The 72,089-nt window shown below is 36.7% G+C and overlaps 1 protein-coding gene and 1 non-coding gene across 2 annotated transcripts; both read right to left on the bottom strand.

Annotated features, from left to right (window-relative positions):
• Positions 1–26,388: 26,388 nt before the first annotated feature.
• Positions 26,389–26,495, bottom strand: LOC141670098 (small nucleolar RNA R71). The gene has a single exon (XR_012554345.1). It is a non-coding gene; the product is annotated as a small nucleolar RNA R71 (small nucleolar RNA).
• Positions 26,496–41,278: 14,783 nt separating this feature from the next.
• LOC141665535 (zinc finger BED domain-containing protein RICESLEEPER 1-like) lies at positions 41,279–42,863 on the bottom strand. The gene is made up of 2 exons (XM_074471520.1): positions 41,702–42,863; positions 41,279–41,295 (listed from the first exon to the last, which is right to left on the bottom strand). The coding sequence occupies exons 1-2, from the start codon at positions 42,861–42,863 to the stop codon at positions 41,279–41,281; spliced, it is 1,179 nt and encodes a 392-aa protein (XP_074327621.1).
• Positions 42,864–72,089: the final 29,226 nt, after the last annotated feature.

The following is a 72,089-nucleotide window of genomic DNA, read 5'->3' as shown; positions in this document are numbered from 1 at the left end:
ACATAATAGAGTGGAAAACAAGGTTTTTAATGTATAAGATTACCCCGATTATGGGAGAAGGTTGAAACATTTCATACTAAGGAAACAGAAAGTCGAGCAAGGAAAGGAGACCCGAGACGAGCAAGGAAAGGAGACCCGAGACGGTACTCCTATACGGAAATTCATGGACCTGTCTAAAAAGAACTTAGACTATTATCCCCAACCACCACCTTGAGGAAACAATGTGGTAGGAAATTCTTTCATGACCTTTAAATCGCTAAGCTCTCAGAGTTCCAAGGAATAGGTTGACCCAGTCGAGGCAAGAGCCTGGCTAAAGGAAATATAGGAATCATTTAAAATTCTAAATGATTGACGAATCACAAAAGACTGTTTTTGTCACTTACCCTCCTAAGAGAGAGGCCACCCGCTGATGAAAGGCCAAGGAAGGCACGGAGCAAGAGATTATAATAAACTGATTTAAGTTCAGTCAATTGTTTTCAGGAAAGTACTTCCCAAGGTTATGGAAATAGTGTAAAAGCTTTAGAGCCAGAACAAAGGTAGACGAGTATGATGAATTATGAATCTAAGTTGTAAAAGTTATCAAGATTCGTTCTGAGGACACGAATCCAGAATGACGGGATGTATGAAATCAATGCTTATGTTGTGTTGGTTCATGAAATAATGATAAGAGAAAGGAAAATAAAAAAAAAAGAAACTGAAATGGAAAGGAATATAAAGGCAATAGAGTTTGAGGAATGATAAGGGAGTTGGGTATGAGGAAACCCTAAAGACTCGTAGTAATAGAAATAGAAAAGTATGTAATCGTCAGGATGAGGGTGATTCACCATGAGTTAAATTGATGGTTGAAGGTATAAGAGATACATATATTTTATCCCCTGTAAGTTGGGAGGATTCGAGGAAACCTTGAGATAGTTCGAAGGATAAATAATGAGACGCGGATAGACTGAGGAGACAAGAAAGTAAGAAATTAGGAAAATTGGATGAAGGAAGGACCTTCAAGAATGTGAAGTGTAAGACCGGTGGCATGATACCCAGAAAGGGAGACGCCAGGTATGAAAGATATCCCAACGTTAAGATGACTATTGAGATAAACAACAAAAGTAAATATGGAATTATTAAGAAGAAGTTCACGTTGAACACGACCAATATCTTCCAGAACATCCCTGTTGTCATTACCAAATTAGGAAAGAAAAGCGGATAACCGCTGTTATCTTTTGGAGTCCATAATTGATTGACCTCATTTGGAATACAGATGTTATTGTGAAATTAGGCATATACTATCGAGGAATGATTGAATAAGACACCCTTATCAGGGATATATGACTTGATTTATCCATGGAAGGATGCATGTACCTTTTTAAAGGTGGAATTAAGGATAGAACATCGGTAACTTAAAATGAATCCTAGGGGAATGCATAAAGGTTGGCATTTCACCCTTAATAGGGATAGTATGAGTTTTGACAGTATGAATCGGAAAGGATTAAGGTAATAACAACCTTTAAGAATCAGTGAAGAAATTTTCAGAAGTATATAGACAATGATTCTGGTATTAATAAATGGTATCTTGATATGCCCTGTATCTAGGGAATACAGGAGGAACGATTCAAGGATAACCTTAGAGGTTTTACAAGGAGAAAGGTAATAATCAAAGTTCTCAAGAATAGAAATGTTGATAAAGGAAATATGACGTAATTATAATGATGCCAAGTGGGGCACGTGTTAAACCACGAGAAAGTATGGATCGAACCAGTAATGGTCGAAATTGTTCAGGGCAATTAGGACTTAAGATAAAAGATGTTCTAACTATGATTGAGAGTCAGTCGTGACAGTGATTAACCTCTAAAGACTGAGGCAATAACTTATGGAAAAATGGTGATTTTTTTTTACTCATCAGATTTTAAGGAAAACATCTTCACATAAGCTGTGATTGAAGTGAGGTAGAAAATTTATTTGGAGGTAGTTAAAATGACATTGACTGTAAGGAAATTTTACTATCAGGAAAGGCCAAAGAGGTGGCCGACACTTTAAAGGTAAGAGGATAATTATAGGCGCTTGTGCCAAAGGAATACAGTGATGATGGTTAAAGCTATGAGGGTTGTATTATGGTTTGGAAGATTGACATTCCTTCTGATGACTGTGCAATACCCAACCGTAATAGTAGTTGGTAAAGGTTTAATTTGTGTAATCGCCATGAGCGGGCTATCTATCTCAGAAGATACTATCTTGAGATAAGCCAGGACCATGTTTCAAAAAGGACTAGAAGAACCCTTGAGTTAAGTCTTCTATTTAGGGCATACAATTAAGAATGGTATTAACCTGTTATCGTTGCTTTGACGGAAACTCTTCTGCAATTTTATCTACTTCATGTCATGAAAGTACGTCAGAGTTTGGAGTGTTCTTCATGAATTATGATTGGTGATTATGTTAACTCCTTAGAAGTATTCTATACGACATGTATGGACTCCGTATGGTTAGATATTAAGATTTCATGGAAAGTGAATGACGACAGTAGGTCAGTGGTGGACCATAGTAATGCAGCAATGATTCTGCAAGTAATGAGCTAATTACAACCGTGAGAGTTGTATTGGAGTGGATGTTGAGATTGAGTACCACTAATCGGGTCGTGGTAGTGTATAAGTTATCATTGATAGACTAATTAAGTAGAGTATCTACCTATTGAATATTTATTCCTTCTTATCAATAGAGAGTCGTATTACTATACGAGGAAGGTTGCGATGCAAGCATAGAATTCTAGTAATGATGATGTCTAGAATGAGATCCCAGATTCGATTTTCGATATCGAGGGAGTTTCATAGGTGATTGTGTATAAGCTCAAGGAAGAGCATGGGTCCATAGAATGATGGACGGAATAGCAAAAATATTTAAGCATGCGAAATACGATGCGATAATACTTGATGTTGATATATATACACATATGTTTTGTTCTCCTATGACAAACCTCTATAATTCAGAGGTAGGTTCCAAGCCAGATATTTTGTGGCAGTATATTTTTTCGTATATACAATTCTCTTCAGTTCGTTCTTTTCTCTTCTTTTCATTTCATGTAAGCTGAGAAGAACAACCCTTCCAGAAGGGGAGGTATTGCCGAATGACTATCTATCTGTGTGATAGAAGCCGAGTAGGATACCAGCTATTGTTTAATTGCTTGTCAAGTACTAAAGGCTGGCCACCTTCTGTACTAACTATGCAATGTAACAAGTGTTCATGATCATAGTGATCTCTCAATAAATTCTTTTACTTCTATATGAAGGACCAAGCTTTCGAAGATGGAAGCAGCTAAAGGAAGTAGTATCAGTACGGTGGTATTCCAATCCTAATACATTCGTGATACTAAGGTTGACGAGGTTATTAAAAGGTTATAGAAAGTTAACGAGCAAAAGTATAACCAGTATAATATTAGGAACGAAAGGTAGTAGCGATTACGATCTGGAAAAGAATGGGTATTGAGAAGCAAAAGCTCTAATGCTAAAAGCTATAATGAGAGTCTGTGCAATAGACTTGAAAGAAATTAGAATGATCACTTAACACGGATTGAGTTTTCTTACGACAATAGATCATATGTCATTATCGAGATGTCGCCTTATGAGATCCTTGAGGGAAGACAATGTCGATCTCCCTTATGTTAGGATGAAGTTGTAGAGCGCAAGATGCTCGGACCCGCAGTAGTCCAAAGGACCAGGGATATAATAGATCTAATCAGAGGACGGCTGGGAGTAGCCCAAGATGGACATAAGAAGTATGCTAATTTGACAATGAAAGGACAAAGAGTATGAAGGAGGGAACCTTGTATTGTTAAGAGTATTCCCTTAAAAAGAATTGATGAGGGTTGGAAAGAAAGGAAAGTTTAAGTCCACGAATTGTTGGATCCTTGGATATATTAAGACATATTGGGAAGTTAGCCTATGAGCTAGCCCTACCCCCGAACCTGTAGCAAGTTCATAATGTGTTCCACGTATCAATGTTAAGAAAGTGTAATTCGGATGCCAGATAAATAGGGGCATACGAGCGCATAGACATGCAACCCGACGTAACCTATATGGAGCAACCAGGAAGGGTTATAGAGTGAAAAGGAACAAGTGCATAGGAGAAGGGTTATCAAATTAGGCAGAGTTTGGTGGTAGGACAACAATGTGGGAAAATTTACTCGAGAGTTAGAAAGTGCAATGCTAAGAAAGTATCCCTATTCATTTTCTATCTGATTCCGGGACGGAATCCTTTTAAGAAGGGGAGACTGTAATAACCCCAATTTTTGGAATTTTTGAAACCCTTATGAATAGTGATTTTGCTGATTATGCTGAATAAGAAAACTTTTTATACCACACTATGTAGGGGCTCTTTTATTGATCTTCTGGGATATTATTAGTACTCTATATGATAAATAAGTGTATGTAAAGATCGTCAGAATCCAAATTCGAAAACTTTGATTTTTCCCGAAAATCTACCAGATATAGAAAGAATTGAACATAAGGTAACAGAATAAAAATGATTTAAATTCAAGGATTATAAGAGAGGATCATGAAAGGAATATAATGTATTGAGAAAGGTTAAAGAAACCTAAGTAATAAGATCCCGGGTATGATCCCTCAAACGATAAACGAAAATGAAAGTTAAGCGAACCGTATAACAGATCAGCGGTCATTAGGCAAGCAATTAGGAGTTAATCAAGGAGGTTAGGGATGATGATGTTATCAAACCAACAAGGTGTGGACAAGTGGAAGCATTATGACATGTGCAAGATGACATAAGCATGACAAGGGGTTTTGTTTTGTTGGTTGATTTTGGCATATGTAAAATTTACCATGGTAAAAAAAGCTAAAACATTTTCCAAGGCAAAAAGGAGAAGCAACCAAGCAAATATCATAAAACACAAAAATTAGAAGTTAACTTTTGCTTCCAAGAGCAAAAGCTCTCGGCCAAAACAAACCCAGCAACTTTAAACTGCCATATCTCCTTCAATGCTCACTCAAATGTTGTTTTCTATAGCTCGTTGGAAAGGTATTGAGATGTCCTACAACTCTTGTTCACAAGTCTCTTCCAAATAATCATGGTAAGACCCTCATTTTTACAGTTCTTTAAATAGGACTTTTAGAAACTTCAAAGCCTAACTTTGTGTTCTTGATTTCTTTGGAAAGATCAAGCTTGTAGGAGGCTCCCTAAGGCTTCCTAGCAACTTAACACCTCCCAAGGAAGGTATAAATCTTTACACCATTTAGTAATAAGTTTGAATGTTGAAGTTTGGAGATGGTTTGGATGGATGAGTAGTAATTTGAATGATAAGCATGATTCGAGCTTAATTGTTAAGTAGTTTAGTTGAATTTGGAGATGTTATAATATATGATTGGATTGAGATCCTTGAGCTTATTATGACTGAAATCAGTAGCATTGATGTGTATCTTGAGTTGTTGTTGATTGGTAGTTGGATTGATATGATTTGGAATGGTAAAAATTTGGGAAATCGCGTAAATATAGTCGTCGTAATGTCCGATTTACTTTAGACTGCTTTTGTTCATAACATTAGGACCGGAGAACTCCCTTCTAGGTTTTGACCATTGCCATTTTTAGATAGTTCATGTTACAAGCTTCGTTTTGATATGTGGTTCGTTTGATTCCGATGTACGGTTTAGGAGAAACGGCCGTTTTAAGTAACGACGTTTCGCGAACGAACCATTACCCCTCGCCTTACTTTGAAACATATGTTAATGACCTAAAAGGGCTAATTGGAGTATGAAACATTTATGTAAAGTGTATTAGGCAGTTGGTAATACACTCGCGAAAGAATCGCCTTAAAACCCTTAATGGTTAATTTATTAAAAATGGTGGAGCCGAGGATACTCGAGCGACTTAAGTAAATCGTTAAGCGCGAAAGCGAACGTTAGGACTCTAAATGGTTAAAGTCTAGTTTCTTAAGCGACCGGGGTTTAATTCCGACTTATGTTTTTGTTCATAGGTTATCGGACCCCCTCTAAGCTTAAGCCTACCCGGGAGCACTCAGGCAAGTTTTCTACCCGTATAACTGTTGTTGTGATGTATATGTGTATATGCATGATCTTGCGATAAATGCATATTTGTTATTAGCAAATTCTTGCGATATATTGGAGCATGCTGATATGGTATATATGCATGTCTGTTTCGTAATCTTGATATATATCTGTTGATTCAAATGCTTATTAGTTGCATAATACCTATGCTAGAGATAAGCAGTAGTTGCGTATACCCTGAGTATAGGGGACCCAAAGGTGAGCATATTTTTAAAACCGGGAAGCGAGGCTCCCGAGTATAATATATATATATATATATATATATATATGAATAGTTTTCAAAACTATTAATCGAATAAGGTTTATTCGATAACTTTATATTATTTAATGAATATTACTTGAATATTCATCCGAGGACTTATGACTCCTTTTATTTTATTAATTGAATATTATTTTGAATATTCATTCGAGGGCTTATGACTCAGTGATATTATTTAATGAATATTATTTGAATATTCATTTGAGGATATATGACTCCGTTTATTTTATTTAATGAATATTATTTATAATATTCATTCGAGGTATTATGACTCCACTTATTATTTAATAATATTCTTTATTTTATTAAAGAATAATGTTTCGATAATCAAACTTATTTTTGATTATTCAAATAAAGATAGTACTTTTGTATAAGTATATCTTTGGTTATTTAACATTCATTCAAGTATGAGTTTTAAAACTTCTACTTCAATTATTTTTATAAAGATTATTCTTTATGGGAATATTATTTAAATAATAATATTCAGATATTTTCTAATATATTGGGACTGATTTATTTTATTAAATCAGCATCACTCCAAACATTCTTAAAACTGTTTTGCGAGTCTTCAAAATGATTTTAAAAGTTAGAGCGGATCCCAAAACTCATTTTTATATTTAAGATCCTCCTTTCGAAGGGGATTTAAATACTCGCTCAAAACCTGAGGGATCCGGCTCTGTGGTGTATTGTATATTCGCAACAAGGTTGCTATTTTGATAAAAGAGTTTTTGATTACTTACCCAACATTCGGGAAGTAAAATTCTTGGAACAAGTTAATCCATTAACAGGCATCGCCTGGGAAATATCGGTGAGTTTTCCTTTCCAGCTAGATACGACTTCTGGGTGGAGTCGTATCAACAAGTTTCTACTTGGGGAAAGGGGGAACGAGCTTTACGTTTCAGAGTCATGGATTTCATCTGAACTAGGAGTGGCGTAAGTGGTCGAGTGGCGCCGGCCCAACCTAATTATATTGGCCCAAATGGCCTGGAAGTTCCGCTAAGATGGTCCATTCCTTAGGAGTCCAGTGTTCGGTTGACAAGTAAATCCGACAGGTTCTCCTCTACATGTAGAAAATGGTGGGGTTGCACTACTACGACTGATCATCATAAGTGGTCTTCCTGGTGCGGCAAACTCCCGTAATGAGTTCATCATCCAATTGGATATTTCTGCAACACTACCCAGAGCACTTCGATAGAAAGGCTACGGTTGGGCGATTGTTGAGTGTTGGCAGGGTCAAGTTTTCAAAATGATGTTTGCATCAAATGAAGTATCTCATAACTTCATTTTATTTTGATGATATTTTAAAGATTGAATCTATTCAAGTATTATCTTGTAGTCTCATGTATGTGGTGAACTGTTGAACTAATTATAACTTGAACGGTGGTAGTTCAAGTAGTATTTGGAAAAGATATAAGTATATTGGAGTATCTTGTAACTTCATCTTTTAAATTTATATCTAGTAAATGATTATCTTATGCATGTCAAAGATTTTCAGAAAAACGTTGAGACAAGGTTAGATATATGAGATCACCTTGCAACGATAATTTTATACAGTTATAAACTGGAACTCTGTGTATATTATGCATGGAAGAGGACTTCCAAGATTTTGAAAAGTATATATGTATATATACTGAATATTTTGTGACTTCATCGCATTAAGATATCAAACTTGGTTCATTTCTTCTTGACCAAGACTTTCATGAGTACTATGAGAATGCTCATATATTGTAAATCATTATACATATTATTTTGGTGGGCTTGTTGCTCACCCTTGCTTTCTTCTTTCATCACACAACATCAGATAGACAAGATGAACAGGACCAAGCTTCCAATTCGCAAGCGGTTAGAAAATGTTCCGCAGTTTTCTGGAAGCGTTGATGCCGCCGTAGCTGAGGTAGGAGCTACCAATAGGCTAGTTTTTCAACTATTGATAAACCAGACTTATGTATCTTTATGAATTGTAATAATGGCAAAGAAATGTAAATTTATTCAGAAACCCTTTTAAGGTGTAATGGCATATAATTGTGAAATAAAATGACTCGTGTTATTTTTGGATATTCATCTCTGAGATTATAACTTGTGGTGTGTGTGTTTATTGTGGGGTCACAATACGGAGTAGTTGATTGTTTATTAAGATTGGGTGTTATTAAGGGAAATGGAACTCGTGACAACCCGGATCCCTGACCCCGGATTTGGGGGTGTTACATCTAGGGTACTAAATGCCAAGTTTTGGTGTTCCCTTCAGATATCTGAAAATTCTCTTAATAGCTACTAAATGAGATTCTCTAGGATCAACCTGAAATCTAGCACAAAGACAAGTAGCAAACATTATATCTGGCCTACTAGCTGTTAAATACATAAGTGAGCCAATCATGCCTTTATAGCTTGAAATATCCACAGACTTTTCAGTAGTGTTTAATTCAAGCTTAGTTACAGTGGCCATGGGAGTTTTTGCAGATGTGCAATCCATTATATCAAACTTCTTTAAAAGATCATAAATGTATTTGGTTTGACTAATGAATATTCCATCACTAGCTTGCTTAACTTGTAAACCAAGAAATTAAGTTAGTTCTCCCATCATGCTCATTTCATACTTACTTTGCATCAATTTGGCAAACTTTTTGCAAAGTTTTTCATCTGCAGAGCCAAATATAATATAATCTACATAAATTTGAACAAGTATACTAGAGCCATTGACATTTCTAAAGAATAAAGTTTTATCTACAGTACCTCTTGTGAAGTGATTTTCTAAGAGAAACTTTGACAAAGTATCATACCAGGCTCTAGGTGCTTGCTTCAATCCATAAAGTGCTTTCAAAAGATAGTAAACATATTCAGGAAAATTTGGATCTTCAAAAACAGGAGGCTGACTTACATAGACTTTCTCCTCCAAATCTCCATTCAGAAAGGCACTTTTGACATCCATTTGATAGACTTTGAAATTGGCATGTGCTGCATAGGCTAAGAAAATTCTGATGGCTCCAAGTCTTGCAACAGGAGCAAAAGTTTCATCAAAATCTATTCCTTCTTGTTGACAGTAGCCCTTAGCAACCAATCTAGCTTTGTTCCTGACAACTATGCCATTTTCATCCATCTTGTTTCTGAATACCCACTTGGTGTCAATTGGATTCTTTCCCTTAGGTTTGGGACCAGCTTCCATACCTTATTCCTTTCAAATTAGTTTAGCTCTTCCTGCATAGCCAAAACCCAATCATGATCCAACAGAGCTTCTTCTACCTTCTTTGGTTCTTCCTTAGAAAGAAAGTTGCTATACAGATATTATTCTTGATTTGCTTTCCTTGTTTGAACTCTAGAAGATGCATCACCAATAATGAGTTCAAAAGGGTGATCTCTAGTCCATTTTCTCTGTTGTGGTAGATTATCTCTTGATGAAGAGGCCTCATTGTTGTCTTGATGTGTGACTGAGTTTTGATTAAAAGAAACCCTCCCCGAGTTTGTGGATCTTTGACTTAAAGAAGAGGTTCTTTTTGTAAGTGATCTATTTTGACTCTCAGCTTCTCTAATTATTCCGACGGATGATGCACTTTGTATCTCGACGGAACGACGAATGAAGCATTATGTAACTCGACAGATGTTGAGTTATGTGCTTCATTAGGAGTAGATTTTTCTGCATTATCCTTAGCCACTATTTCTTGATCACTTTCATCATCACTAACCATCTCAACATTATCGAATTTGAGGCTTTCATGAAAATCTCCATCTTGCAGTCCTTCAATATTTTTATCATCAAACACAGCATGTACAGATTCCATAACAATGTTGGTTCTTAGATTGTAGACTCTATATGCTTTTCCCACAACATATCCAACAAAAATTCCTTCACTTGCTTTGGCATCAAACTTACCATGTTGATCAGTTTGATTCCTCAAGATATAGCATTTGCAACCAAAGACATGTAAGAAATTTAGAGTTGGATTCCTATTCTTGAACAATTGGTAGGGTGTCATGCATTTTTCTTGATTAATCAAAGAAATATTTTGAGTGTAGCATGCAGTATTCACAGCTTCATCCCAAAAATATGTTGGTCACTTTGGTTCTTCTAGCATTGTTCTTGCAGCTTCAATAAGAGATCTATTTTTTCTTTCCACTACTCCATTTTGTTGTAGAGTTCTAGCTGCATAAAACTCATGCATAATCCCATTTTCTTCACAAAATGATCATACCACAGAATTCTTGAACTCAGTTCTATTGTCACTCCTGATTATTATTACTTTAAAGTTAGGATGATTATTGACTTGCCTTATGTGACTAACGATGATTTCACTAGCTTCATCTTTGGACTTTAGAAAATATGTCCAAGTGAACTTTGAGAAATCATCTACAATTACTAGGCAATATCTTTTCCTTGAGATGGACAACACATTGACTGGTCCAAACAAATCTATGTGCAACAGTTGCAAAGGTTCTTCAATTATTGAATCAAGCTTCATCTGAATGATGCTTTAATCTGCTTTCCTTTCTGGCAGGCATCACACAATCCATCCTTAGTAAACTCCACTTGAGGGATACCTCTGACCAACTCTTTCTTGACTAGCTCATTCATGGTCTTGAAGTTTAGATGAGACAGCTTTTTGTGCCATATCCAACTTTCATCTTGACTTGCTTTACTGAGAAGACAAGTTACTAATTATGCATTTGATGAGTTGAAATCAGCTAGGTACACATTTCCTTTTCTCACTCTACTGAGAACCAGTTTGTTGCTCTTTTTATAGGTCACAACACAGGCTTCTGAATTGAAACTGAATTGCCCTTATCACAAAGCTGGATGATACTCAACAAATTGTGCTTGAGTCCATCCACCAAGGAAACCTCTTCATTGATGACATTATCCTTTGAAATCAAGCCATATCCTACAGTATAACCTTTTCTGTCATCTCCAAAAGTATTACTTGGGCCAAATCTTTCCTTGAACTCAGTGAGCAGGGTAGAATCTCCAGTCATATGCCTTGAGCAACCACTGTCTAGATACCAAAGATTCTTTCTGTTTCCCTGCACATATCAAAACCAAATCAAGTTAATTTTGGTACCCAAGTTTCCTTGGGTCCTACCTTGTTAGCCTTTTTCTTTGGTTTCTTAGGTTTGATCTCATTTGACTTGGGGATCTCAGATTCATCCTTAGTCATTTGAGTTGGACCTTTGAAGCCAGTCATTGAAACAGAATTATCATGCACATTTTGGTTTACATGAAAAGGCATGCTATTTGCAAATATGCTATTCTAGTAAGGCAGGCTAAATGGCATTTGTGGCATGCTAAATGCAGTATAATAAGGATTAGGTGCAAATGGCATATTAGCAAATTATGCATTTATATTCTGAGAAGGCATAACATTCATAGGCATGACAGTCATGTTGGAAAATAAGAGGGTGCAGTCATGGGAGTAGGCGTAACAATCTTGCAATTAACAGAAAAGTGATTAGCACTACCACATGTAACACCAATTTTTGTTGGAGCATATTTATCAGGTGTGTAGTTGTTATGTTTGTTAATCCCTACCTTCCCAATTCTGTTGTTTTTCCTTTTACCTTCAGTTTTAACCTCAATCTTTTTAAGTCTGTCATTCAATTGCTTGATAGACATATGATCAACATTAACTTTCTTTTCTTTTCTAACTTGACTTGATTCTCCTGGAACAAAGTTTTTAGAAACTGATCCATATTTCTCATTCAATTTAATTAACTTAGCTTTGCTAACTGGTTTACTCACAGCCGACAGATGTGGCTCCTTGTCTCTCGACGGATAATCCTTTTGATTATCCGATGGATGATTTTCATCATCCGTCGAGTCCACATCTGTAAAGAGTCCTTCAACTAGATTGGAGTCAAGCTTCTCTTTGCTCTTTTTCTAGGCTGCATCACAAAAGGATTCCATACCTTGAACTTTAGTAATTTGAGCATGAACATTTCTAGATGATTTCCATGCTTTAATTACTTCCTGTTCTCTCTCAAGCTGTTTCCTTAAAGTCTCTTCTTTCTTCAAGGACTCAGTAAATTCATCCTTAGCAATTTTACACTCAATTCTCAATTTTTCAAATTCAATAAATTGAGACTCTAGCACATTATTCCTCTCACTTAAAAACAAATTGTTTTCTTTAATCTTAGCATTTTCCTTAGTGAGAGACTTAAGTGTAACACGCAGGTGATATAATTCTGTAGACATGTCATTTATTGCATCATTACACTCAGATTTAGATAAATGTGCTAAGTTAGTGGTGATTACCTGATTGCTTGAGGAATTGGTCTCTGTTTTATCTGATTTGGCCATTGGGGCTAGATTGATATAGCTTGTTTCTTCATCTTCATCCAATCCATCTACAGCCCAGTCATTCTCCTTTGTGATAAAAACCCTTTCCTTTTGTTTGAGCAACTCAAAGTATTTCTGTTTATAATCAACAGGCTCGGACTTCTTTTTACTGAAATCAGACTTTCTACACTCACTAGCAAAATGAACTGCCAAGCCACATTTGAAACACTTGAATTTTGACTTATCAACCATGTTTCTATTTGGCTTGGCTACTCCAAAATTATTCTTGAATTTGAGCTTGAAAAATATCCTGGATAAAAATGCTAGATGCTCATCAATATCATCCATGTCATCTTGGCTCAACTGATCTTCATTCTCAGCTACCAGCCCTTTACCCTTGCTTTCACAGACCTTTGATGTAGATTCAACAGCTTCCACCTTTATCTCTTTCTCCTTCTCTAACTTAGCAACCAGTGTTATGGATCCTCCTTTCTTCCTTCCTTTCTCCATCCTTTCATCTTGCTCTATTTCAAGCTCATAGGTTTTCAGGATGCCATATAGTCTCTCCAAGGTGAACTCCTTGTAATCCTGAGAATTTCTCAGTGAGACTGTCATTGGCTTCCACTCCTTTGGGAGAGATCTAAGGAACTTGAGGTTAGAGTCTTTTGTTTGACAGACTCTTCCATACAGCTTCAGAGCATTTAGTAGCTTTTGAAATCTACTAAATATATCAGTGAGTGACTCACTTTCTTTAAAGTGAAAATGCTCATATTGCTAAATCAGGAGCCGCATCTTGTTTTCCCTCACTTGCCCAGTACCATCACAAATAATCTGTATTGTGCCCCAAACCTCTTTGGTTGTTTTACAGTTAATGGTGTTATCAACCATATCACCATCAACACCATTGAACAATATGTTCATGGATTTCTTATCCTTCCTGACTTGCTCAATATCAGGATCTGAGCATGCATGCCTAGGTTTTGGAACAAATTGTTCATTGCTAGTTACAGCTCTCATAGGTACATGATGACCTCTCTCTATGCAGTCCATATAGGCCTCATCTTGGGAAAGAAGATGTAGGTGCATCTTCACCTTCCAGTGGTGATAGTTGTCTTTGTCCAGAAATGAAATTTTAACTCCAACATCCTTCTTGTTCATCTTGTTGTTTGTTGTGATCTTTATACTCTTTATTTTTCAAGAGCTTGCTCTGATACCAATTGTTATTCCCTAACAATACAACAATAATTACAGAAGGGGGGGTTGAATGTAATTCTGGCTACTTTTTGAGATTTTAAAAATTATTCTAACTTAATATATTGCAATAGTGCGGAATAAAAGAGTAATAGAAATCAAAACACTAAGTAATAAAACACAAGTTTTAAAACTCTCTGGTGGATTTGAAAGTATCCACCATATATATATATAAGATTGAGAACTCTGTGAAGCTTTGAATAGCTCACAACTGCTTTATAAGTTGAACAAACCAAACTACAGAGAAATTCTTACAGAATACAGCTTGATACGTTTCTCTGAAAAATAGGCTTGCTTAGTTGATTGTTCTACTGGCTACTCTTAGTTTATATATCACCAAGTTACATGATAGTAAGACAAGATAATAAAACAAAATGTATCTAGTCTAACTCCATGCTGCTTCACTACTCTATTCCAACATCTTTGAAAATCTTCACATTTGTATGAAAATAGTAATGCTTCTTTGTTCTCAAAATCCTGCTTAACAGGCTGCCACATTCCTTTTACAAACACCCGATGCATGTGACTGTGTTGTCACTATCAACAACTATTTTGAATAAGATCATTCGTCGGGATTATGTTGAACATCCATCGGGAATATGCTGTTTTATTTATACAGAATTACAAGACATCTCATATTTATAATTAGCCAACCTCTTCTACATATCAATCTAGTAGTCAACATGACTTAGAGAACCCTACACAATCTACTAGACTTAAAACATATTGTTTGCAAAAATGTACTACAGTTCTTATTTGTTACATAAGCTACACTCTCGATTGTCAAATTGTCATCCGTCGGGACTATAAAGTTCATCCGTCGGGACTATATTAGATCATCCGCCGAGAGCTACAAATTTCACTAAGTCAAATCTACTAAGTTGTTTTGTTTAACTTATCATCAAATTCACAACATATTTCTAATAGTCAGGGCCCATATATTGGAGTAGATCTTGTTTTGATATAGTTACAAAGTGTGATATGGTAGATAATAACTTATCAGAGTGCTTTAATAGTTGGATTTTGGAGGAGAGGTATAAGCCTATTTTAGAGTTATTAAATGATATTAGGTTACAGGTGATGGAGAGAATTTATAGAAAGAGAGATTGGATGCAAGGTGTTGAAAGTGATTTATGCCCTAGGATAATTAAAAAGCTATATTATAGCTTTGAAGGGACTGGATTTTGTAAGGGCTGGTGGTGATGAGTGTGAAGTAAAAGACATTGATGGGGGTCAATGGGTGGTGAATATGGTTCAAGGCACATGCACTTGCAGAAGGTGGGAATTGAGTGGCATTCCATGCACTCATGCATCTCAAGCACTGCAAAGTATGAACCAAAACTAGAAGATAAGTTTGATATCATTTATGAAAAATCCAAGTATATTCAAGCATATTCACATCTGCTCAAACCTATGAAGGGTGCACTTTATTGGCCAAAAACTGGATAACCTGACATTAATCCACCAAAAGAAAGAAGGATTCCTAGGACGTCAAAAAAACATAGAAGGAGAGAACAAGATGAGGAGGGAGCAAGCCAAAAATTGGGAAAAAAAGGTGTGTTGATGCATTGAAGACCGGTCATAATAAAACTTGTAAAAAAACTGCTGATGAGATTTCTGAGATATAGGCAGTTATAGATGAAGCTATAAAAGCATAGGGTGATGCATCAAAGGCACAAGCAATAGTTAATGTAAGTTTGGTGTATTTTTTTTTTGAAGTTAACTTGTAAGTTTTTTTTGAACTGTTATTCATGTCTTGCAGAAGGCTAAAAGAGCAACAAGTCAAAAAACTAAATTTACAAATGAAGTCCAGACATCAGTTGAAGGTCAACAACATCCAAAGAGGAAGAGGGGAAGGCCAACAAAGGCAAGAAATGTGCAGGTTGTGGAACCACCCCCAAAGGTACAACCAGTTGGTGTTGGTGTATACACTAGTGCTAGAGATGGGAATATACTTCTCAACTGTTGGTGGCTCTACTCTTAAAGTTTCAAGTTCAAATCCAACACCAGTTCCAAAGGCACCAGTTGAAGGTCCTAAGCCACCACCTCCAACTACTCTACTGTCAAGTTCACAGACACCATTTCCATCCTTGAAGACTTTCAAAATGAGGTCAAAAATTATGCAGAGTTCCAGTGAGCCATGAGCTAATTTCAGTCTCTAGTAGTGTTTGCACACAACTTTTGGTTTACTTTCAATTATGTTTATATAATCTAAGTGTTGCAATCTAGTTGTGAGGAACACATCTTGAATGTATGAATGATCTATTTTGGACAAGTAATGCAAGCATCACTTTCATGTTTATTTCTATTTCAATTCTTTCATTTTAGTTTTGATTCAATTTGGTGCATAAGAAGGTTACAAATCCATATAGGATCAAAAAAATGAAAAATTTCAGTTAAGATATCATTATAAAAGACATTACAAATCCATTCATAAGCATAAACTCAAAATTTCATTTAAGCATATCATTACAAACTCATTTGGTTAGACTAATTACAAATCCATATAGGATCAAAAAAATGAAAATTTTCATCAATGCCAACTGAAACTCAAGCTTTTCAATATGTAAGTTCTTCATTTTTAACTAGGCTTTCACTTCTCCTACCTCCATTTTCTTGACAGCTTCAATTTCTCCAATTTTGGATTCCAACATAGCTACCTTCATATTCACAAAGTTTTCTCATTGTGCTTCCAGAACTGAATGATCACCAGATTTGGAGGTTTTGACAGAATTATCTTCATCATACCACTGGAAAAAAATGCAATACTTGCCTTTATCCTTGTAAAGTGGACACCCAAAAAACCTTCGCCCTCGACTATTTGGTTTTTGAGACGTCCGAAGCGAACATTCAAATCGACATTTGTAAACGAATGTTGCTTTCGAAACCAGTCTCAACTTCATTGTGCTGCTACTTTTTCTTGATTTCATCTTAGTCATGTCAAATCTTTTTCCCCAATTTATGTTATGAACCCTAATCCAACATATAAAGATAGTTGTGTGTATATATATGTATTTAAACTTTGTTAATGGCTCTTTTTTGATTTATTTTCTTTTTATTTTTATTTTTTAACTCTCTCTCTTCATGTACAAATAAGCTGATGACATGGCAAAAAAGGAATGCTACATCAGCTCGATTCTGACAGATACTGACATATGTCATATTCTACTTAACAGAAGAACTTGATGTTGGGTTTTTTCACATACACGGAAGCATGGTTAACAATTAAAATGCATAAAACCCCATATAAATCGTACACAATTTGTGAATAAATTAAGGGATCAATTACTAACCTTTAAAAGCGATCCACGGATGTTGAATGAAAATCTCTAGCAGCTGCTCCTCAAGTGTGAAGCACTCTACCGCTATTCACCAAAAGATCGAAGCAATTGAGGGAGGAAGAGGCCGAAAGAGAATTAGGGTTGCCTCCTTTTTCATTTCTTCTTGAAAATTAGGGTTAGGCAAATAGGGTTTATAATGGTGTATTTATAGACAATATTTTAGCTAAAATTTTTCCATAAAATTATTTAGCCCATATCTTGATTAATTTCATTAATCCATAAATTAATAATTAAAATCCCTTTTAATCATTAATTATTTTTATAAACTCTGTAGAAAATAATTCTCTCCATAATTTAATTTCACAAATTAAATTATCAATTAATAATATTAAGAAAGCATCTTAACTATTTTATAATAAATTAAATTATATTTAATTAATTATAAAAACTGCTAATCAATTATTTATTTCATAAATAAATAATGACCGACTATCTATTACTATTATATAAAAGACGAAATATTAAAAATTTTGGTACGGTACCTGTTTTTTGGTACATGCTAAATTTACCTAATTGCTCTTAACTTAATAAACAACTAAATATTATAAACACTTAATATCCACCTAATATAATATTAAACTCTTTTTTCAACTATTAATTAAGCTTTTTTGCGTATGTTTGTAAGAGGCATGAAATTAAAAATTAATGAATGTAAGTTTGTGTTTTGTTTATTTACAAATCAATACAAGAATTCTACATTAAACCTATTGGTAAAACCTAATTAGTGTAATGGGCTCCAAATTAATCAATTAACTACGTAGCCAACTAATTGATGGAGAGAATATTTATGTATATGACTTAGCACATATTATAAATAAAAACACAAAGTTAATTAAATGGTATCTTAATCTATCTATATATATTATCTATATTATACTATACTGTAATAATTAGAATGAGTTATAATTTGGTTCAACGGTTATTCCCTAATTTTGGTTATTAAAATAATAAATAAATAGTGTTATATATCCGTTAAACTACTAGACATAGTTTAACTCTAAACTACGACGGCAATTTATCATATTATTTAAAAAATAAATAACTAGTATTATATATCCGCTAAACTACTAAATTATTAAACTACTGGATATAATTCACTTACCCTACTAAAATACGACCACATGTTATCCTATAATTTTAATTATAAATTTATAATTATTATAAATTTATATAAATATTTTAAAATTAAAATATGAAGGGATAAAAAAATTAATATTAACGGGAACCCATATCGCACGGGATTTAACCTATATTTATACTATGCTATAATAACCGGAATGGGGTATAATTTGGTATGCCTTTTTTTGGTTGGTTTGGTTATCCCCATTTATGACCGTCAGATCTTTTTAATCAAATAATCAGGACCGTTAGATTCAAATACTTAAAGAATATACACTACTAAAACTCACAGGTTCGAACCCTGCCAACATTAAATATTTATATTATTATCTATGCACTACTAAAACTCTCAAGTTCGAACCTCACCAAAAGCAAATATTTATATTATTTATACACTACCCTAGATTCAGATTCAAATTCTGTCAATAACAAATATTTATATTATTATTTATAAATATACTAATAAGGTAATGATCCAAAAAATAATTTATTATAAATTTAAATGATATAAAAATATTAATGAAGATCCGTGCATCACACGGGTTGTGAAACTATCTATACTATACTATAATAACCGGAATGGAGTATAATTTGGTTCAACGATTATTCCCTAATTTTGGTTATTAAAAAAATAAATAATTTTATATATCCGCTAAACTACTAAATTATTAAACTACTAGACACATAGTCTACTTATTCTACTAAACTACAACCACAGTTTATCCTATTATTAAAAAATATAAACAAATAGTGTTATATATCCACTAAACTACTAAATTATTAAACTACAAGATATATTATACTTATCCTACTAAACTACGATCACATGTTTTCCTATTATTTTTTTTATAAATTTATTATTATTATATATTTATATAAATATTTTAAAATTATTATATGATGGGATAAATAAAAATTTAAATATTGACGGGAACCCGTGCATCGCACGGGATTTAAGCTAGTTATTAATTTAACTCCTCCACCAATAAATCATTCTCTTTATGGAGTGACCCTGTAGGTTCAATATTAAAGCCGGTAGTAGAAATAAATACAAGACATGGATCTCGTGTCAAGCCTATCTAATTTAATCATATATTTTCCTCTTTGGGATGCCTAGATCTGTTTAATGCAAATTAGAATCTTCTTTCTAATTTCATTTACTCTGGCCAGAGATTCTTGAACTAGAATAAGTGGAATAACATAGGACATTTTCTTCTTTCACTAGAAGGAGCAGATCCTTTATTGATCATTCACTATCTTCGTGTACAAATTCCTACATCTAGAAGAGCCCTTATTATTGTCCCTGGAGACTAAGAACTAAACCAAAGTATAGTTCAGTGTACATAAGGTGACTATGATGACCTCAAGTTTATGGACACTTGTACAACTATCACAATATGAACAACTACTGACACATGAGTGAACTCCATCAGTTTTTCAGCTGTGCGAGTCATGTTCAGTGAACTTATTCTATAATAAGCACCTACATACTAGCTATAATGTCACCACACAAATGTTTATGAGAACATACATCCTTCATAATGAAGCAAGCATAGTATGTACCGATCTTTGCGAATTACTAATTACCAGTTAGTAATCCTACGACCAGGAACTATTTAAGTTCAGAGTTATCATCTTTTAGGTCTCATTATTATGATCTCATCATAATCCATAATAGTTTTACTCTAAACTATGGTATATCTTATTTAAACACTTAAATAGATAAAGCCCGCAAAAAAAACAAAACAAGTCTTTTATTAATATAATTGAAATTAAAACAGATTTCATAAAAGTTATTCCTAAATCATCATACATGATTGGACTTAAGACACATCTCTTTCAATCTCCCACTTGTACTAAAGCCAATCACTCTGGTATCTAATACCCATCTTGTCTTTATGACGATCAAAATGACTTTGAGAGAGTGGCTTTGTTAATGGGCCTGCTATGTTTTTATGTGTGTCAACTCTATTGACGTTGGCATCTCCTCTTTCACATTGTTGTCACAATACAACTTGTTCCTTAGCTTGAGTTATTTCCGCATTGTTGTCACAATACAACTATTGAGTGGCATTTATGACACTTTATAACGCTCCATTAAGCTTTGAATTGATGTTATTGTACTCAAGTTGTTGGTGTTTTAATATGTTTTCTAGTGTTTTTGCATTTCAGACATTAATCCGTAATTCAGGTGAATTAGCATTAATTTGATGCTAATATGGTGTCCAAGGAATAAAGCTCGTGAAGACCAACTCATTGCAACAAGAAAAGAAGAGAATGTATATTTTCTCCAGAAGGTCGGCGCGCCCGCGCAGTCATAGCACGCACCCGTGCCCAAAGTAGAGAGACACAGCTAGGGCTGATCATTCGGTCGGTTCGGTCCAAAACCGGACCGAACCGAATAGACCGAAAACCCAATTGCTTCTTTTTTGTGGAACCGAACCGGACCGGAGTAAGAATTTGGACCGGTCCAAAACCGAACCGAATTAGTCCGGTTTATTCGGTCCGGTCCTTAAAAGAACCAAAATTTTAAATCAGCCAACCTGTAGTCCCGTATCATGATTTATCTAATTCAATTTGCATATTATAAATTCTTTAACCAATCACGAAAACATCAAAAAGAAATTATACTCTAAAATTCAAATGAAAAATAATGAGAATCTGGATTCTGGACAGTCAGGCCAATAGACAATAGCCATTAAGTAATTAGTTTACAATTTACATAATTTTAAAAGCAGCAGAGGTTCTCAGTACTCGTAGCCGTAGGCAGTAGCTCACAAAACAGAATCATAGCCATTACATAAACAGAATCATAGCCATTACATAAACAGAATCTAAGTCTTAAACTTCAAAGACAATAGAATATCAATTTTCAAGCTGCTGCTGACTTGCTGCTTCTCTGACCTCTGCCATTCAGTATTACCAGTCTAGGTACCACACATCACACAGACCTGATGTCTGAAACAAAAAAAATCACAGATTGAATATCAGCTAGCAAATAAATAAATTCAGCTACCAAAGTCCCAAGCAATATCATTCATTGAATATCACAGATTCACAGAATCCAGATTGTAGTTCAGTACGTGGATAATTCAGCTATAGTATAATTATCATTTACCAAATGAGTTCTAAGTAAAGTACATATAAGAAAGTTATAATCCTAAGGCCCTGATCTATTTGTTAGCTATTATTCACAAGGATCAGTATCGATGATGACCTTATCAAAGCAGTGATTATCTGACTAAGCCTATGAATTATTGCTGGTAACTATACCGTTTACAATTCAATTGCTTCCATCTCGAACATAAATGCGTGCAAGAAGAATAAACTTGTGACTGTGAAACAACCTTACTTTTCCAGACCTTCATATCAAACTCATAAAATATCCAAATTAAGTACTGAAAACACTAGGCCACTAAAGCATCAAAATTACACCAAGATAATATCTTTTGCTTCCTCAAAACAAATTACACAAACAAACATATGCTAGAGAACAAAAGATTGCGGCAGATTTAACTGGAAGAAAATAAAACTTAGGAGGAATTTGGTATCGGGCATGGGTGACTTGCCAAGAATTATATATATAGCTAATAGTTTGGTACCATATAGTTATTTTTTACCACCTTATTTTCACATTAGGGGGTACATCACAACCCCTGATGCCTACTTAGTACCTAATTAGTAAGAACCGACAAAATGATTGATTAATATAGGTAGTTTGGAAGCAGAATTCTACTTGCAACCTAAAGAGTTCCTATAGTCGCATTGAAATAGTCAAAATATAATTATTCTGTTGTATCGTATTGATTTTCCTCCTAAGTGTTTCTTTAGAGAACAAGTGCTTGCAACAGATTTAACTGGAAGAAAATTCTATAATATGAACAATATGTAGCCTTTTCTAAGTTTTAAAAAAAAATCTTAATTCAGTTAAGACAAGCTTCAGTGCCTGAGGACCAAAGAAGATAATTACAAATAAAATGAACTAGTATAAAAATAAATTAGAACAAACTCTAGGTAAAAAAGCAGGCAACTATCAAGAGTATAGTCCAGACTCCAGAAGCAAGAGTATAGTCCAGACTCCAGAAGCAACAAATCATTAGAATCTACCAGATAACTATCAAAATTCAAACGGTGCTATACTGAAAATTGTATTTACCAATCATCCAAGGGTATGACAGTTGCATCCTTTTGAACATTCTCCTCCCTGACGGACATAGCAGAAAATGCTGTCAAAAATAGAATTTATGACATGTTAATTCAATTTCATCACAATCATTAATTAGTGACAAACGGAATTTAAAAAAAACATAAATAAAATATACCTTCTTCAAAGTTTTCAATATCATCAAGATCTTCTTCGATTGTTTTTGGGCATTTGGCCCCCCGTAAACAATCTTGAGCACAAATTAAACCTTCAACAACTTTAGCCGTCAAAGAACTCCTATATGGATCAAGGACTCTTCCACCCGTACTAAAAGCGGATTCTGATGCTACGGTGGAAATAGGAATTGCAAGTACATCACGGGAAAGTTGAGAGAGGATAGGAAACCTACTTGTATTGACTTTCCACCACTTCAAAATATCAAACTCATCATCATCTTTCGTAACAAAGACACTCTCTTTCAGATAAATATCCAATTCACACTTGGATTCCACCTCACCACTCTCCAATTTTTGTTTCAATTATTTTCTTATGCAAGTTCCAATTGTGATCAATATAGTGAGCCGTGATGCACATATAATTAATCCTTTATATTGAAGTCCAAGTATCCATTGTAATACTAACTCTTTGACCCGACATCTTAAAATATGTGGTTAACTTCCTCTTTTCATCTACAAAGATTTGGTAACAATCACGTGCCACGGTAAAACGAGATGGCATCTTAAAAAGTGGTTGAGTGGTTTGCATGAAATCATTAAACCCCTCACCCTCAACAAATCTAAAGGGAAGCTCATATATAATGATCATGGAAGCTAACTTATTTCTAGAAAGTTTTTGATTAAAGTGCCAATTTTTAAGAATGCAATCATTCCCTCCCATGGATTGTAAGGACAACTGTGTTTATTTTGATTCACCGCTAAGTGGCAATTTTTTGTAAGATCAGACATGCTTTAAAAGTGTACTAGTGCCATTTTGACTACTATCGGAAAAATATTCCTTACCACAATAGTTGCACCTAGATTTTGTAAACCCTCCTGCATCCTTAAACTTGGTCATATGATCCCACACTTCTGACCTCGCTTTCATAACCTTTCTTTTTCCTTTCGTGGAGGTTGCAGTTTGAGTTTGAGTAGTATTAGGATCATTAGAATCCCCCAACCCCGTGTCTCGCTGCGAATCTGCTTGTGACATTATTCCAACTGAATTAAAAGGGAAAATGAAGTCAGTTTGTAAGTAACAAAAAAATACAAAAATTAAGCAAATATAACAATACAGATTATACAGTAGTACTGCACTATTATGACTGCCAAAAGTTTTCAACTCACGGGTGAAAGGGCTAGTAGTACTATACACCACAAAAACAAACTACAAACAACTAAACAATTGTAAAACCTAAACGAAATTAGGCATTAATAAAGAAATTAAGAAAATCAAATTAAGAAAAAAATTTAAAAGATGACCAAGATAAATTGAATAAGCTAAATTACCTTTAGTAATGACTCTAATGACTGAAATTGAATGAGGAAGTTAATACATTGAGAAATAATAAGAGAAAATCTAAGAACGAACCTTGATAGAATCTTTGATATGAATCTTTGAACAAATTACAGATATGAATCTTTGATTCTCGATGATGATTGATGAATTGATCGAACTCTGAACTGAATCTTTGATTCTTTCACGGCTTCATGTCATGGGCTACTGGGCTTCTGGCTTTATGGAATGAATACATAATATGATAGATATGCTTTAGTGGTTTACTGTTTCAGTTTGTGCGGACTACGACGCGTGTAATAGATTAAACTCGAAGTCAAGTCTGAAGTCTGAAATGAACTGAATGAATATATATAATTATATAAATATAAAATATAAAATATATTTGTAATATATAAAATAAAAATATATATTATAAATATTCGGTCTATTCGGTCCAGAACCGAATTTTTTTATTAAAAACCGGACCGGACCGAAATATATTTTGGTCCTGGACCGAATACCCGAATTTGCTGAAAAAATTGGACCGAACCGAATCGAATTAGGAAATTTCGGATCAGATTTTCGGTTTTAGTTTGGTTTTGCTCAGTCCTAGACACAGCGCGCCAACGCTGATCAAGTGCGCGGCCGCGCCAGGTCGGGATTTTAGAATCCTGATTCTTGTGGGCTTTTGATTGGAGGAATTCTACTACGCATGGACTGCTATATATACCTAAATAAAGATCGTTTTTTGAAGAGAGACGTACCAGAGCACAAGGAGAAGGCGTAAGAAGACCGTTTTAGCACAATTCAACGAAGGCGAAGAAGATCTAGTTTATACTCGTGATTCTTTGTTTTAATTTGTAACTTTGGATGCTAGTTTTCTTATTCGTTAACCTATAATCTTATTTCATACTTGGTTTATTAAATAATGGTTTATTAAGTATTCAGTATAAAGACTACGTTTATTATACCATGCTTTCATCGGAACCCACGTTGATGATGAGTCCGATTATGGACTAATCGTTATCTTGGGGTTCTAGCGGATTTATTTATGGATTTCTTTAGTTAATTTTTTCGATGCCTTAGTGTGTGGTGATTGTATGATAACCTAGTATTATTCGTCTTATGAGCGTCGCGAACTTATAAGATAGCGTGTTAATCTTTAATGAAGCGATAATGAATTTAAGGATTTAGAACTTGCCATGCTAACATAGGTTCATGTGTTACTGTTATGCATGATTCGTAGGTAATTTTAACCATCTTACTTGCCCTATGTAATCATGATATATAACTTGTGCATTAAGCCATTATGTTGTCAAATTCTATAGACATATAGGGTCTCAATATAATTGGTGTCTGTTCAGCTTCTATCTCTTTTGTGGATGTCTGACAATATGTTATTCGTGCAACGAAAGTTGGCGTTTAGCAGTTTCGTGTTATCTGATTAGTGTCATCACCATTACATGCTAAGGTTAAGAATGAAAAGGCTATTAAATGAAGTATTTAATGAAGTTAGAATCCCATATTTGTGTCATATATTATTCAAATCTCCTTAATCTCTGAGTTAATATTTTCTAGTATAATTCTTAATAGTTAATCGTAGTATAATCAAAACCCAATTTGTTATTCGTCTTGACATTGAATAATAGACATATCATTGTTACATAAGTGCTTAAATCACAAACTTAACCTAAAATAGTCCCTGTGGGAACGAACTAGAAATAATTCTATATTACTTGCGATCACGTATACTTGCGTGAATTATTAGCGCATTCTTAGCGACTAACATGTTTTTGGCGTCGCTGCTGGGGACTCGGTGTTAACTTTTTATTTATGTGTTTGTCATCAGTGATAGTTAAAGTTCATTGACTCGGACATTATTACTTACCTACTCTTTTCCTTGTCGTGTTTCAGGTACTCTAGCGAGCGTGTATGCATACGCGTTCACAGGCTCGTAAGAGAACTCTGGATCAAGCCGAGGAAGAAGCTGTAGTGGTTCGAAGAGAAGTTTTTGAGGACGAAGAGAAAGTAGAAGAAGAAGAGAAAGTCGAGGAACCAGCTTTAATAGAGATGGGAGATCAAGCAGAAATTCCTAAGGCTTTGATGGACTATTCTCAGCCTAAGATCAATGATATTCAGTCAAGCATAATCATACCAGCCATCTCGACTAATACTTTTGAGATCAAGTCGAGCACAATTCAGATGATACAAAACTCAATTCAGTTTGGGGGTTCTCCTACGGAAGACCCCAACATGCATATCAGGGATTTTATCGAAATCTACGTTACTTTCAAGTTCAATGGGGTGCTTAAGATGCTATCAAGCTGCGACTCTTCCCATTCTCTCTGAGGGATAAGGCAAAGTGCTGGTTACATTTTCTATCACCAGGGTCTATCACCAAATGGGAGGATCTTGCTCAAAAGTTTCTCACTAAATTCTTTCCTATGGCGAAGACTGCTACAATCAAGAATGCTTTTACTCAGTTTGCACAACAAACTGGAGAATCTCTGTGTGAGGCTTGAGATCGATATAAGGAGATGCTAAGGAAGTGTCCACACCATGGAATAGACCTATGCTCGATGCAGCGTCTGGTGAAGCCTTATGGGCCAAAAGCTATAATGAAGCTTATGAATTGATTGAGCTAATAACAGCTAATGAATACCAGAATCCTACACAAGGAATGTTGCAAGGTAAAGTAGCAGGAATTCTGGAAGTGGATACAGCTACTGCTATAGCTGCTCAACTTCAAGCTTTTGACGATAAAAGTGGACTCTTTGGCTAATTATGGAGTTAATCAAATCACTAGTGTGTGTGAGCTTTATGCGGGGCACATGAAACTGAGCAGTGTGCTATTTCTTGAGAATCAGCTCAATTTGTGAGCAACTTCCAGAGATCACAGCAGCAAGCTCCAGCCACTTATCATCCAAATAACCGCAATTATCCTACTTCAGCTAGAGTAACAATCAGAATGCGGTGCAACAATCTTATCAGCCATACACAGCAAAGCAGTATAACCCTCCTGGGTTTCAGCAACCGCAATATGCCCCTAGGCAACAACTTCAACTTTAGCAATTACCGCAAGCTAATGAAAAATCTGAATTGGAGGAGTCGAGGCTCATGTGCAAGAGCCAAGCTATTTATATCAAGACGTTGGAGAATCAGATTGGGCAATTGCTAATGCATTACTAAATCGTCAACCTGGCACGCTTCCGAGCGATACTAAAGTGCCATGCAAGAAGGAAGCTAAGGAGCATGTTAAAGCAATTACACTGAGGTCTGTTAAGGTTGTAAATCCTGAAAAAGCTAAGACTCCAGATTCTGAAGTTGAGGCTGAAGAAGAAGAAGTGCAGAAGGAAGCAGAAGTGGAACCAAGGAAGACTACTATGGAGCACACTCCTCCTGAGGGTAATACAGAGGTGAAACAGATCTATCCTCCACCTTCTTTTCCTAAAAGGCTATAGAAGAAAAACCTGGATAATCAGTTTGAGAAGTTTCTGGAGGTGTTCAAAAAACTTCACATTAACATACCTTTCACTGAAGCTCTTGAACAAATTCCTAATTACGCGAAGTTCATGAAAGGTATTCTCTCTAGAAAAGTGAAGCTTGATGACTTGGAGATCGTTGCTCTCACGGAGTAATGCAGTACGGTGCTGTAACAAAATTCCTCCGAAGCTTAAAGATCCTGGAAGCTTCACTATTCCTTGCAAAATTGGAAAGGTGTCTTTTGACCAGTGTTTATGTGACTTGGGAGCTAGCATCAATCTGATGCCCTTGTCAAACTTTAAGAAGTTGGAGTTGCCTGATCCAAAGCCTACTTATATGACTTTGCAGTTGGCCGACCGTTCTATTACATATCCGTGAGGTATTGTGGAGGATGTCTTGGTCAAGGTGGATAAACTCATCTTCCCTGCTGATTTTGTAATTATTGATTTCGAGGAGGATAAGAAGATTCCCATAATCTTGGGAAGACCCTTCTTGGCTACTGGACGAACCTTGATAGATGTGCAGAAAGGTGAGCTCACCATGCGAGTGATGGATCAGGATGTAGCTTTTAATGTGTTCAATTCCATAAAATTCCTTACATAAAATGAGGAGTGTTTTAAGGTGGAGATGGTCGATTCTGTAGTCAATCTGAACTCGATCAATTGCTAAGATCTGATGCCTTAGAAAAAGCCTTATTGGGGAATTCCGATAGTGAAGATAATGAAGGTGAAGAGCACTTGCAATACTTGAATGCTTCTCCCTGGAAGAGAAAGATGGATATGACTTTTGAATCTCTTGGATTGGAGGAGCAGAAAAGTTCTCCAAAGCGCCTCAAGCCATCTATTGAGGAAGCTCCTACTCTTGAGCTTAAGCCTTTACCTGAATATTTGAGGTATGCATTTTTAGGTGATGCATCTACTTTGCCTGTTATTATTGCATATGATCTTTCAGGTAGCGACGAGGAGAAGATTTTGAGAATTCTTAGAGAATTCAAATCGACAATTGGTTGGACTATAGCAGATATCAAGGGAATCAGCCCTTTGTATTGCATGCACAAAATTCTGCTAGAGAAAGGAAGCAAGCCTACTGTTGAGCAACAGAGAAGGCTAAATCTGATCATGAAACAGGTTGTGAAAAAGGAAATCCTCAAGTGGCTAGATGCAGGGATCATCTATCCTATTTCTAACAGTTCATGGGTGAGCCCAGTTCAGTGTGTGCCAAAGAAAGGTGGTATCACTGTGGTAGCTAATGAGAAGAATGAGCTTATTCCTACACGAACAGTCACGGGGTTGAGAGTTTGCATGGATTATAGGAAGCTAAATAAGGCTACAAGGAAGAATCACTTCCCTCTTCCTTTCATTGATCAGATGCTTGATAGGTTGGCTGGGCATGATTACTATTGTATTCTAGATGGCTATTCGGGATATAATCAGATCTGCATCGCTCCAGAAGATCAAGAGAAGACTACATTCACATGTCCTTTTGGTATTTTTGCATTCCGAAGAGTTTCTTTTGGGCTATGTGGAGCACCAACCACTTTTCAGAGATGTATGATGGCTATCTTCTCTGATATGATTAGTAATAATGTAGAAGTGTTCATGGATGATTTCTCGGTCTTTGGAACTTCTTATGATGAATGCTTGCATAATCTTGGGTTAGTGCTAAAAAGGTGCGTTGAGACCAATTTGGTTCTCAATTGTGAGAAATGTCATTTTATGGTGCGCCAATGCATCATTCTTGGTCACAAGGTTTCTAGTAAGGGTCTTGAGGTGGACAAAGCCAAGGTGGGGGTTATTGAAAATCTTCCTCCACCAATTTCTGTTAAGGGAATTCACAGTTTTCTTGGTCATGCGGGTTTCTATAGGCGTTTCATCAAGGACTTCTCTAAGATTTAGAAGCCGTTATGTAATTTGCTAGAGAAAGATGTTCCTTTCAAGTTTGATGACGAGTGCCTCACTCCTTTTGAGATACTGAAGAAGATCTTGATTACGGCACCTGTCATAACTGCACCTGATTGGTCTGAACCATTTGAAATGATGTGCGATGTAAGTGACTATGTAGTTGGAGCAGTTCTTGGGCAAAGAAGGAACAATATATTTCATGTAGTCTACTATGCTAGTAAGACTCTGAATGGTGCTCAACTGAACTAAACCACTACTGAGAAATAACTTTTGGCTATTGTCTATAGTTTTGAGAAATTTCGATCTTATCTACTTGGGATGAAGGTGACAGTTTTCACTGATCATGCTGCCATTCGATATCTCATCTCGAAGAAGGACTCGAAGCCTAGATTGATTCGATGGGTTCTTTTACTTCAAGAGTTTGAATTAGAGATCAAGGAAAAAAATGGAACTAAAAATCAATTCGCTGATTATCTCTCGCGTTTAGAGGATCCAATTGCTACTTCACTGGATAAGACATTAATAAATGAGACTTTTCCCGATGAGCAGCTGTTTGGAGTGCAAGAGGAAGAACCGTGGTTTGCAGACATTATGAACTACCTTGTGAGTAATATCATGCCTCCCGACTTGTCGTACACTCAAAGAAAAAAGTTTTTGCATGAAGTGAAGTGGTATATGTGGGATGAGCCGTTACTTTTTGGACAAGGAGCTGACCAAATCATCAGGAGATGTATTCCTTACAGCGAAACGGGGGGGGGGGGGGATCTTACGAGATTTCCACTCAACGGATTATGGAGGACATTATGGTGGAGAAAATACATTATCTCGTATTCTTCAAGAAGGTTTCTTTTGGCCGACTTTGTTTAAAGATGCTCATCATTTCATTTTGAAATACGATCGATGTCAAAGTGTGGGTAATATGTCTAAGAGGGATGAGATACCTCTTAATGTGCTTCTCGAGGTTGAAGTTTTTGATGTTTGGGGAATTGACTTCATGGGGTCATTTGTCTCATCTTGTAACAATCAGTATATCTTGTTGGCGGTTGATTATGTGTCGAAATGGGTTGAAGTTAAGGCGTTTCCAATGAACGATGCGAAGGTAGTGCTTAATTTTCTTCACAAGCAGATATTCACAAGATTTGGAACTCCAAGAGTCATAATCAGTGATGAGGGGTCGCATTTCTGCAATCGTAAGTTCACTATAATGATGCAAAGGTATAATGTGAATCATCGCATTGCTACGGCTTATCATCCTCAGCTGAATGGTTTCAGGTCAAGCTGAGGTATCTAACAGAGAGATCAAGTGCATTTTAGAGAAAGTTGTGTGTCCATCGATAAAAGATTGGTCTTTGAAGCTTGATGAAGCTGTTTGGGCGTATCGAACAACATACAAGACTCCATTGGGAATGTCGCCATATCAGTTGGTTTATGGTAAGGGGTGTCATTTGTCGATGGAGCTCGAGCATAAAGCGTATTGGGCTTTGAAGAAGTTGAATCTGGACTTGGATGCAGCTAGAAAGAAGAGAATGCTTCAATTGAATGAACTCGACGAGTTTTGACTTCAAGAATATGAAAACAATAAAATATATAAGGAGAAAGTCAAGAGGTGGCACGATAGGGGTCTAGTTCTCAAATCATTTGTGCTAGGGCAACAAGTTCTTTTATTCAACTCTCGTCTCCGTCTTTTTCCTGGAAAGTTGAAGTCAAGGTGGTCAGGGCCCTTTATAATCAAAACTGTGTTTCCATATGGAGCGGTGGAAATTTTTGAGAATGATCTGGGCCAAGCATTCAAAGTAAATGGTCAGAGGTTGAAGCATTACTATGGTGACACGAAAAACCGTGAGGTGGTTAGTGTCGTTTTATTATCCGTTTGATCTCGCGTTTCTACGTCAAGCTAACGACGTAAAGCAAGCGCTTCTTGGGAGGCAACCCAAGTTTATTGTACATTAGTAGATAGAGGAAAAAGAAAGAAAGGAGAAAAATTCAAAAAAAAATAAATCAACAATTTGAAAATTTTCGGGGCCAACTACAGTGGCACGGCGCGCCCGCGTTGAGGAAGCGGGGCGGCCGTGCCAATTCTCCAGAGATAGAGCGCGCCGGCGCTGCCTAGCGGGGCGGCCGCGCTGGAAAGACAGAAGCACGGCGCGCCCACGCTGAGGTAGCGTGCGGCCGTGTTGTCCCCGAATTCTGTAAAAAAAATAAAAAGCTGGAAATAAAGAGAAAATCAGGGACTTCTTTTAAATCAATTCCTACCCGAATTTTACTCTTCCACATCCCAAATTTCCCTCTCCAAAACAAACCCATTATTCCCACTATTCCCATAATTAATTCCCACTTCTATTCCATATCTAATTCTCTCATTACCTCCTATATATATACATACACTTATACACAAACTTCTCCATCACTTCTCAAATTCTCAAACACAATTCTCTCTCAAACACTTATCTGTTATTCTCTCTTATTCAATCCCAATGGCACCCAAGAGACAAAGAACTCAAGTAAGCAGCATCACCACTGATTCTTCGAGTGCAGGTGGTGTGAGGCCAAGGTTTTTCACTCCCGAGGCTGAAGCGGAGTATATGAGGCTTCTCTTGAAGCCTATAGCCAAGGAGCGTGGTTTTCTTCCATCGGGGAAGGATGGTAGGTTGTTGGAGATGATCTTGGAGATGGGTTGGGTTGCTTTTTGCGAGGCACCCGCTGTTGTACCCATGAGTGTTGTTTGAGAGTTTTATGCTAATGCGAAGGCGGAGAAGAATAGTTTAACTGTGGTTAGGGGGATGACGGTGGAGTACAGTGCTGAGGGGATAAGGAGGATGATTGATCAGCCCGCGAGGAGGCCCGGTCAGGACACCTGGAACGATACGACTCCAGAGGATTCTGATTTGGATTTGATTATTGCCACTCTGTGTGTACCTGATACTCATTAGAAGTTCAAGAGGGGCACGACTGATTATGCCACATTCCCTACTTCGTGCATGAACAGGTTTGCACGCGCATGGAATTTTTTTATTTGTGCTAATATCATGCCATCTTCTCATATGCATGAGGTTACTATGGAGCGTGCACATTTGTTGTGGGGTATTCTGCAGGGTGACTATGTGGACCTTGGTATGATTATTCACCAAGGTATTACGAGGTTTTTGTGAGGGAGTACTACGGGTTTCATACCCTATGCGTCTATTGTGATGAAGTTGTGTGCGACAGTTCGTATCCGTTGGGCCACTCATGAGCAGCTTTAGCTTCCTCGTTCTGCTAAAAATAGTTCGACAATATTGAGTGTGGTAGAGTGGTACGGTGGTAAGCCCGATCCTAAGGGGCTTGGTTATTTATTTATTCTTCTTTCGGGCAAGCGGCCATATGATCAGATGTATGCTGGTGGTTCAAAGTTTGCCCGTGAGGCGGGCTGGAGAGCTCAGTTGGGTGAGGAAGTAGAGCCATCCCAGTCACAGCAGCCATCACAGCAGGAGCAGGAGGAAGCATGGGTGGATGTTAGAGTTGGTATGAGCATGGCGCAGTATAGGCGTCTAGCGAGGAGGATGGATGCGATGCATGACATCCATAGTCGGTTTGCACATGATCTCACCCAGGCATTAGGGACTGCATTCAGAGCCACAGGTGTGGACATCCAGCGGCCAGTATTTGGCGAGGACTCCGTGTATCCACCTCCATACATGCCTGACACTCCACCGTTGCGGGTGAGGATCCTGATTCCGAGTAGGTATGCCTGATTCCTTACTATTACCTTCACTAAGGACAGTGAAAATTTTAAGTTTGGGGGTAGTAGTTGAAGAAATATATTTTGTGTGAGTCGCATATTTTTGCATATTTTGCCATATAGTTTTTTTTATTTTTGTTATTTTTATGATAGTTTGTTCATATAGTTCATGAATTTGCATAATAACATGATCCCTTAGATGATTTTTCCGATTGACTTGTGATATTGATACTGGTGTAGTGATGTCGTGTTTAGTGATGTTAAATCTTATCGAATTGATTTGCATGCTAGAGACACTTGTATTTCACTAAGTCTTATAGGTTGCTTGAGTGCTAGATCATGACCATGGTTTGTTTGTTTGTCAAAGTTAAATCGCTTGTTTATATTTAGAATTTAGATATTCTCTTAATAATAAATTAACATGGATTTTTAAAAAATTGGAGAAATTGGATTTAATTGCTAGTTGTTGTGGTTAGGTGTCAAATGACTTGTAGCCGACTCATATTTATATGAGTAGTCTAGGGTTGAACGAGATGGAGCGAAATACACTCGTTCAGAAATTTGAAAAAAAAAGAAAAGAAAAAAAGGAAAAAAAAGAAAAAAAGAAAAATAAGTGTTATGTATAATTGATCACGAGTGGGCTCTTTAGTACTCGAGTTATTAAGTTCTTAGGGGACTTTGTGCCTAGTGACCTAAGGCTTTTATAATCTAGGATCCGCTAACATAACGCTCGCTCCATGGGTACTATTATATAAGTCTTCTGTGGACCTCACTCATTGCACGGTCAAATAAGAATACTTGTGTTGTTTTGTTGTGAAATAAAAGCATGAATCCATATAAAACTCCAATATAAGAATTGAAGTGCTATAAGGTTTTTGAGTCTAGCTTTTATTTTATTTATAACCTTGCGATTGCTTTGATGAGTAGTTAATCATGATTATTGATTTAGTTACGATAGTATATCTGTAAGCATTTCCACACACACACGTCTCTGGTTTGTAAGTTAATTTGTAAGGTTTGATTGATCTGTACGTGAATAACTGCATTTGTTGAGATGTTTCTTGTTGATTGGTTTAGTTATTTTATGGGGATCGTTGCATTCATTTAATTGCATTCATGCATTTTTATTTCTTGTTTTTTGAGTCTGTTTATGCTTGAGGACAAGCATCGATTCAAGTTTGGGGGCATGTTGAGTGACATTTATGACACTTTATAATGCTCCATTAAGCTTTGAATTGGTGTTATTGTACTCAAGTTGTTGGTGTTTTTATGTGTTCTCTAGTATTTTTGCATTTCAGGCATTAATCTGAAATTCAGGTGAATTAGCATTGATTTGATGCTAATATGGTGTTAGGATGGTGTCCAAGGAATAAATCTCGTGAAGAACAACTCATTGCAGCAAGAAAAGAAGAGAATATAAATTTTCTCCAGAAGGTCGGCGCGCCCACGCCCAAAGTACAGAGACACAGAGCGCCTGCAGTGATCAAGCGCGCGGCCGCGCCGGATCGGGATTTTATAATCCTGATTCTTGTGGGCTTTTGATTGGAGGAATTCTACTATGCATGGACTGCTATATATACCTAAATAAAGGTCGTTTTCAAGAGAGACGTACCAGAGCACAAGGAGAAGGCGTAAGAATATCATTTTAGCACAATTCAACGAGGGTGAAGAATATCTAGTTTATACTCGTGATTCCTTGTTCTAAGTTATAACTTTGGATGCTAGTTTTCTTATTAGTGAACCTATACTCTTGTTTCGTACTTGGTTTATTAATTATTGAGTATAAAGACTACGTTTATTATACCATGATTTCATCGGAACCCATGTTGTTGATGAGTCCAATTATAGGCTAATCGTTATCGTGGGGTTCTAGCTGATTTATTTATGGATTTCTTTAGTTAATTTACTTCGATGCCTTAGTGTATGGTGATTGTATGATAACCTAGTATTGGTTGTGCTTATTCGTCTTATGAGCGTCGCGAACTTATAAGATAGCGTGTTAATCTTTAATGAACCGATAGTGAATTTAAGGATTTAGAACTTGCCATGCTAGTATAAGTTCATGTGTTACTGTTATGCATGATTCTTAGGTAATTTTAACCATCTTACTTGCCCTATGTAATCACGATAGATAACTTGTGCCATTATGTTGTCAAATTCTATAGACATATAGGGTCTCAATATAATTGGTGTCTGTTCAGCTTCTATCTCTTTTGTGGATGTCTGGCAATATGTTATTCGCGCAACGAAAGTTGGCGTTTAGCAGTTTCGTATTGTCTGATTAGTGTCATCACCATTATATGCTAAGGTTAAGAATGAAAAGGCTATTGAATGAAGTTAGAATCCCATGTTTGTGTCATATATTATTCAACTCTCCTTAATCTCTTAGTTAATATTTTCTAGTATAATTCTCAATAATTCATCGTAGTATAATCAAAACCCAATTTGTTATTCGTCTTGGCATTGAATAATAGCCATATCATTGTTGCATAAGTGCGTAAATCACAAAGTTAACCTAAATTAGTCCATGTGGGAATGAACTAGAAATAATTCTATATTACTTGCGATCAGGTATACTTGCGTGAATTATTAGCGCGTGCTTAGCGACTAACAACAACACTATTTAGGGTAAACATATACCCTGATATGGATTTACCATCATCTATTTCTGACTGAAAACTAGAGTCTGTATACCCCTCTATTTTCAACTCAGAACCATCATAAACAAGGAAAATTTCCTTAATCCTTCTTAAGTACTTCATGATATTTTTCACTGCTTTCCAGTGTTCTTCACCCGGATCAGACTGAAATATGCTTATCACACTAAGTGAGTGAGCAACATCGGGCCGAGTACATAACATCGCGCACATGATATATCCTATTGTGGAAGCATAAGGAATCCTACCCATGCGCTCTCTCTCTTCAGATGTATTTGGAGACATTTTCTTGGAAAGAGAAACTCCATGGCTCATGGGAATGAGTCTTCTCTTGGAGTTTTCCATGCTATATCTCTTTAGCACTTTTTTGATGTGTGTACTTTGGGTCAAGCCTAACATTCTCTTTGATATATCTATATAGATCTTCATTCCAAGAATGTAAGATATCTCTCCCAAGTCCTTCATCGTGAAGTTTTTAGATAGCCACACTTTGACTGATTTAAGCATCATTATATCATTCCCAATGAGAAGTACGTCGTCCACATACAGTATTACGAATGTTATCATGCTCCCACTAACCTTCTTGTAGATGCATGGTTCATCCATATTTTTGATGAAATCAATATCTTTGACTGTCTCATCAAAACGGGCGTTCCATGTGCGAGAAGCTTGCCTCAGTCCGTATATGGATCGATTCAGCTTGCAAACTAGATGTTCATTTTCTTTAGAAATAAATCCTTCTGGTTGTGTCATATACACATCCTCTTCAAGTTTCCCATTGAGGAAGGCCGTTTGCACGTCCATTTGTCATATCTCATAGTCATAGTAAGCCGCAATCGCAAGCAAAATTCGAAAATGTAGGTTTGTTTCTAGAAATGCGACCTTCTTGGAGAAACAGTTTATCCTTGAAGGTCAACCTTTGTTCGGTGTAAAGTAATATCCTAAATTCTCTTTAGGATATCCCACAAACATACATTTTATGGATCTTGATTCCAACTTTTCAGATTCAATTTTCTTAATAAAAGCCAGACATCCCCAAATCTTAATGTGTTTAAGATTTGGCTTCCTTCTTTTCCATATCTCATATGGAGTTTTTGGAACAGATTTAGAAGGTACCTTGTTCAGTAAATATGCTGAAGTTTCTAAGGCATAACCCCAAAGAGATACTGGAAGATCTGTATAGCTCATCATAGACTGAACCATGTTCAACAAACTTCGGTTCCTTTTTTCAGAAACTCCGTTCAATTGTGGAGTGCAGGAGGTATCCATTGTGATAGTTTACCGTTTTCTTTGAGATGATTTTGGAACTCCCTACTTAAGTATTCACCTCCTCGATCTGATCGAAGAACTTTAATACTCATTTTGGTTTGTTTTTCTGCTTCATATCTATACCCTTTGGACTTTTTAAAAGCTTCAGACTTGTATTTCATTAAATACATATATCCAAATCTAGATTTATCATCCGTGAAAGTAATGAAGTATGAAAATCCTCCCATAGCTTGTGTTGACATTGGTCCACATATATCTGTGTTTACCAAGCCTAACATATCCGCAACTCTCTCTCCATGTCCAGTAAATGGAGATTCGGTCATCTTACCCATGAGACAAGATTCACATACCGGATATGATTCAAAATCAAATGGTTCAAGTAACCCATCTTGGTGTAATGAGCATAATCTTTTATCACTAATATGACCTAGCCTATAGTGCCATATATAGGTTAGATTTTCATCATCTCTTTTCTTTTATTAGTTTGTTTAATCTGAAGTAAATCATTTCCCAAGTCGCATACATACAAACCATTATTTAAAGTACCACAACCATAATGGACATTATCTCTAAGAATAAAACATTCATTATTCTTAATAATAAATGAAAAACCATCCAAATCCAACATAGAAATAGAAACAATATTTCTCACAATATAGGGAATGTAATAACAATTATTCAAAATAATAGTCTTGCCTGTAGGCATATGTAAACTAAATGATCCTACATATATGGCAGCAACCCTTTCTCCATTGCCCATACGTCAAATCCCTTCATCTTCTTCAAGAGTACTACTCCCCTTTAGTCCCTGCAACGAATTGTAAATATGAGAACCACAGGCGGTATCTAATACCCAAGTAGAAATTTGACTTAGTGACATATTAACTTCGATCATGAACATACCTAGGACTGCACAGAATTCTGGTCTGGACTAGTAACCCGGACCGGGTCTACCGGTCCAAGACCCGGACCGGACCGAACATACCCGGTCCGATCCCCGGTCCTTATAATTGAAAAAATCCGGTCTTCGGTCCCGTCCGGTACAAGACCTGAAAAAATCCGATCCAAACCTGAATGGACCTTAATTCATATTTATAATTATTTATTTTTACTTTATGTCTTGTAAAATCATATATAAATATTAAAAATTCACCCATATCATATTTTTATCTAAATTAATAGATAATAAATAAATAAAATAAATTAAATCGATACTACACTTTAAATTAATAATTTTGTACTTCATGTGATAAAATATTGATATTCATACCCTTAAAAATTGATATTTACTTTTAAAATAATAAAATATGCACTTACTTTTAAATTTTATTGACGTACCAAGTAACAAACTTTTTAATCTCTATAAATTTGAAAGAAAAATTAAAATAAAATTATATAAAAATAAATTTTTTTATATAAATATTAATTAAACCAATCCAACCGGTCCCGTTCCAGTCCAAACCGGGTTTTTCAGGTCCGGACTGGTCCCAGGACCAGATAGAGCTGTTAGGACGTTAACACGCGCTAATAATATACGCAAATATACGCGTTCACAAGTAGTATAAGATTTAGATCAAATTTGCTCCCATAGAGACTGGTTTAGGTTAAGTTCAATTTATGCACCTAAGCAACAATGATATGGTTATTATCCAATGCTAAGACAAATAACAAGTTGAGATTGTTTATAACTAAGAATTAAACTAACAATTATAACTAAGAGAACAAGAGTGGTTGAATTAATATATATGAAATACATGGGATCCTAACTTCATTAAATACTTCATTCAATAGGCTTTTTGTTCTTAACCTTAGCATGTAATGGTGATGACACTAATCAGATAACACGAAACTAATAAACGCCAACTTTCGTTGTACGAATACCCTACTACCAAGCATCCACAAAAGAGATAGAATTTGAATAGACACCAATTATGCTTAGTCCTTATATGTCTATAATAATTGAAAACATAACGGTTTAATGCGCAAGTTATCTATCATGATTATATAGGGCAAGTAAGATGGTTAAAATTACCTACGAATCATGCATAACAATAACACATGAACCTATGCTAGCATGGAAAGTTTTAAACCTCTATATTCACTGTCGCTTCAATAGAGATTAACACGCTATCTTATATGTTAGCTACGCACATAAGACGAATAAGCATAACCAATACTAGGTTATCATACAATCACCACACACTAATATATCGAAACAATTTAACTAAAGAAATCCATAAATAAATCCCCTAGAACCCCACAATAACGATTAGTTCATAATCGAACTCATCATCACCATGAGTTCCAATGAAAGTATGATAATAAACAATATAAGAGTACTAGGGTTCAAAGACAAATCGAAAATAAGCATCCAAGTATCGCCTAAATTAAAGAAAGCAAATGTCTTCTTCTTTATAGCTGTCTCGTGCTCTCTAGGTCTTCTTATTGCTCTCCTAGGTCTCCTTGTTGTTAAAAACGTCTATTTATTGGTATATATAGGCTCCAGGATGGCCAGGACTCTCAAAATCTTCAATTTCGACTAAAATCAGGATTCTTGGGCAGAAACTGGGCGTGGGCGCGCTGTTTTCGGGCGCGGCCGTGCTGGAATAGTGTTTTCAGCAGCGCGGGCGCGCTGGTTCTGGTGCAGCCGCGCTGACATTCTGGAAAAATTCTGACAATTCTTCTTTTGGCCGTATCTTGAGTTCTGCTCGTCAGAATTAGGCGATTCAATTGCCCACGCGAAGCTAACGAGATTCTATACAACTTTAGAATGACCTAGGCTTCCAATTCTGATCTCTTTTCAGCATATTTCTTTAAAAATCTTCTTTCTTCATTTAACTGATACCTGAAATGCAATAATGCAAAAACACATTAAAAATACCAACAACTTGAGTCCAAAACACCAACTTAAGCCTGAAATGAAGCGTTCAAAGTAGATATAAAATCTACTTATCACACCCCCAAACTTGAATCGATGCTTGTCCTCAAGCATAAATAGACTCAAAACTATAAAACAAACCTAATGCAAGAATGTAACTACGCGAATGCAACTAAATGATAATGCAATCGATCCCCTCAGAATAACCATAACCAAATGAATAAGCCAATGCCTCTAGGAATGCAATAACTCAAAACAGAGTTCGAATAAATCTCAAAAATCAACTCACAAACCAGAACATGCGTGTGTGGATGCTTAACATATCTACTCTTGAAACTAGATCAATAACCATAACTTATCTTCCATCAAAACAATCATAATTTTAGAAATATAATAGACGTAAAATACATAATGACTCTCAACACCTTATTTCTACTAGAGTTATACAAGGATTCACGCTATTTTTGAACACATAACAACATGCTTATTTGACCGTGCAATGAATGAGCTCCCAAAAGATTTATGCAATAATACCCATGTAGCGAGCGTTAGGTTAGCAGATCTCAGACTATAAAAGCATTAGGTCACTAGGCACAAACTACCCTAGAACTTAATAACTCGAGTATTAAAGAGCTCACTCTTGATCAATTGTGCATAAACACATACCTTTTCTTTCTTTATTTTTTCTTTATTTTTTCTTTTTTTCTTTTTTCAACAATTTCTGAATGAGTGTGTTTCGCTCCATCTCATTCAACCCTAGACTACTCATAAAACTATGAGCCGGCTACTAGCCATTTGACGCCTAGCCTTATGACAACTAGCAATGAAATCCAAGCTTTTTTCCAGATAAAAAAATCAGTGTATTTACGTCATTACGAGAATATCACAAATTCTAAATATAACCAAGTGATTAAATCTCAACAACAAACAAGTATGATCATGATCTAGATCAAAAGCGACCTTATAAAACTTTGTAAAAATATTTTTTCTAGCATGCAAATCAATTCATTAGGACTTAAACATCCCTCTATTTGTCATCACCACACTCAAATTAACATCAACTTATCATTAGGGGTGAGTATTGGGTGAAATGGTCGGGTTTGGAGATCATAACCATCCAAACCAAATTTATCGGTTATACATTTTACGTAACCATAACCGTTTAAGATGAAATCAAACCACCCAAACTATAACGGTTTGGTTTGGGCGGTTTCGGTTTTAAACCACTAAAATAAACTATATTAATATTTTTTCAAGCAGCTAGCAAAAGAAAAATACTAAAAAAGGAAGTGATAATATTACATAATATTTGTTCATAAAATATTTAATCTGGAACGAAGTACAGAAGATTAAAAATAAAAAATGTTCTTAATCACTTGCACAAGATCAAATTTGGAATGCTAAAAACCAAAATGATCCACTTTTGGTGTCACTGTCCTCTGCTCATCTCAGTGTACCACCTGAAAAAATAGTGTAAAGATATGTCAGTGCATACAACAGGGAAATTTTAAAATTTTATTAATTAAAAGCATATTTATAATTTTAAGAATTGACAATACCAAACAAAAATCACTGTATGAAATAGAAATGATCAAACATTCTGTTCATCGGCCTCCACAGCTTCATCCAAATCTGTGATAATTAAGTAGAAACCATTACATATGTACCTCAAATTAATAAATTATATATGTACTGAAAATGGGAAAATGGCAGGAAGTAGAAAAAGTTACTACAATTATTTACCTTTTGTTATTTCTTCATACTTTTCCAAATCCACAAGCATTTTACGGAGTTGAATAGGCTATTTTGGGGTTTTTAACCAACTCTGAGAGCAAATTAAAGTTTCTACTGTTTTTGGGAGCAAACTTGTCCGGAATGTATCAATGACTCTACTACCAGTAGAGAATGCAGATTCTGATGAAACTGTTGATACTGGAATAGCCAATAAATTATGTGCCATTTTTGAAAGAGTAGGATATTTGTGAGCATTTACCTTCCACCATAAAAGTACATCCAGCTCCTTCACTTTTGCGTCAAATCTATCCAAGAAATACATCTCCAATTCAGACTTGTTATCATGTGATTCTTCTGCCATCATATCATCTTCATATGCCTTTGACCTTTCTAACTTTAAAACCGCATACATATCTAAACCGGTAGAAGGTGTTTCCATTTCTCCTGCACATCCTCTATTATCCATAAAACTTGTGTTGGGATGAGTGCCAGTGGATTCGTAGTATTTAAATAACTTGTCGAGTGTTTCTCTCACCCTGCTAGTTATATAACTACTTTTTCCAAAATCATAGTCACACAGCCTCTTGATGTTCCATTCTACATACTTCATTTTGTATCTTGGGTCCAAAACAACACAAACAAATAACAAGTAATTGATATTGTCATAATTTCCCCAATACTTATCATACTTTTTTTTCATTTCCTTTGCCATATTTGTCAAAGTCACATCTGTACTTGAACTTGCCATCCATTTTATCATATCATGCACTTGAAGCATTTCATTGAAGAACAAGTTTGACGTGATGGATAATGAACTCGAAAACATGATAGTGCAATCGTAGAAGAGTTTTAAAAACTGAACAAACATTCTAGCAGTAGCCCAATCTTCTTTTTTAGGAGGTCCTCCTTTTTTTCGTTCAAAATAAGTCTTATATCCCTTATCTTCTTCTTCTAGTCTTTCAAATGCTTTTTCAAAATCAATCGAACTCTCCAACATAAGATAGGTAGAATTCCATTTAGTGTCTACATCCATCGATGGAAGAAACTTGGATCTAATTTTTTCAATCTCAACACACCTCTTAAATGTATCTAACCTAGCAGGAGAAGCACGGACATACTTAACAGCATTTCTAATTGCTTCCACAGATGCAATTTCTTCTTCTAAGCCATCTTTTACAACCAAATTTAAGATGTGGGCTGCACATCTAACCTGAAGAAACTCATTGTCACAAATACAAGAATTCCATTTGTTAGTTTTGGTTGCCAAGTACTTAACGAGATCATTATTTGACATTGCATTATCAAGAGTCAGTGACAATATATTATCAATCCCCCACTCTAACAAGCATTTCTCAACCACTTTTCCAAGTACTGCTCCTTTATGACTTACAACTTGTCGAAAATTCAGAATCTTTTTTTATAGTATCCAATCATCATCTATCCAATGGGCAGTTAAACACATGTAATTAATCTTTTGATTAGAAGTCCAACAATCTGTAGTCATGCTTATACGCCTACCTCTAATTGCATGCTTTAACTTTTTCTTTTCCTCTTTATGCACTTTAATACAATCTCGCGCAACAGTCCACCTAGATGGAAGGACAAACCTGGGCTTTAAGCATTTACTGTATTTTATGAAACCTTGACCTTCAACCATTCTAAAAGGGTACTCATCAATTATTACCTTTTCTGCTAATGCCTTCCTACACTCCTCAAAGTTAAAAGTATGAGCTTTAAGGGTACCCCCGATTCCCTCCTTTTTCTTTTCAAACGTAAGTAGAGGTTGATTTTTGATTGCTTTTCTATTAGGATTCTTAACACATAAGTTTGTGTGGTGCCACAGACTACTAGTCCCATTTTTGTTCTCACTAACATACACCTTCTTACAAAAATTTCAAGTAGAAATATTCGGATTTTTTTGATCTTTAGTAAAGACTTTCCATACATCTGACCTTGGTCCTCTTTTTTTGGTAGGTCGAGGTTGCGGGCCTTGAGGCTGAGTTTGTTGAGTTTCCGCCATGTTTTGATCAGCATTATTTCCAGTAACACTCTGAGGTATAGGCAGAGGAACTTCACTGATATCAGGTTCAACAATTACAATCGGTGGATTGGACATAATTGGTTCTCTGCATTATTAAACAAAAAACATCAGTAAGGTACAAGATGTTGATAACATATTCAAATAGTTAAATTAAAACACATGTATTCTCACAGAACTTTCATCAAACATATGAGCCATATTCTCCAACTAAAAATAATTATGAGAAACAAATAAGTAAACCGAGTCTACAAATTCATAACTGATCAATGAATCAAAAAATGATGTAAAATTGATATCCAAAATCAGAAAAGCTCAAACAACATAGTTGGACAAATTTATAACTGATCAATGAAGATAAGAAACTAAGTTAAACATCAAAAATTATAAAATTATAGATAATGGATAATCAAGATATGAAACCAAACCTGTGAGTTAATTGGATCTTCAATAATTATTAGTAGAAAAAAGAGTGATGAGATTAATATTGAGATTTGAGGAGAAGTTGCCGCTATGTAAGTAAGATAAGATGTACTGAGCACTGAAGTTTTTTAGGGTTAGTGACTTAAAGACAACATCTGATGCTTATTATATTTTATTTATATTGTTATATATATATATATAATAAATTACTTATAATATTTTAGGGCGGTTCGGTTATAACGGGCGGTTTGATTATCAATTTTGTGGTACGGGTATATCGGTCGGTAAAATAAAAAAACCAAAACCAACCAATTTTTTTCGGTTTTTATAAAAATAAAACCGTAACCGATCCAAACCATTATAAAACCATGACTTTCGGTTTGGGCGGTTTGAAATGGTCGGTTTGGGCGGGTTTTCAAAAATTTTGCTCACCCCTACTTATCATATAGCATAGTTCATCTTAAGGGATCATGCTAAATATGCACGCAAATGCAACTATATGAAATCACATATAAAAAAATAAACAAATATGTCCTATTTGAACAATCATTGTAACGACTGGGAAATTTACGTTGTATTATATCATAATCATAATAAAATTATGTGTATTAATATGTCAATGATGTGTGATAATCTGTTAAACCTTAACTGTTACGTGTTACGTGCATTCCGTGTCATTTCTGTATTTTTAAGGTATTTTTCAGATATTTTATTTTGCATTCATCGCTTTCATTTCAAACGTCTTACGACCCAAACCATGATTTTAAAGCCAGTATTTCAAATAAAATAATGGGCCTTATTTTTCATCAAACGGCTTTTACCATCACATTATTCTGAACATCTGGATATTTTATAAATTTTCTCGTTTTACGAAAAGTGACTTTTCCGGGCCCCAATGGGTGTTAAAAACCCCACAAAAATCACATTTTTATTTTTATAAAATTATAGGACTTTTATTTATACCATTTCTTTGTATTTTTGCATTATTCACAATTTTTGGGAAATTTTGGCATATATATTGTATATATAAAATATTTATAAATTAATTTTTAATACTCAAAAATTGTAAAAATTAGGGCCCAATATTTTTATTAGATGTATAATTAGCCCCTTAATTTTATTTAGGAGTATTAATTTTACTACTATAAATAGCCTAATTATTAATTAATTATAATTAATAAATCAGTTAAATTCAGAAAAATACAAAAATTCTCTGTAATTCGGGTCGAGAAGAATAGGGTTGGGTCGAGAATTCAAGCCGTGATTTTGAGCAGATTACAGCACCAAAACAAGCGATTCAAGTACCCAAATCGAAGGTTTCGATCTGTTCTTTTCATTTCTAGCATCAATTTCAAGTTTTAATTCGTAGTTTTTGATTTTTGATTTCTAGGGTTTATGTTCGAATTAGGGCTTTTTGATTTCAGGGTTATTTTGATATTTTGATGATTGATATAGCTTGGTTATGTGATTTACAGTTGATTCATGGTGTTTAATTGATAAAACGATACCTAGATAGCAAAGTTCGATTATTAGGGTTTATACCGAATTTTCAAACTATAACTCGATGATTTCTATGAATCTTTGGTTCTTGAAAGGTTAGGGCTTTGATTGTATATGTTCTTAGCTTTAATTTGCACTATAGAACGTTAAGTTTCGTTTACAGAATCAAAAGATGGGTTTTTGGCCGGAGTTGAAGTCGGTGTTTGATCGATTTTGGCCGGAGAAGTTGTTACATGGATGATTCCAGGATGTTTTGCTTATGATTAGATTGCTGTGTTGATTTGCAATGAAAAGCACCCAAGAACCGTATCAAACGGTGTTGATTTGGGGCTATAATTGATTCACCGGAATCCGGTGAAGTCGCCGGATTCTGGAAAAATCCGGTCATGTTCTTCATGACCCGGATGGTGACCCGGTTGACCCTTGTGGTTGACCCGGTTTTGATCTGTTTTGTCAGATGGTTGGTTTCTGACAAATATTTCTGGAATTTTAATTATTTAATTATATTTTATAAAATCAGAAATCAGTTTTTATTAATTCTGAAAATTAATTAAAAATCAGTTTTAAATTCTGAAAATATTATTAATAATTCCTAAATTATTTTCTTAAATTATAAATTCGGATTTAGTGATTTAATTAAGTATTTATTTATTTATTTATTTATTTATTTATTATTTAGTAATTATTTAACAATTAAGTATTAAAATTAATCGAATTCTATGATTAAAGATTCGATAATTAGGGGAATAAAACGAATAACTCGTAATTATACGAGTAATTGAACGATTAGTTCGATTATTATTATTATTATTATTATTATTATTATTATTATTTAGACGATAGTTAATTGTTCATAAAATATCGTAATAATAACTCGTAGCGGGTAATTAAATACAGATAGTTAATTTAAGTCGCATAAACTATAATAATAACCGTAATGTTTCGATAATTATGCGAGAAACGCGAATAACTCGTAGAAATACGAGTAGTGGATCGTTGAGTTGAAATATGATTCGAATAATAACTCATTTATTTAATAATTAATGTATCAGTTAATGATATCGATTATTTACTTATAAATAATCGATCTAATCGAATAAATAACGATAAGTTGTAAATATTTGTAATAAATTATGATTAATCCTAATAATTAGGGATTAATTATTTTAAATTATTAAATAATTAATAAATAATTAATTATTAATTAATTATTTATTAATTAGTTAAAAGTGATTAATTATTTCAATAATTAATCACATAATTTTCAATAAATCATAACTTATTCATTTTAACTCCAAAAATTATAAAATAATTATTTTTGACTTTGATTTTTTTTAAATAATTATTTTAGGATTTAAAAATTTGTAATAATTATTTATAATGAATAATAAATTGAATTATCAGTATTTAATTGACAATAATTCAACCGTTTGTCCGAATTGAGCGAAACGAAAGCCATTTTACTCAGAAAAATGAATTCTTTTCATTAAAAATAATATAAAGACCTAATTTCTTCTAGAAATTAGTTGACCTTATTAATTACTTGATTATCAGTCGAAATGCGTACCGAGACGAGTCCGAAAAATTCCGGAAAAATGGGAAATGAGGTAGAAGGTGATCAGCGGAGCAATCAGCGAATCGATTTTGATTCTAAAAATTATTTTAACTATGAAAATGATTATGTGCTTATGTGTATTATGTGGTTAATCGAGTCTTACTTGTTTATATGTAATATAAGAGTCAATCATAAGCGTATGGGTAGATAATAGGAACGAAATGAAGTCGATTCAAGATGCAATTGAAGTATAAAATGACTTAACCTGTCTATTTTGCTAACAGAAGCTAAGCCATCAAGGCAGGTCGAGTAGGTGATAGACGAAAGTGATTTAATTGCAGTAAGTCGCGCAGAAGGCAAGTTTCTCCCCTATTCTACTTTCAGAATAGTAATATTCATTTCGAATTCTTATTACGCTTGTACTCCTTTAATTCTTTTATTCATATTTCAGTTCGATTCTTGAATTATTCTCTTCATTTGAATTCATTATTCATATTCCAATTGTTACTCACAATTATTGATATATTCTGGTGATTAGAATATATCAAAGCATACCGATTGTTCCGGTTGCTATTCCAGGGACTGGATAATACTACTTTTGGGATTAAGTCTACTTAATCCTAAGGACCGGGACATAATCGGATCCTTGAGATGGGCCGTAGTGCCTGGGTGCCCGACGGGATCTATATAGTGAGATATAGATCTGCACTGTATCCTGGCTGATCAGCAGGGTATAGCTGCGAACTTGAGTCCAGTTTAGTTCGTTTATAATTGCCAGTAATGGCCTTCTTTCTATTCTCGTAGGGTTATATCTTTGCAGATATACCCGGGTTACAGATTCAATTACATTGCTTTAACACTATTTATATTTTGTGGACTTGTTGAGCAAATTTTTGGCTCACCCTTTTGTTGTTATTCACCTTATTATTTTCAGTTAAGAAGGAATATGAAACCCATCAGGACTCGAGTGGTAAAGAAGCGGGTCAAGCCTCGGGATCTTCTCATACCCAAGGTGTTGATCCCAATTCAAGAAGAAAGCTTTGAGTTGCCCGAGCAGGTGGAGTGTTGATAAATAGTGTGTGTGTTTGAATAAAAACTAAACTTAGTTTAAAATGAATTAGACAATGGCTTGTAATAAAGAGAGTTGTGAGATTTTGAATTTGGTTTGTAATAAAATAGTTAGTGGTTCTTGTTTTCATACTTCAACCTAAAAAGATCCTGGTTAGTTTTAAAAAAGGGTTTAGTTCTATTTATATATTAATTGTTAATCAGATTGTACAGGTTTGGTGATTAGCTAGTAACCCCCAAACTTATACCCCGGGTCTGGAGGGCGTTACAGGTTTGGCATCAGAGCTGTAGGTTTCGTCCCTGAAAACAAGAACATTAGGGTTCAGATAAGATAGGGAGATCACATAAGATAGGAATAGTAAATAGGGAGATCACTGTTAGGATTTAGGTCAGATTAGATTAGGAAGTATGAATCTTAGGATTATTTAGTGACCTTTTTTCTTTGGTATATTATCAGATGGCATCTTCTGGTTATTCTACATCTTTCGAGAGGACAGTCACAGGGCCAACAACACCAGTTATACCTCTAGTATCTGAGTATATGTTTCCTCCTCTACCACCTTCACCACCATTGCCACAGGAGCCGGTACCACCAGTACAGGGGATAGTTCGTGACCCCATAGAGATGTTTGATCCATATGAGTTCTTTAAGCCGATGGTTCCTGTACCTGTTGAGCATCAGTTTATAACGGATATTGAGCAGGAGTTACCACCACTACCATTGTTACCTCCTATACCAGTGCATGCCCCAGAGCCGGACATAGTTCAGATGATTCCAGTCGAGGGGATGGGAGAGCATAATGTGGATCTACAGTTAGGTTTACCACAGCAGGGTGTAGGTATTCCGAGGGTTCCTTCACAGGAGTCAGTAGGTCAGGTTGCTCAGCCGTATATGGTACCATACCATGAGTATAGAGTTATGAGGGATGATATGGAGTATTGGCGGGCACAGTGTCGAGAGATCATGCATCTGTTTGATCAGAGGGACAGAGGACCGTTAGCGGCCCTACAGCCGGATTACTATATGAGACAGCGATTGTAGTCAGTTTTGATGAGTGCCACTTGGGAGCTTGATGATTTGACCTATGATGGACCACCTTCTTTCACAGAGTTCTACCGGATATTCCACTTGGCACAGACTTTGGTCCAGGCACTTAGAGAGGAGCTTAGGCATATTCCGCCTGGGTTTTGAGACAGTGACAGTTGAGACAGTGACTTCAGAGTACAGATGTATATAGAGGCATCATAGTATAACCTAGTGGGTAGTGTGTATGCGTGTATTAGTAGATTAACCTGTAGTAGGATTTTGACCTGTAGTGGTAGTATGACTTGTAGCCGTAGTGATTACCAGTAGCACGAGACTTTTTGTATCAAGAATTTACACCTGAGGCTGGTGTCACATATATATAAACTGAACTTTTCATATTTCCTTTATTTAAATTTCAGTCTTTACAGTTTTACAGCATTTACTTTCACTTTATTGTTTTACAGTTTTCCATATTATAATCCTGAAAAAAAGAGAGGGAGAGAGAAAAGAATAACTATTTTAATTAACTGCTTACATTTCCAGTTTTTATATTTAACAACTTTTTTTTTATTTAAAGCATTTTTGATAATACAGAATAAATTGTTTTCTTACCTACTATCAATTGTTTATTAAACTGTTCAAGAAATATCACCTGTTTTATTATCAGAAGAAGATGGCACCAAAAAGAAAGACTAGGGCTGAGACCTCTAACAGCAATTCCGAAGATCAGACTAACGAGACCATGAACCAAATGTTCCATCTGATGCAACAACAGATGGTTATAATGCAGCAGCAGATGCAGCATCAACAACAGCAGATACAACAATAAATGTTACAGCAGCAACCTCGTCCTGAGCCTCAATTACCACCAACATTACCAGTTGTTACTTTTATGCAGTTTCAGGCAGTTAAACCTCCAGAATTTGACGGGTCTACTGATCCTATTAAAGGCACCACCTGGTTAAAAGAAATAGAGAAAGCGTTTGTACTAGTGAAGATAGGTGAGGACCAGAAGACTGATTTTGCTAGTTACTTGTTGAAAGGAGAGGCAAATTATTGGTGGGAATCTAAAAAGGCTTTAGAGGGTGAAGATGTTATTGCTTGGAATAGGTTTAAAGAGTTATTTTTAGAGAAGCACTTTCCTCGCTACGTAAGGAATCAGATGCAGATAAAGTTTTTAGAGCTGAAACAGGGAAGTATGTATGTGACAGAGTATGAAGCCAAATTTAATGAATTGGCTAGGTTTGTTTCGGAACAGGTGGACACTGAAGAGAAACGAGTTCAGAGGTTTCAAGAGGGATTACGACCATGGATTCGTGGACAGGTTGCAGTTTTTGAATTAACAATATATAACGCTGTAGTCCGAAAAATCTTTATCATCGAAGGAGAAAGTGAAAGATCTCAACGAGATAGAGGACATGGAAGTTTCCAAGACCGTTCTAGCAAGAAGCCGGGATTTCAAGTCCGGGCAAATTTGAATTTTAAAAGGATAGGACAAGGTACACAAAAAGTAGGTAATCATTTCCAAGCCTCCAAACAGCAGGGAATTGTCAAGGTTCCAGTGCCGTATTGCAAAACTTGTGGACGCAAGCGTACCGGCATATGTATTAAAGCAAATGTGACATGTTTCAAATACAAGCAGAAAGGACACTATTCTAACGAATGTCCAACAGGAAAAACAACAAAAATCACTTGCTATCAATGCGGAAAGAAAGGGCATATTGCTAGAAATTGTAAAGGACCAGCCATGGCAGCCAGTATTCCAAAAGTATTGGCATTACCTCCGCTGCCGAATCAACCCAAAGCAAGGACTTTTAACATGACAATGAAAGAAACAGTGCAGAGTCCGAGCGTTATTGCAAGTACGCTTTTGGTGAATTCAGTAAGTTCAAAAGTATTAATTGATTATGGAACTACCCGTTCATTTATTTCTGAAGAATTTCTTGATAAATTACATTGCGAAATCGAATGGTTGGGTGAGACGTTAATTATAAAATTAGCGAATGACGACCAAGTTCCAGTGAATCAGATATGTCCTGCGTGTGATATAGAAATATCTGTACATTATTTTTCTATAGACTTAATTCCTTTTAAGCTAGGAGAATTCGATATTATTTTGGGAATGGATTGGTTAGCGTGTTATAATGCTCAGATAGACTGCGCGAATAAGAAAGTCAAATTGCGAACTGCGAAAAATGTAACGGTAATATTCTAGGGCGAAAAACAGCGGAATAAATTTCTCACCGTGATGCAGACTAAACGATTGCTTCGACAAGGATGTGAGGTGTACATAGCTTACGCATTAGATACTAAAAAGGGAAGTCCTAGAATAGAAGACATTCCAGTTGTGTGTGGGTTTCCGGACGTCTTTCCAGACGAGCTTTCAGGGTTACCGCCAGATCGAGTTCACGATTGATCTAGCACCAGGCACAGAGCCAGTATCGAAAGCTCCATATCGAATGGCTCCAGTCGAGATGAAAGAATTATCAATACAACTACAAGATCTACTAGATCGAGGCATCATACGACCTAGTGTATCCCCATGGGGTGCACCAGTGTTATTCGTAAAGAAGAAGGACGATATCATGCGATTATGCATCGACTATCGGGAGTTGAATAAACTCACCATCAAGAACAAATATCCGCTACCGAGAATCGGCGATTTGTTTGACCAGCTAAAAGGAGCCGCATGGTTTTCAAAGATAGATTTGCGGTCAGGCTATCATCAATTGAAGATTAAAGCCGAAGATATTCCCAAGACTGCGTTTCGCACGAGATATGGACATTACGAGTTTCTTGTGATGACATTCGGTTTGACAAACGCGCCAGCTGCATTCATGGATTTGATGAACAGGGTATTCAAGAAATACTTGGACAGATTCATGATTGTATTCATTGATGACATCTTGATTTATTCCAAGATGGAAGAAGAGCATGCAGAGTACTTGAGGATAGCTTTGGAAATTCTGAGGAAAGAGCAACTATACGCGAAATTCTCAAAATGTGAATTCCGGTTAAATGAAATACAATTTCTAGGGCATATCATTAGTAGAGAAGGCATCCAAGTCAATCCAGCAAAGATTGAAGCTGTGTTAAATTGGGAAATACCAAAGACACCGACAGAGGTTCGAAGTTTCTTGGGATTGGCAGGATATTATCGAAGATTTGTTAAAGATTTTGCGAAAATAGCAACGCCGTTGACCAAGTTAACTCGAGAAAGTGAAAAGTTCATATGGAATGATAAATGCGAAGAAAGTTTCCAAGAACTGAAGAATCGGTTGGTAACCTCACCGGTACTAGTACTTCCAGACGAGCAAGGGAATTTCGTCATTTACAGCGACGCTTCGTATCGCGGACTAGGATGTGTATTGATGCAGCACGGTAACGTCATCGCATATGCTTCGAGACAACTCAAACCTCATGAACAAAAATATCCCACTCATGACCTGGAATTGGCAGCGATCGTATTTGCATTGAAACTTTGGAGACATTATCTCTACGGTGAAAAATGCGAAATTTACACGGATCATAAAAGTCTGAAGTATATCTTTACGTAAAAAGAATTGAACATGCGTCAACGTCGATGGCTGGAATTGATAAAAGATTATGATGTCACAATCAGTTATCATCCAGGGAAAGTAAATGTTGTAGCAGATGCGCTGAGCAGGAAATAAAGATTGAATCGGTTAACTTCATGCGAAGAATTAGCTAGGGAATTCGACAATTTGGAGATCGAGATTCGTATTCCCAATGAATCTGTAGAAGTTATCTACGCCATGACTTTCCAACCAGAGTTGCTAGAGAAGATTCGTCGTTGTCAAGAAGAAGTGATGAGTCAAGATGACGACCTAACGGGAGAAGAGATCACAACTCAGAAGGGTAATGAAGGAATTTTATGCTTTGCATCGAGAATCTGGATTCCTAACATGGCAGAATTAAAAGAAGAAATATTGCGAGATGCGCACAGTTCGAAGTATTCCATTCATCCAGGAAGCACCAAGATGTATCGCGATCTGAAGGAAAACTTTTGGTGGCCAAATATGAAAAAGGAAATAGCAGAATGGGTGAGTAAATGCTACACATGCCAGGGAGTTAAAGCGGAACATCAACATCCGAGCGGATTATTACAACCGTTAGACATTCCAGAATGGAAATGGGAACATCTAGCGATGGATTTTATACTAGGACTACCGATGACTAGGGAAAATCATGATGCGATATGGGTAATCATTGACAGATTCACGAAGTCGGCATATTTTCTACCAATTAACGAAAGATTTTCGCTTGACAAACTAGTGCATTTGTATCTCAAGGAAATTGTGATGCGACATGGAGTTCCAATATCTATCATGTCCGATCGAGATCCTCGTTTCAACTCAAGATTTTGGAGACAATTTTAAGAATGTCTTGGAACAAAATTAAATATGAGTACCGCTTATCATCCGCAAACCGATGGGCAAAGTGAAAGAACTATCCAAATGATTGAAGACATGCTACGAGTTTGTGCGATCGATTTCGAAGGCAGTTGGGATAAGCATTTACCTTTGGTGGAATTTTCTTATAATAACAGCTATCACGCAAGCATTGGAATGCTACTATACGAAGCATTATATGGAAGAAAGTGCAGAGCACCAGTACATTGGGATGAAGTTGGAGAACGAAAGATTTTGGGTCCAGAATTAATCCAACAGACTAAAGAAAAGATTGAACTTATTCGGAAACGACTCGATGCAGCACAAAACAGGCAACGCAAATATGCAGACCAAGCAAGGAAGGATATAGACTATCAGGAAGGAGAAAACGTATTACTTAAAATATCGCCATGGAAAAGATTGACCAGATTTGGCAATAAGGGTAAATTGAAACCATGATACGTCGGACCATTTGAAATTTTAAAGAAAGTGGGAAAAGTTGCGTACGAATTAGCTTTACCGCCTCATATGCAACATATTCACAATGTGTTTCACGTGTCGATGCTTAAGCGATATAATCATGATTCTAGGCATGTGATAGAGTATGAACCGATAGGTATCCAACCTGATTTGTCTTTTGTAGAACAGCCGATAAGGATTTTAGATCGGCAAGAGAAAGTATTGAGAAATAAGTCTGTATATTTAGTGCGAGTGTTGTGGAGAAATCCTATGGTTGAAGAATCAACCTGGGAACTTGAAAGTGAGATGTTAGAAAAATACCCTCATTTGTTTTCATAGAAGATTCTGAGGACAGAATCCTATTAAGGAGGGAAGGATGTAACGACTGGGAAATTTACGTTGTATTATATCATAATCATAATAAAATTATGTGTATTAATATGTCAATGATGTGTGATTATCTGTTAAACCTTAACTGTTACGTGTTACGTGCATTCCGTGTCATTTCTGTATTTTTAAGGTATTTTTCAGATGTTTTATTTTGCATTCATCACTTTTATTTCAAACGTTTTACGACCCAAATCATGATTTTAAAGCCAGTATTTCAAATAAAATAATGGGCCTTATTTTTCATCAAACGGCTTTTACCATCACATTGTTCTGAACATCTGGATATTTTATAAATTTTCTCGTTTTACGAAAAGTGACTTTTCCGGGCCCCAATGGGTGTTAAAAACCCCACAAAAATCACATTTTTATTTTTATAAAATTATAGGACTTTTATTTATACCATTTCTTTGTATTTTTGCATTATTCACAATTTTTGGGAAATTTTGGCATATATATTGTATATATAAAATATTTATAAATTAAATTTTATTACTCAAAAATTGTAAAAATTAGGGCCCAATATTTTTATTAGATGTATAATTTGCCCCTTAATTTTATTTAGGAGTGATAGGGATAAATAAATCCCGATTGTATAATTAAATATTGTATTAATTGTACAAGGTGTGGGCTGCTAGGCCTAATAAGAAGATGTATGATATTCAGACCAGAAAGGTTACCACATTGATCAGGCCTGATGGACCAGATCAGGCCTGATGGAACAAAGAGGGCCCAAAACCCTGAATATTAATTAAATTCGTAATTAATTAATAAGGGAGAAAAACAGCTATTAAGATAAGTCCTAGTGGGGATGTAAATCCTTGTAGATTGGCCTCCAAGGGACCTCATAGGATAATGGATCAGCTTCCTACTTCCTAGGACTCCTAAGTCTATCCTAATTCAGAGACTTGACCACCAAGTCTCCTATACCATGTCCAATTCAAGGATTCCCTTATCTATATAAGGGGCCTCACCCCACAAATCAAAACTACGTTTTTTGACTTGATCATTGGCAATCAGTAAGGTACGTAGGCATCTTGTTAAGGCAGATTGAGTCACGAAGCACAAGAGCAGTTAAATCGAGCCTTGAAGCTCACGTTCCTTAGTACTAAATACAACAATTATATATATTAGTTTTTAATCCATAACATTTGGCGCCGTCTGTGGGAAAGCACAACAACAACCATGGCGAGAACACGGAGAACAATTAGAGCTCTGGAGGAAGGAACACCATCGGGGACGTCCCAGGTGATTTCGTCAACCGTGGAGATTCCTCCCCACTCAACTTATGCAACTACTCAAGGGGAAGCCCAGATAGGGGCAACTCAACCTCAGCCACAAGGGACGACTCCCCCGACTATTCAAGGTACGAATCCTCAAGTTCAACAAGTATATGTACCTGTGAATTCTCGACCCGTCGGGTATGAATATTCAACCGTTGTTACTACTAACCCCCCTTATGGGATGCCCCTTTACCCCGAGGTTGGAGGAAGCGGACATGCTGGGCGAAGTGAAGCACGAGGGCAATCGCCCCCTACATACGAGGTTTGGCTCCTATCCCCGAGGATCGGGAATTTTCTGGTCCATACACTGAGAGAGACCCCGAATCTTCGGACGATAAAGTAGCCCCAAGAAGGAGGCGTGCTGGTAAAGAGCCGATGGCTGATGGAGGTCAACGTCTTCAAAGTACCCAAGGGGCGAATCCCCAAGAAGTGCAAGAAAGAATCAGGGCTCATGAGGCTGAGATTCAAAGGCTGAGGCATGACTTGGAGGCGCACCAGACCACCAGACCCCAGATACCTCCTAGGGGGAGAAATCCTCCTCCTGTCATAGACCTGGATGGTCCGGTACGGAGAAGGGCTGTTGTCCCAAGAACTGATCCAAGCAATCTTCTTCCCCTTGGAGATCCTGATGATCCTACTCCGCCCTTCACTAAAGAGATAATGAATGCCCATATCTCAAGGAAGTTCAAGATGCCAACTATCAAAGCCTATGATGGCATGGGAGATCCCACTAATCATGTTAGGACATTCTCTAATGCACTGCTGCTGCAACCCGTGAATGACGCTATTAAGTGTCGGGCCTTTCCTCAAACCCTGTCGGGCAAGGCTCAAAGGTGGTATAGTCGCTTGCCCCCAAACTCTATTGGGTCGTTCAGAGAGTTAAGCCAGGCTTTTATTAAGCAATTCATCAGTGGGAGAGTTCATGAGAAAAGTTCAGCATCTCTTATGAGCATTGTGCAGGGAACAAAGGAATCCTTAAGAGATTACCTGAATCATTTCACAAAGGAGGCTTTAAAAGTCCCAGACCTTGATGATAAGGTAGCCATGATAGCACTGCAACAAGGAACTAGGGATCAGTTTTTTAAGATGTCCTTGGCCAAACGTCCCCCTGAAAGCATGTTGCAGCTCCAGGAGAGGGCAGGGAAGTATATCAAAGTTGAAGAAAGCATGAGGAAGACCGTAGTAAGTAATGAGCCCACTGGAGGCAAGAAGCGAAAAACTGATCTGGAGTATATCGCTAAGGACAAGTATCCTAGAACCGAGCAAAACCCTGATTCAACCCCCAAGAAGGGAGGACCTGGGAAAAATTTCACCGAATACGCTAAGCTGAATGCTCCTAGAAGCCAGATCTTGATGGAAATCGAGAAAGATCGAGATATTCGTTGGCCTAAGCCCCTGAAGGCTGATCCTGCCAAGCTAGACAAAAGCAAGTATTGCAGATTTCACAAAGATGTTGGTCACGACACCGATGAGTGTAGGCAGCTGAAAGATGAAATTGAGTTCCTCATTCGAAAAGGAAGATTGAACAAATACACTGAAGAAGGAGGGGACAGGAATAATAATGGAAGGAAGAACTTTGAAGATCGTAGGAGGGACCAAGACGATCAGGGGCAAAACCCCCAGCCTAGAGGACCAGTTATAAACACAATTTATGGAGGGCCGCGACCTCGAGGGCCTGTGATAAACACGATCTTTGGAGGTCCAACTGCTGCTGGATTGTCCAAAAATTCCAGAAAGGCATATACTAGAGATGTTATGCATATTGTTGGAGAAGCCCCGAAGAGGGCCAGGACAGAAGTAATATTAACTTTTGATGATTCTGACCTAGAGGGTGTGAAGTTTCCTCATGACGACCCGCTGGTCATAACACCGATAATAGGAAATAGCCCGGTCAAGAGGGTCCTTGTGGATAACGGTGCTTCAGTGGATATCTTGCTCCATGACGCCTTTCTAAGGACGGGGTATAACGACTCCCAGTTGACCCGAACCGACATGCCAATATATGGATTTGCGGGAGTGGAATGTCCTGTGGAAGGGATAATCAAGTTGTCAACCACCATAGGTCGGGAACCAAGGCAAGCTACGCAGATGTTGGACTTTGTGGTGGTAAAGGCTAGTTCAACTTATAATCCTATCTTGGGGAGAACAGGGATACATGCCTTCAAAGCAGTCCCTTCTTCCTACCATTCAGTCATGAAGTTTCCCACCCGAAACGGGATTGGAGAAGAGAGAGGAGATCAAAAAATGGCTAGAAGCTGTTATGTGGCCTCTTTGAGGGCAGATGGAGTCGGGGGGCAGGTGCTTCCTATTGAAGATATGGATGTCCGAGAAAATGATGAGAAGAGAGGAAAGCCAGCAGAAGACTTGGTTTCGATTCCTTTAGACCCCGAGAATCTTGAGAGGATGACTTTCATTGGAGCCACATTAGAGGAGCCCCTTAGAGGGAAGTTGGTGAAATTTTTGCAAGAAAATAGTGATGTGTTTGCATGGTCAGCAACTGATATGCCAGGCATAGACTCGGAGCTGATTACTCATAAGTTAAACGTGGATCCGAGCCGGAAGACAGTGAAACAAAAGAAAAGAAACTTTGCCCCAGAAAGACAAGAGGCTATAAAACAGGAAGTAGAAAAGCTCTTAGAGGCTGGTTTCATTGAGGAGATTCAATTTCCGGAGTGGTTAGCAAACCCTGTAATGGTGAAGAAGGCTAATGGAAAGTGGAGGATGTGTGTAGACTTTACTGATCTGAATGATGCATGCCCTAAAGACTATTTTCCGTTGCCAAGGATTGATACTTTGATTGATGCCACTGCTGGGCATGAGATGTTGAGTTTCATGGATGGACTTAACGGATACAATCAGATTAAGATGCACAAGGATGACATTCCAAAGGTATCATTCATCACTGACTTTGGTGTTTATTGTTATCTTGTGATGGCATTTGGTCTTAAGAATGCAGGAGCCACCTATCAAAGGCTGGTAAATAAAATTTTTAAGGATCTTATTGGTAAGACTATGGAAGTCTATGTTGATGACATGTTAGTCTAGAGTCTAGTAAAGACTGATCATATAACCCATTTGAGGGAAGCTTTTGAGGTCCTGAGGTACCACAAGATGATGTTAAATCCTACAAAATATGCTTTCAGAGTAGGATCTGGAAAATTTTTGGGATTGATGGTCTTTAAGAGAGGGATAGAGGCTAACCCCGACAAAATAAAGGCAATTCTGGACATGGAACCACCAAAAACCGTCAAGGATGTTCAGAAGCTCACAAGAAGGGTTGCTGCGCTATGACGATTCATCTCCAAGTCCGGAGACAAGTGCTTGTCATTCTTCAAGTCACTAAAGAACATCAAGGACTATGTATGGAATGAGGAAAACCAGAAGGCATTCGAAGAGTTAAAGAAGTATATGGCCCAGGCCCCATTGTTGGCCAAGCCAGCTTTGAATGAAGTTTTATTCTTGTACTTAGCCATCTCAGAAAGTGCTTTGAGCGCTGTGTTGGTTTGAAAATCCAGAAACCCGTATACTATGTAAGCAAAATTCTACATGGCGCTGAGTTGAATTATTCAACTATTGAGAAATTTGCTCTAGCCTTGGCAATGGCTTCAAGAAAGCTGCGTCCCTACTTTCAGGCTCATCAAATTGAGGTGCTAACAAATCAGCCACTGAGAAATATCATTCACAGTCCCAAGGCAAGTGGGAGATTGATTAAGTGGGCAATAGAGCTGGGAGAGTTCGATCTCAAGTATAAGCCACGAACGGCAATAAAAGCCCAGGCGTTAGCTGACTTCGTGGTGGAGTGTACCATACCCAACCAAGAAGTCGGGGGGCAGGAAGATACCATACCTCAAGATAAGGGAGTCGATAATGGGGACAAAGAGAAGGATGATAAGGAGAAAGAATATTGGGTTCTCTATTTTGATGGAGCATCAAAAACAAACTCCAGTGGAGCAGGATTGGTTTTACAAAGCCCTGATGGGTTCTTAATTGAGTATGCTATGAAGCTAGACTTCCCAACCACAAACAATGAGGCAGAATATGAAGCCCTAATAGCTAGCCTTGGCCTAGCTGGAACACTTAGAGTCAAAAACTTAAAGGTCCGTGGAGACTCGAAGCTGATCATATCCCAGGTAAAGCGAGAATTTGAGGCAAGGGATGATACGATGGCTAAGTATGTCCGCCTGGTAAGGGCTATGATGACCCAATTTAATGAATGTCATGTTGAGCACATTCCAAGGGAGGAAAATGCTAAGGCAGATGCATTATCAAAGTTTGCTTCATCCGAGATAGAAGAAAGTTCAGGAAGTGTGTACTTCCGTGTTTTGAAGACACGAAGCATAAATGTTAAGCTTGTGGCTCCTATAGGCCTGGGGACGTCATGGATTGATCCCATTAAGGCTCACATTCAAACCGGTTGGTTGCCAAGCGATGAACTGAAGCACGGAAGTTAACTGTTCGGGCACTAAGGTACTCTTTGATAGATGGGATTCTGTACAAAAGATCTTTCGTGGTTCCTTACTTAAGGTGTCTCAGGCCCGATGAGGCACACTTGGCTCTTGAAGAAGTGCATGAAAGTATTTGTGGGCAACACTTGGGGGCAGGGCCTTGGCTCATAAGATAACCCGTTTAGGCTTCTATCGGCCAGAAATGATGGCTGATGCCAAAGAATATGTGAAGAAGTGTGATCGCTGTCAGAAGTATGCACCTGTTGTTAGACAACCCCCCGAGATGCTGACCTCTATCAACTCACCCATTCCCTTTGCTATGAGGGGAATGGATATTTTGGGGCCTTTCCCCATGGCCACGGCACAAAGGAAGTTTCTGATTGTAGCCATTGATTATTTCATCAAGTGGATTGAAGCCAAACCCTTGGCCAAAATCACAACCAAGCAGGTTGCACAATTCCTGTGGGAAAATATTATGTGCCGGTATGGAATTCCCCGTATCCTAGTCACCGACAATGGAACACAATTCAACAACGAGGAATTCAAGAAGTATTGTGAAGAAAATGAGATTGAGTTACGGTTCACCTCTGTGGCTCACCCGCAAGCCAATGGGCAAGCAGAGGTAGCAAATCGAATAATCCTGGATGGACTAAAAAAGAGGATCGAAAAGTCAAGAAATAATTGGGTGGATGAAATACTTCCAATATTATGGGCATACAGGACTACCTGTAGAGTCACGACTGGAGCAACTCCCTTCATGTTGGCATATGGGGCAGAAGCAGTAGTTTCCGTAGAGATATCACATTCCTCTCCAAGGATTCAGGCTTTCAATGCTGAGGAAAATGAGGAAGGACAAAGGTTGGCTCTGGACTTAATCGATGAGGTGCGAGATGGGGCACACGCAAAGATAGTAGAGTATCAGAAGAAGGCTTCATTCTACTACAACTTAAGGGTTAAAGAAAGGTTCTTTAAACAAGGTGACCTAGTCTTGAGGAAGATGGAAGCTTCTGGGGTAGGACAGAAAGGGAAGCTTGCCCCGAATTGGGAAGGGCCGTACAAAGTCAAGAGCATTCAAGGTAGAGGAACCTACAAGCTGTAGACGATGGATCGTTTTGAAGTCCCAAGAACTTGGCATGCACAAAACCTGAAGGTTTACTATGTGTAGGTCAGTTGGATACGATTCTCACTTGTCAAGATGGTGAGTAGGTTGAAAAGCACCTTGAAGCTTTGCTTGCTAAGGATTTATATGTTCTAGTTTTATTTTGAAGTTTATTAAGACTTGTGTAAGGGATGAATCCCAAACAATTTATGGAAATTCATGAAGTTTTCAGAATATGTTTGAATGCAAGGAAAACCAAATGTGTGAAATACAAGCATAAAATGTGATAAATAAAGTAGATTGGATAAATATTACAAGAGTTCGATAAATAAAGTCTCGAAAATAAGATAAAGAAAACAAGCCACGCAGGGCTGGAAAAGCTCGAAGGAGCTGAGGTGCCCTCGGCATCCATATCATCGTCTCCTCCGCTCTCGCTAGATGTCTCTGTCGTCTCGGAGGAGGAGGAAGAGCTGTCGTCCTCAGCAGGCCTGGAAGAAGACTCGGGAGGAGGAAGGAGCGGATCCTGAGGAACATGATCCGAGACAACTACTCGGGTACGAAACCTCTGTAGCAAAGCCTCGTCATCAAGGCAGACATAATCCGCCGGGTTAATATCAGGACAAGCCTCGTTCACGGTCCCAAAGGCCGTGTCCCAACCAGTCCTAAAAAACCCGGGAAAGACTGAGTCATCCCTAATCCTCATGGACTGAGCAAACTCCTCCGAGTCCAGGTAGTTATCTATAGCTTTGTCCTTCTCCGCCCGAAGTACCACCAATTCGGTGTTAGACTCCCCGAGTTCTTCCTCCTTGCGTTTGAACTTCTTCTCCAGAGTAGCATACTTCTTCTGTTGCCTCCTGAGGGCATTGTCGGCCTTATCGGAAGCCCGCTTCCATGACTCGGCTTGCCTCACAGAGCCTTGAAAATAGGAGTTAGACTAAAATAAAACAATTAACAAAGTATAAGGCAAGAGAATGCTACAAGAAAGAAAGATAGGATCAAAAAAGAAGAGGCATACCGAAGCCAGAGACTGAGCTCCCATGAGCTTTATCCTCTCAAGATCAGGGGTGGCCACCACGTCAGTAAAATCCTTGGGAGTCACGCCATGGTAGGACCAATCCCAAGCATGCTTCGTGGATCCAACCACGGTATCCCCTCGGCGGAATCCCCAGAGAGGCTGGAAGGCGCCTGTAGCAGCAGCAGCAGGAACAACAACAGTAATAGGAGCGTTGTGGCTCTCAGCTCCCTCAGTTGAAGCCTCCCCCATAGGCTCCTTGTGTTTTCTCAAGAAGATAGGCTCCGTGGCCTTCCCTCGGGTGTCCAGGCCTGCAAGGCGAGCTTTTTTCATCCTAGCAGTCTCTTCAACGGGAGGAACATTGTCCTCGTTGATCTCCTTTGTAATAACCCCAAAATTTTGAACTTTTTTGTAACCCTTATGAATAGTGTTTTTGCTGATATTGCTGAATAAGAAAACTTTTCATGCCACACTATGTAGGGGTTCTTTTATTGTTATCCTGAGATCGTATTAGTACTTTATATGATAAATAAGTGTATGTAAAGATCGTCAGAATCCAAATCCGAACACTTTGATTTTTCCCGAAAATCCACCAGATACCGAAAGAATTGAGTATAAGGTAACAGGATAAAAAGGAATTAAATTCAAGGAATTTAAGAGAGGATCATAAAAGGAATATAATGTATTGAGAAAGGTTAAGGGAACCCAAGTAATAAGATCCCGGGTATGATCCCTCAAACGATAAACGAGAACGAAAGTTAAGCGAACCGTATAACAGATCAGCGGTCATTAGGCAGGCAACTAAGAGTTAATCAAGGAGGTTAGGGATGATGATGTCATCAAACCAATAAGAGGAGGACAAGTGGGGGAGGGTGACATAACAAGGTGACATAAACATGACAAAGAAAGGTGTGTTGTTGGTTGATTAAGAACCACACAAAAGTTACCATGGTAAAAGGTAATAAATCAAAACAAAACAAATCAACCAAGCCAACCAACAATTCATTTCACCAAAAAACACAAAGTTATTTCCCTTTCTTCATCAAAAGCTCTAGGCTTTCTTCTTCTTCAAAGAAAGAAAAAGTCAAAATCCTAGATCCAAGCTTTGTTAATTAGCAAGGTAATTATCTAAGACTCCTTATGCATAGATATAGCTATCCTATAAGTTTGAGCTTCTAATTGATTCACAATCTCTTCCTAAAAATCATGGAAGAAGAGGGTGAATAGTGTTTTTCAAGAACTAAAATTTTTGTTCTTGAGTTTTTGTTTAAATTAAGTTTGGATAAGGACTTTTAAGGGTGATTCCAAGCTAATTACTTGATTCTCCACTCTCCAAGGAAGGTATAACCCCTCCAAAACCTAAATTTACTTTGAGTATTAGGTTTAGTTTTGTTGTTATAGTTCATGAGAGGCTTGATTGTTGTGTATGTAGAGGTTAGTTGGTTTTGTGATGTTTTTGGAGTTGTAATTCTTGGATTATTGATTAATGAACTTAAGTATAGTTTAAATTCATGTTTAAGAATAGTATAAATTGATAATATTGAGTTGTTGGGGCTGTTATGGTGAAGTATGGATGGTGAAAGGCATATGTCATAGCCTATTTGTTTATTCGAGGATTTAACTCAACTCAAATAAGGATGTAACAAGTAAATAGTGGTTCTATCGTCAGAGAGATCTCTCAGAGTAACATATGTCAAAGGATTAAGTAACATTGTTCTTCTACAGACTTGATGACTTAATTCACTGGAAGAAGCTCAAGAAATTGATCAAGCCTCAGTGATATAAATCAAGATTGTGGATTTAATCAAGTGACAGAGATCTCGTCAGGGTATCAATTAATTACAAGAATTTAGTCTGAAGAAAATCAAGAGTATCAAGGTCAAGGCATGAAGAAACGTCACGGAAGTTAGTCACTCATGAACCAGACAGTACATCGAGTGTCAACATTGAAGTGGTGGAATTGATTCGTAATTGACAGTGATTTTCAGAAGGTTTTCAGAAGAATGGTTGCTGCTTAAGATTGGTATTAATTCTCTATTAATTTATTAAGTCATATAATTTAATTAAGAAAATAAATTAAATCTGCAAAGATTAATTTATTGATTAATTGAATTAATTGATTAATTAATTCAGAATTATTATTTGATTAAAATCTGTTTTAATTCAGCAAGACAATCTTTTGTACTAATATGACAATCGATATGACAATCAATAGTCATACCGAAAGTCTTGCTAGTTCTAAGGATAGTCCTACCGAAAGTCTTGCTAGTTCTAAGGATAGTCCTACCGAAAGTCTTGCTGAGATAATTGGATTGTCATGCCAGCTCTTTTCTCTCGGGTTGATTGATAAAATGAAAAAGAAGCAGATCATTCCAAAAAAAGAAAGCAGAGCATTGAATATATCATTCAGCAGAACATAGAACAAAAGAAACCTGCAGAGAAATTATTGCAAATACACAGATCATTTATTTCTAGTATTTATTGTTAAATCCAATCCACTAGAAATACTTTTCTTGTTCTTGTGTAACTATCTAGCGGATTGAAATCCCTAGAACTTAATCTCAAATCGCTTTTAGCATTTGATCTTTTTATTACAAAAATAGAAAAAGTTCATGTCGAATTTGTTCTAGATTTGTGATAATTGATTTGAGATTAATCCCTTGTAAATGATACCGTTGTTGTAACACCTTTCAAGTTTAATAATAATTTTATTTAACTTGAATTTTGTTTCACTTTTTTATTCCGCATTTTATTCGATTAAACAGTATTATTTGTATTCAACCCCCCTTCTACAAACATATTGAGACCTAACAATTGGTATCAGAGCCTTCTGATTAACGTACAAATCAAGATCCTAGACTTTTGTGTTTCTTTCACTCTTTGAATTTTTATTTACTCAAAAATTCATAATGACTACACAAAAAGTTTAAACCGTTAAAATTCCATTATTCGATAAAGAAAATTATGTTATGTGGAAGAAGAAGATGCTATTGTTTTTACAAGTTACAAATTCCAAATATCTGGAAGTGTTAAAGAAGGGTCCAAAAATTCCGATGGTTATTGAACCAGAGGTAATAGAAAATGATGTGGTGATTACCAAAGCAAGAACTTATGTGAAAGATCCTGAGGATTTTTCTCCTGCTGAAAAAGAAGAAGCCTCCCTGGATGCTAGGCTTCAATTATTTTTAGTAGATTCCCTTGATCCCTTGATGAATAGACATGTGATGAACTGTAAAGATTCCAAACACATCTGGGAAACTATTGAGGTTATTAATGAAGGCACAGAGGAAGTTAGGGAGAACAAGTTAGAAATCCTAACCTCTGAGTATGAATACTTTAAATCCAATCCAGGAGAAGGAATCACTGAAGTGTTTGAGAGGTACAATGCATTGATCAACAACCTGAACATTAATGGTAAATACTATTCCATCAGGGAGGTTAACAAAAAGTTCCTTTTAACACTGCCAACTCATCTCGAACATAGAATCACTTCCATAAGAGAAGCAAGAGATCTGAGTGAGATTTCTTTGGAAAGGCTCTATGGTGTGTTAAAGACTTATGAGTTGTAGCAGATTCAACAGAAGGAAGTTTACGGGAAAGGAAGAGTGGTCAGCACGTCTACTGCTCTAGTAGCTGATGAACAACAACAACAACCATAATATCAACAACAATCTCAACAGTCAGAAAGAATGGTACAGTCTTCTAAGGTTGAAGAAAATGTGATAGTAGCAGAATTTGATCCTCCTACTACAAATCAATCTGGAGATGATTTTTATTCCTTGGAAGAACTGGAGCAATTGGAGGATGAGTCAATGGCCCTGATTGTGAAGAGATTCTCAAATGTCAGATTCAAAAGAAATCCCAAGTTCAAGTACAAGTCCAACTACAACAGATTCCAGAAAGGTGGATCTTCATCCTCTAACACCAGCAGTGGTGGGTACAAAACAGGGATGGTTGATCGAAGCAACATTCAATGCTTCAACTGCAATGAGTTGGGACACTTTGCCACAGAATGCAGGAAGCCAAAACAAGGTAGGAAGAACTCTTATGATTCTAATCAGAAGAGTAAATCTAAAAGGGCTTACCTGGCAAAGGGAAGAAGCTGGGATGATTCTGACAGTGAAGATGAAGAAGTTGGGAATCTTGCTCTCATGGCTAGTGATGCAAACACCTCATCGTCAAGAAAAGAGGTAAAATTTACTGATGCTGAATTAGTTTATCATCTAGGAGGTTCCTTAGATTGTGCTTGTTGTAATAACCCCAAATTTTGGAATTTTTGAAACCCTTATGAATAGTGATTTTGCAGATTATGCTGAATGAGAAAACTTTTCATGCCACACTATGTAGAGGTTCTTCTATTGTTATTCTGAGATCTTATTAGTACTTTATATGGGATATAAGTGTATGTAAAGATCGTCAGAATCCAAATCCGAACACTTTGATTTTTCCTGAAAATCCACTAGATACCGAAAGAATTGAGTATAAGGTAACAGGATAAAAATGATCTAAATTCCAGGATTATAAGAGAGGATCATAAAAGGGATATAATGTATTGAGAAAGGTTAAGGGAACCTAAGTAATAAGATCCCGGGTATGATCCCTCAAACGAGAAACGAGAACGAAAGTTAAGCGAACCGTATAACAGATCAGCGGTCATTAGGCAAACAATTAGGAGTTAATCAAGGAGGTTAGGGATGATGAGGTCATCCAACCAATAAGAAGAGGGCAAGTAAGGGATGATGACATCACAAGGTTATTGGATTTTAAACGCAGCGGGGGCATGGCAAAACACTTTTATACATATAAAATCCAAATAAAAGCATACAGATCATGAATAAAAATTCGAGGGATCGAATCTAACCTTTAAAAATAATTCGGAGACAACGATCAGAGATCCTTAGCAGTTGCTCCTCAAGTGTGAAGCACTCCACCGGTATCCACCAAGAAAACGATGTTAAGGAGGAGGAAGGAGGCGGAGAGAATTGGGTTTTCCAAACTTTTTGGGTTTTGTGTGGGTTAAAATAAAATTAGGGTCTATAATAGTGTATTTATAGGCAAAATTTTCAGCTGAAATTTTCCAATAAATATTATTATTATTATCCCATTTATTATTCTCATTAATAATTAAAACACCTTTTAATCATTAATCCTTTTTCTAAACACTTTAGAAATAATTCTCTCTCTTGATATAATTTCCAAAATTTAAATTCTTTAATTAATAATATTAAGAACTTTTCTTAATTAATTTATAATCAATTAAATCTCATTTAATTAATTATTAAATTTGCCAATTAATTATTTATTTCATAAATAAATAATTATTAGCCATTATTAATTAATTCCTCCACCATTAAATCATTCTCTTTTTATGGTGTGACCCTGTAGGTTCAATATTAAGACGGTAGTAGAAATAAATAATAATAAAACTATTTTATCATTATTTATATAAATTCTTTAATTTATTAGATATGATTAATTAATTAATCACATCTATTCTACATCGTGAGAGATACTTCTCAGCATATCGCGACTATCCGGATAATATGAATTCACTGCTTAGAATACCAAGAACCTATTCAGTGAATAGTTACCGTACAATAAACTCCTTCTACCCTATAATGTCCCGATTAAATACAAGGCATGGATCTCGTGTCAAGCCTATCTAATTCAATCACTTGCTTACCATTTACTATACGTAGTTCTATGCAAATTAGAAACTCCTTTCTAATTTCATTCACTCTGGCCAGAGAATCCTGAACTAGCATAAGTGGATCAGCCTTGAACATTCGCTTCCTTCACTGGAAGGGGTAGATCCTTTATTGATCATACACTATCTTCGTGTACAAATTCCTATACCCAGAAGAGCCCTAATAATTATCCCTGGAGACTAAGAACTAAACCAAAGCATAGTTCAGTGTACACAAGATGACTATGATGACCTCAAGTCTAAGGATACTTGTACAACTATCACTCTGCGAACAACCGCTGACACGTGAGTGAACTCCATCAGCTGTTCAGCTGTGCGAGTCATGTTCAGTGAACTTATTCTATAATAAGCACCTACATACTAGCTATAGTGTCACCACACAAATGTCTATGAGAACAGACATCCTTCATAATGAAGCAAGCATAGTATTTACCGATCTTTGCGGATTATTAATTACCAGTTAGTAATCCTATGACGAGGAACAATTTAAGTTTAGAGTTATCATCTTTTTAGGTCTCACTATTATGATCTCATCATAATCCATAAAAAGCTTTACTCTAAACTATGGTATATCTTATTTAAACACTTAAATAGATAAAGCCCGTAATAAAAACAAAACAAGTCTTTATTAATATTAATGAAATCAAAACAGATTACATAAAAGTTATTCCTAAATCCTAATACATGATTGGACTTAGGACATATTCCTTTCAATCTCCCACTTGTACTAAAGCCAATCACTCTGGTATCTAATACCCATCTTGTCTTTATGACGATCAAAGTGACTTTCATAAAGTCGCTTTGTGAGTGGGTCTGCTATGTTGTTATGTGTGTCAACTCTATTTCAATACAATACAAGAAATGTTACCGCGCTCCCACTAACCCTTTTGTAGACGCGTGGTTCATCTTCGTTTTTGATAAAATCAAACTCTTTGATTGTCTCATCAAAACGAATGTTCCATCTTTCGAGAAGCTTGCTTTAAACCACATATGGTTCGCAGCAGCTTACACACTAGGTTTTCATTTCTCTTGGAAAGAAAACCATCTGTCTAATTGCCATATCTCATAGTCGTAGTAAACAGCATTCGCAAGCAAAATCCGAACTGATTTTAACAGGGCTACAGGTAAAAGGTTTCATCAAAGTCAATCCATTGCCTTTGTTTGAATTCTTTTGCCACAAGCCTGGCCTTAAAGGTCTCCACCTGGCCATCTGCTCTAATCATTCTTTTGTATCCCGTATACATAGATTTCTTTCCGGATTTCATGGCACTATGCCATTTCTCTGAGTCAACACTACTCATAGCCTCATTATAGGTCACAGGGTCATCATCATTAATGATCGACAACTCATTGTCATTCTCAATGACAAGGCCATAATACCTCTCAGGTTGGCGAGACACTCTCCCTGATCTATGAATTGGCTGTTCCACAAAAGGTTGTTCAGTCAGAACAGGTGTTTACACTTAATCCGTAGTAGTTTGTGCTTCTTGAACTTCATCAAGTTCAATTTTTCTCCCACTGTTTCCTTCAAGGATAAACTCCTTTTCCAAGAAGGTAGCATGTCTGGAGACAAACACCCGATGATCGGTGTAAAAGTAATACCCTAAAGTCTCTCTAGGATATCCCATAAAACCACATTTTACGGATCGATATTCCAGCTTATTTGGGTCAACTTACTTGACATAAGCTGGACATCCCCAAATCTTAACATGTTTAAGACTCGGTTTCCTTACTTTCCATATCTCATACGAAGTTTGAGGAACAGATTTTGGAAGGCACCATATTCAGTAAATATGCTGAGGTTTCCAATGCATAACCCCATAGGAATACTGGAAGATTTGCATAGCTCATCATGGACCGAACTATGTCTAACAAAGTTCGATTTCTCCTTTCAGATACCAATCTGGAGGAGTCCACTGGGAGACTATACCATTTACTTTGAGATAATCTAGAAACACTCCATTAAAGTATTCACCACCTCGATCTGATCGAAGAGTTATAATACTATGTTTGGTTGTTTCTCCACTTCATACTTATATTCTTTGAACTTTTCAAAGGCCTCAGACTTGTGTTTCATCAAACACATATCCGAATCCAGATCTATCATCTATGAAAGTAATGAAGTATGAAAATCCACCCATGGCTTGCGTAGACATTGGTCCACATACATCTGTGTGTACCATTCCTAACAAATCTGCAGCCCTCTCTCCATGTCCACTAAATGGAGACTACAGTGCCACTATGAAGTGAGATTTTCATCATCCCTTTTCTTTTATTAGTTTGTTCAATCTGAAGCAAATTATGTCACATATATATATACAGACCATTATTTAAAACACCACGTCCATAAAGAATATTATCTCTAAGAATAGAACATTCATTATTCTCAATAATAAATGAAAATCCAGCCAAGTCTAACATGGGAATAATCTTCCTCACAATCGAGGGAACAAAATAACAATTATTTAAAACAATAGTCTTGCCCGTAGGCATATGTAAATGAAATGATTCTACATCTTCAGCAGCAACTCTTGCTCCATTTCCATCAGTAGAATCACCTCCTCTTCCTCAAGAGTCCTACTTCTCCTTGGTCCCTGCAACAAATTGCAGATTTGAGAACCACAGGCGGTATCTAATACCCAAGTAGAAATTTGATTTAATGACATATTCATTTCTATCATGAACATACCTGAATCAGAAGCGGTAGTCTTACTACCCTTCTTCTTCTTCAATTCTGTAAGGTAAACCTTGCAGTTCCTCTTCCAGTGCCCCACCTTGTTACAGTGAAAGCAAACAACTTTGCTCTTGGGGTCTTCAGCTTTTGGTGGAACCGGCATTTTCTCACCTGCTTTCTTCTTCTTGGAAGGGTTCCTCTTCCTTTTCTTAGGATTGGAACCTTCACCAATTAGAAGAACAGAACTCTTCTTAGGGAGAAAATTCGATTCCGCAGTCTTCAACATGTTGTGGAGTTCAGGCAGGCTGACATCCAACTTATTCATGTGAAAGTTCACAACAAACTGCGAGAACGAACTCGGAAGCGATTGCAAGACCAAGTCTTGGCTCAGCTCCCCATCCATGGAAAAACCAAGTTGTCCAAGACGTTCAATCAAATTGATCATCTTAAGTACATGGTCATTCACATATGATCCCTCAGACATCCTACAACCGAACAGCTCCTTCGATATCTCATATCGAGCTGTCCTCCCTGCCACATCATACAACTCTTGTAGATGCATGAGGATAGTGTGAGCATCCATATGCTCATGTTGCTTCTGTAGCTCAATGTTCATGGAAGCTAGCATGATGCATTGAGCAACATTTGCATCATCTATCCACTTACGATACACAACATGTTCATCATTATGTGCATCACTAGCAGGTTCAGTAGGCTTAAGTGAGTCAATCACATATTCTAGCTTCTCAATCCTGAGAACAATTCTCAAGTTTCGAAGCTAGTCAGCATAATTAGGACCAGTCAATTTATGAGCATCTAGTATGCTCCTGAGTGATAGTGCAGAAGACATAACGTACAAAGTAAATCTGTAAATGATAAACACATAACAACACTTAGCAAATATTCGATTTCATTTCAAAACACTATATGAATCGGGTCTTTATTCATAAGTGGCTCCCACTAGTTTTCCTAATTTATTCAACCCCCTACGTGAAAAATTAAGCATTCATAATGCTAGTGGGAATAGGGATCCTACATTCCATTACACAACCCCGGCTGTGGCACGAAACGCCATGTAATGTTCAATAGGCAGACAACTCTTGTCAATTACATCTAATGTTATTCCCTAATCAAACTTTAGCCTCTTGAATAATTGAGTCACGGCTGTGGCATGACAAACTCAATATTCTAAGTCAAGTCTAACCCAACATTCCGTACAATTGAATCAGTCCCCAAAGGCCCACGGCTGTGGAACGTAACGACCTTTAGATTCTTATTCAATGTACCCATCTCTATGTAATAGACAAGTGTTTCTTATTTCGAAATCAAAGCCCTCGGCTGTGGCACGAAACGACAATGATTCAAAAATAAGAACTACTTTCTACCATGTTGGAAGGCTATGACCGACACAAGCCCGTTGTGTCATTGGCC

Source organism: Apium graveolens, chromosome 6 (genome assembly GCF_009905375.1).
Source record: "Apium graveolens cultivar Ventura chromosome 6, ASM990537v1, whole genome shotgun sequence".
Lineage (NCBI taxonomy): Eukaryota > Viridiplantae > Streptophyta > Magnoliopsida > Apiales > Apiaceae > Apium > Apium graveolens.
The sequence above is the reverse complement of the archived record's forward strand: the minus strand, read 5'-3'. Positions and strand labels throughout refer to the sequence as shown.

Bases quoted from the DNA above. Each gene is read 5' to 3' on its own strand.
- LOC141665535 (XM_074471520.1), bottom strand. From the start codon at position 42,863: ATGTCAAATAATGATCTCGTTAAGTACTTGGCAACCAAAACTAACAAA.